We start from the raw sequence: 68524 nt of genomic DNA, 5'->3' as shown, positions 1-68524 counted from the left end.
TACAGTCTTATCTAGCAAAGCTTAATTGTTGTGGTTGGGACAGATCTTGTCCTTGCTATATACTGTAGTTTGCAGAGAAATAAATCTCAAAGAGGCATTTATCTTTGTGCATCCACCTTCATATTTATTCTTAGCTCAACAAAAACAAAACTAAGGTCCAGAGTGATCACATCTTATTTTTTCTTTTTCACATTAATTCATTCAAATAATTACTCCCTCCTAGTTCTGTACTCGATTGCTAATTCCCACTCCACACAAGGGTGCTGTAAGAATTGAAGGGGGGTGCTATTGACTCTTAACTATTCATTAACCACTCTGGTGGTAGAGTATAAAAGGACAGTTAAGGCATATCTAATCTACATTAATTAATTTTGGGTATGCACTCCTAATAATTTGTCTAAGGGACATACACCAGTTTTAAGGCAAGGGAGGCAATGGCTCCGATTCTCACACTGAATTGGCTTTGGTGTGCAGTATTCATATTGTCTGCTTTGTGTTTCACAGACGTATTAAAATGCCTATAAATCATGGCAGCAGCTGGTAGAAAACAAACATCCTGTTTTGGTCAGGTGGAGAAAACGCCAAATGGAAAACTAGTTGCCTACATTAACTCAAACGCTTGTGTAGATAGAATCCAAGAATTATTCAGCCTAGAGCAAATTCTGGTAACTGCTGCAATCTTGCCACACATTTAAGGATAGTGTTGCTACTGTAACAGTTCATTCTTCCATAAGTTTCATTCTTGTTAATTAAAAAGAAGTAGGAAAGCTAAGGCCTGGGAATTAAATGCAGGCCTCTCTGTCCAGCCCTTGGGCCTATCTGCAGTCTGCACCCTATTTTCCAATACGATACCCATCATTGGCCCTGATGCATACCCTCTTCAACTGTTCTTGAACAGTTATTCTTGAACTGACTATGCACCCTTACTTGTCTTAATAGAAGGGACTGTAGAAACCTCTGACTTTTGCATGGCTGGAATGTAGTCTACTGTACAAAGGGAAGAGCTGTGTCACTTGCTGTCCCCGTCTTATTTGCCTCTGTCTCTGTCCATAAATAGCGTGCTGCCTTGAGAAGGCTGCTCAGGAGGGAATGTGGCCCTTGGGCTGCGAAAGCTTCTCCACTCTACTGATTTAAAGAGTTTTTGCCCCACTCCCCAGCCAAAAATAGCTCCCAGAGCAGTTTATGGATATCAATATTAAGACAGTCCCAGGGCTGATGCTTACAATCTAAAAGAATGTAAAAGGAAAATTGGGAGAGAGGAGGAAAAAAGCAAACTCATGCACTAGTTCTTTAGTTGCACAGTTCTTATAACAACCAGCTGGAACAGAAAACAGTACAAGGAGATGATGAGCCAAAAATTACTTCTCTCTCTGCTGGGCCAATTTAATGGCTCTGCTTCCTACCTCTTCCTGTCTACTCTGTTCCATCTTTGGATGGAATTGCTTTTGTCAGGTAGCAGTTGATGGAGGGAAGAACCTAATAGCTGCTTCTAATCCAGTGGTTAGGGCTCTGCTAACACAGGCTTCCTCAACCTTGGCCCTCCAGATGTTTTTTGGCCTACAACTCCCATGATCCCTAGCTAGCAGGACCAGTGGTCTGGGATGCTGGGAATTGTAGTCTCAAAACAGCTGGAGGGCCGAGTTTGAGGAAGCCTGTGCTAACACTTGTTAATTCTGCTGTAACTGCTGCTTCTAAATCAGTGGGGGCAATTTTACTGTTTCTCCGTTACAGGACATAGATGAATGAATATATAAGAATATTTTTCTATCCCTTTATTATACTGAACCAAAGGCCCATTGGTGGCAGTTGTTTTCTTTAATTGAGAACGAAATGGGTGGTATTCAACTAAGTTTTACTCAGAGTAGAGCAATAGTCATGTTCATTAATTTCAAAGTTAGGTCCATCGATTTCAGTGGATCTACTCTGAGTAAAATTTAGTTGAAATATAGCTGCAGTCCAGGTTAACTATTGGAAATAAAAGATAAATGTAAATATACACAGAAAACACGACCAGCTGATTTAAAGGATGGTTTGATATCTTATTATAATATAGGTCCATCTACACTTTGTCCATGCCCCCCATTTCAGTGCTTTAAATAAAAATACTTTTTGGAATACGTTGCTTATCAGTCATATCTACTGTCTAGTAGTAGTAGTAGTATAGTAATAACTTCTGTTCCCCACCTCCTTTACTTACCTAGCCACCTTCTGTAGCCTTCAAGGGTAACTGTCCCTCAGTATTTATTCTCCCTGCCTTGTGCCCCACCCCTGCAGTGGGAGAAGGATTTTATTAGCGAGGACACTATCTTTTCGAGAGTATGCATTGCCCCTTTTTCAGCAAAGGGTGGGTGGGGGTGAAATCATTCTAATCAAACTGTGTTTAAAACACTACCTAATTTATTTTTCCTCTCTAAGCTGGGGGCTGCTCGTGACTAATTTGAGCTGAATAGGCAGATAGAAAAAGCATCAGGCATACAATGAGCGGCAGAAAGTGTGGGAAAACTAGCGAAAGAAAGGGATGGCCGAGCCTTGCAGCGTGAGAGCTAAGGAAGGCCATGTAGCACCCAAATTCAGCATGAAGTCACTTTTCAACAGTAGACGCTTGGGCTCTAAATGCAAGTAGGACTATAGGTCAGGGAGGGGGGAAATGGAAATTTGTGTTAAGTTTGCACAATGTAAACGGGAGAAGGGATCTTGTGTGTGCGTGTGTGCGTGCATCCCTTCACAAAGAAAAACAAACACATGTTCTTCCCAATTGCAATGTCCTCTTCTCCCCAGTGGCCTCTTGCCCCTGAGCCCTCTGTGGGTGGGTTTGAAAATCTTTCTCCTGTTTAAATTCAGGAAAATAAGAAAACAAAGGGAGAGGGGGAGCCTGGAAGTGTTGGCCAGTGAGGAGTTAATAAAGAGAAATGTGTCCTCCTCCCTGCCCCCAGTCCCGCTGCTCTTTTAAATATTTATAGAGACCCAGCGAAATTTTATTTCTAGAGGCACGAAAATCAAGTGACCTCTCACCTGAAGCTCTGACCTCTTGAAACTCAGAATATTTCCCCTCTGCCAGGGGAGGAGTTAGAGAGGATTGGTCAGTTTCATGCCAGCGGTGAGATGAACTGCTTCCTTGTGCTCAGAGTTGTCATTTCTCTTAAATGTCAGCCACTTCCACATTGCCTCTACTGATCCCAAGAAGCAGAATGGTTGCTGTAGTTTAAAATGGTCTGGTTATTTCCACATCAAATTTCTCCTGGAATAGGCACCAGTCATGTTAATTACACCATGCTCGCATATCTACTGACGTATTTAACAAATTTGGGGTAAAGCAATGTCATTTGGTTTTACTACACCTGGCAACATATCATTTAACATGTCCAGAAGATGCATTATGCGATCTATCCATGATAGAAAGGCCGTTGGTTTTGGGTAGTTGACACATACAAGTTTTCGATGTATCAATATCAAATTCCATCTTTTTCCCTGGACCGAGGTTTGCCGGGCAACTGAGTTACCCTGTAATATGTTACAATCAATGTTATGGATCATATCTTCTCTAATATCTGTACTTCCAGATGTTTTCCTTCCAGAGTTCAGGGGTGTTACTTCTATTGCTTCATTTGTTTCGATACCCTGCTTCAGGATTCCCTCCTCATATATTGACTGGATCTCTGTTGTGTTTTGTCCCACTTTGCTTTCCTCTTTGTTGTCCTGTGGGGCAAGTTTGTTTGGGCCAGGTGGATGTTGTTGGAATCCATTTATACAGTTTCTGCAATAGTGTTTTTGTATTATCACTTATTAACAAGGTGATAAGGGGATGCCATCAACAAATGTACATTAGCTTTAGGAATGAATATTAGACAACAGAGGACAATATCCAGCACTCTGCAAGAATTAAGGCAGAGTTCATAAGTGTGCTGGATATGACCATATATGTTGCTTTTGAGAGTTGGAAGGGGCCCTGAGGGCCAACTAGTCCAACCCCATGCAATGCAGGGATCTCAAGTAGATCATGCAAGTGATACAAGTCTCACCCTGAAGTCAACCAAACACTGGTTAGTACACATAATCATGCCTACCATGAGACCACAATGAGGGCCATTTTGCAGCCTGTGTTTGCATTCCTTAGCAGCTGCCCAGCAGAGCTACTTCAAACTATCAAGAGATGACTGGCTCCCATTGTGGTGGAGGCCAGCTGACTGCACATTTTGAGGATAACGTCCAGAGTGACCTTGACTCTGCAGTTGTTGCAGTTCCAACCAGGTCCTAAGCTGAATCCCTGGCATCTCCAGTTATAAAAAGGATCAGCTAGCAGATCCTGAATTGCATCTCTGCTGCTGTTTGAAGGCATTTATTAAATTTATATACCGCCCTTCCTCCCAAAGGAGTCCAGGACATACCCTGAATGAGAAGCAGATGGCTTCAGAGGACCCCACCCCCTTTTCTGTGCATGCTTCCTGGCCAGATTATCTCCCATGAGCAAGTCAGGTGGAAGCCAGTCGTGCTTTTTTGCTCTGCGTTTTAATTACTGTGGGCATTTGTACGAGGGCAGACTTGTTATGCGGCAGCAAAGAGGAAGGCTAGAAAGCCTATATTATGTCATAGCTGGCACAAGTTTTGGCCCTGGTTTGTGGGTGGCCGTCAGCACGAGGCATAGCCATCACTATCACTGTTCTCATTTGTCCAGTCTTCCCTCAGATTGTGCTCCTATCTATCCCCCAAATCCATACAGACACTCTCTCCCTTTAAATTAGGTCAGCTAGTCACCAAGCAGAAGCAGGTGATACAGACATGACCAGAACAATAGCAATTGCTCATTAAACTTTCAACATCTCCCTTCACAACAAACATGCACACCCAAGCAGAAACTTTCCGGTCCTGGTAGTCTTGCTATCACCACATTAGATGCTTTCCTTCAAGTGAGGGGCATAAAATAAGTTCCAGAGGCAGTTCAGGTCCTATCTGGAAAGCCACTCTTGGTTATATTTCTTTCTTCTGAGGAAGGTGTTGCATTGTGGAAAGCATGATGGGAAGAAAGCACCTGTTAGTGTGGACTATTTGTACTGGGAGTAGCAGGATAGGTGCTTAAAGTTATAGGCCAGGGGTGGCCAACTCCCAAGAGACTGCAATCTACTCACAGAGTTAAAAACTGGCAGTGGTCTACCCCCATTTTAGGGGTACAGGGCAAAGATGTTGAGGTTTTTTAGGAAGGAAAGCCCTGTTTTTTGGAGGTGCAGGTCAAAGTTGTTGAGCTTTTTTAGGGAGGAAGAAAGCCCCGTTTTTTTGAGGTGCAAGACAAAGATCCTGAACTTTTTTAGGGGAGCTGAAGTTGTTGAGCTTCTTCGGGGGGAGCCGGTGATCTACCACAGACATCCAGTGATCTACCGGTGGATCACGATCTATCTGTTGGACATGCCTGCTATAGGCAGATGCAATCCATCCATTTGGACGGAGCAGAATATATGCATCTAAATAACGTGTGTAAAACATCTCGGAATAAGAAATAATTTTTCCTGGCCAGACTTTCAGAGCAGCCTCACCACCAGTGTGTTCCCCAGTGTGCTTAAACCCATATCTAACCCCTAAACGTGACAATGGGTCCAAGCACAGCAGAAGTTGGTTCTTGGGAATATTTCAGGGGGAAATGGCACTGGCTTGATATATAGAGAGCATCAAGTTTCAGTCAGTAGGTTTTCCAAACCTTTCATTTATTTGCTACTAAACAAGACATCTTGTCATGAGACTTAACCTATATGTTTTCAATCTGAGCTAAAAGTTGTGATGTTGCTGTTGGCACTCTTGTATTCCTGAGTAGTGTGTATTTGTTTTTTGAGTCAAGTATTTTCAGATTTACTTCAACATTCACCTTCATCAAGAAATCTGCCCCTCGCAAGTTCTGCCCATCATTTTAGAGGAGTCTTTTTTGTGCATTTGATTTTATCTGCAGTGTTTCCATGATACTAGAAGGGGGGAATTAAATCCCCACTCTCTCTTGCTGAAGGTTGTGAATGCTGTGTTGCAGTTTCCCCCTATCTTTATTATGTGAGAGTCTCTGGATACTTGTCTTCATTTCCCTGGATACCTGTCTTCATTTCCCAAAGACTCCCAAGATTTGTACAGTGTCATAAAACCATGGGTTTTAATTTTCTAGCTGCTAAACTCTAGTTTCATTCTGCCTCTTCTCAGATTTAATTTTTGCTTCTGTAGCTTTCTTGCAAACCAGATAACGTTTTTATAACATCTCTTCCAACCTTGCTTGCTGAGATACCATGTCCTATTTTATCTAAGTTGCCTCCTCCTCTTGCAAGGATCTTGTGAAACCATTTCTGTAGGGCTGCAAAGTTTTCCCCTAAAATATCTTTTGAGTTATGGGTCCTAATTTCTCTACCAGTCTGACACTGCAAATGCACATGCTCAGTCTATTATTCAGTTGATTGCGAGTATCTCAGTTATTTTAAAAGGTTGCTCTCTCTCTTCAACTGTAGCTTATTTTTGTGTTATCCAATCTTTCCCAATTTCATTTTTCTGAGCCATATTAGAAATGTACCTTTCCACAGCGTTATTACGCCTTTTATACCTCTGTGGTTTGCTTGGTGGGTTTCCCCCCCCCCCATTTTAGTGTAAAAAGTACTGTATCACCATTAAATGATAGAAAGCACAAGTAGACCCACAGATGTCTCTGTCACCCAGTTTAACATTCTTGTTCAGGTTTCCACATTTTTCTCAGTATAGCTCACTTCTCCAGATTTTCAATAAGCTGGATTCCATCAAATCTATCAGTGGGTTATTGGCACCCTTTGCCTGGTGCTCCTGGTTCAGTTTCAGATAAATTTCATTTATCTTTCATTCAGCTGAGGTTGCGGTATTTCCTGATTAATTTTAAACTTTTAATATTTATATTCCACCTTTCTTTTAAGGAGTTTGTGGTGACATACATGGTACAGCGGGAAGGTAAACGGCGTTTCCATGTGCTGCTCTGGTTCACCAGAAGCGGCTTTGCCATGCTGGCCACATGACCTAGAAGCTGTACAGCAGCTCCCTCGGCCAGTAATGCGAGATGAGCGCCACAACCCCAGAGTTGGTCACGACTGGACCTAATGGTCATGGGTCACTTTACCTTTACATGGTTTTTCCTCCTCTCCATTTTATTCTCACAACAACCCAGAATAATATACTATGAAAACTTAAGTAAACACCAACCAGCAAGGAATATCATTCCCAGCAGGCCCTGACCTTGCTTTCCTATCCTGCTTAACTGACCTGAACTTTGGACATCCATATCCTGTTCATGTCCCTACTTGTAAAGGCCCCAGAGAATATTGAGGCTAGTTAAACAGAAACAGCCCTTTTCAGAATTATTTATTATGCATTTATTTATTAAATTTATTTTCTGCCCTTCCTCTCCAAAGAGCCCAGAATGGACTTGAATAGTTTCTTTTTCAAGCCTTATATGGTTAGTATGTTCATTGTTAGCCGCAAACATTAATTTACTATTAATATACCATACTATTAATAAGAGGAAGTACAAAACGATGAAATACTGTGATTGGTTAATGTATAAAATATTGCCCTCGTTTATTGATCCCGCTTTCCTTGGTTACATGCCACCCATGACCAGGGTTGTTCTTCATTCAATAATAATAAAGGAAGTCATTGACGTCTCTTTGGTTTGTCCACAGCTATACCAGCTGAACACGTGCCCCACCCCTCTTTTTCTCTTTCTCTTTCTTTGTCATTCCTCTGCCTCTCCCTCTTCTCCACAGATCTTCTCCATTCTCCTTTTTTATCAATTCCAATGGAATCTGCAGGGTCCATGTGTGCCGCTCACCCTTAACAATACATAACAATACATTCCAATAGGGTGTTCCCATTTTATCAGCCCTTCAAGCTGCTGAATTCTTAGGAAATGCAGAGCTTTAGCCAGTTGTTTCCTACCTACAATAAAGAAATCACTGGCAAATAAGCTGCACACAGTGAAATACAAGTGCAGTTGACAGAGATTCACCTTAAAAGTATGTGAGATCTTAAATAAAAGGTTTCCATTTTTGAGTTAGGAAGAAAAGCACACAGCTAATGGAATAGAGACAAAATTTAGGATAGGGATGAAACATTGGAGAGTTAGTAGATTTTTAAAATGTTTTTGTTAAGATTTGTGAACCTTATTAATAATTAACTCTTACCATTTCCAAATCTTAACTAGAAATCATAGGCTTACATCTTATCTCCCATTTCATAACCTTATTCTTAAATAATTCTTGTTCATTTTATATAGAAGAGTGAAGGAAAAATAGAGAGAGAAAAAAACCCAAAATAAAAATAAAAAGACATAATACATAATCATATTTTCTGATTTCTAATCAAAACATTTCAGACTTCCTCATTTCCCCTTCTTGAGTTCCTTATTAATCACTAATTATTGCAGTTTCCAAATCTAAGATTATCTTCTTTCTTCCAATTTACAACTTCTTTTTAATCATTTACCCTTCATACTTCTCTTTACCTTTATTACCTTATTATTAATAAGGACTGTAAGAAGGGGAAGTGAAGAAGTTTGAAGAAATAAGATGTGATAGCATTGTCATTTGTTGTTTTTTGTATTTTTGTATTTCCTTTTTAAATTTTTCTCTTTTTCTTTTTTTTTCTCTGTATGTAAAATTCAATAAAAATATTTTTTTAAAAAAGATTTGTGAACCTTTAGGAGTGGACTTGTACAACATCTAACATACATTAATAACTGAGGAGAATATGGGGAAACTGCAGAAAAAGCACAAAAGGTGCCTCGAAGAAAGCATGGACTAGGTTGCTGCCAAGAGTCCATATGTTAGTGGTTCACGAGAACTTAAACATTGCCTTACTTGATCAGATGAAAGACCTGTATATTCAGCATTCTGACTCCAGTGGTAGTCAGGCAGTTGCCTTAGGAAGATTCATAAGCAGGGCATGGTGGCGATAGCATATATTGTTTGCTTGTCCCAGCATCTGGTAATTAGAAAATGTTATCTCTGAACACATGGGTAATAAATCATAGATAGATCTGTCCTCTGTGAATTTGCACTTATCCTCTACAAACATATTTGAATCAATCAATTACTTACAGGAGCTAGTACTATGTTGTGTACTGGATTATTTATATGTTGCAGCTGGAAAGAACATTTATAAAATTCACATGGAGATTGTCTTGGAAATTCCTTCCTCTGAGGACTAGTGTTAGCAGTGTTATTTAATGTCTGTGGAATATCTTTTGGAAAGGCTCTGTAGATGTATACATTGGTTTGGATGTGTGTTCTAAAGTGTCCTGGAAATTCTGTGGATGCAAAATATCACATGAGGAAGACTCTCCAGAATATCTGATTGAGGAAGAGCAAGCATTTTGAGCTAAGTTGTTTGAGGAAACCTAAGAGTCAGCTTAATGAAGTTGGCTGATTTGAGCTGCTTAGAGCTTGGCACATATTTATTTGGTCATACACAGGTGCTTAATGAAATAAACCTGTGTTTTCAGAGCCTTCCTTATCTTGAACTGCCACAACTACTTCCCTGTATCCTGTTTTACCAAGCAACTTCAGTTCGCCAAGCCCTTTCACCCAGACAACACATGTAGCCAGCAAGCTAGAGTTGCTCTGATCGGTTTCATGTCCATGTGTGTATATATTCACACCACTTCCTCTGATTGGGGCAATGTAATTTAGCTCTTACATTCTCAGCATACCTGTCACCTCCTAATGAGGGCTCCATAAAACAACATCCAATGATCCAGTTTCCTGCAGCACTTCTGGCCAGTTGTAAATCTCAGCTTTTACAATTTTGGGACAGCAAAACAGATGGAATAACTTTTGTTTGCTAGTCTGCCTTTCAGGACAGTATTTGATTTCCTTTGTATAATCTGGATTCTTAAAATAAAATAAATAAATGAGTAAAGATAAATAATAAAAGTAAAATTATCAGTGCTTTACTAGCACTCAGACATGCACAGTTCTGTCCAGGACCATGCCTTCATGGTTACAGGGATAAAGGTAAAATGCTGTTGTTGTTGTTGTTTAGTCGTTTAGTCGTGTCCGACTCTTCGTGACCCCATGGACCATAGCACGCCAGGCACTCCTGTCTTGCACTGCCTCCCGCAGTTTGGTCAAACTCATGTTCGTAGCTTCGAGAACACTGTCCAACCATCTTGTCCTCTGTCGTCCCCTTCTCCTAGTGCCCTCAATCTTTCCCAACATCAGGGTCTTTTCCAAGGATTCTTCTCTTCTCATGAGGTGGCCAAAGTATTGGAGCCTCAGCTTCACGATCTGTCCTTCCAGGGAGCACTCAGGGCTGATTTCCTTAAGAATGGATAGGTTTGATCTTCTTGCAGTCCATGGGACTCTCAAGAGTCTCCTCCAGCACCATAATTCAAAAGCATCAATTCTTCGGCGATCAGCCTTCTTTATGGTCCAGCTCTCACTTCCATACATCACTACTGGGAAAACCATAGCTTTAACTATACGGACCTTTGTCGGCAAAGTGATGTCTCTGCTTTTTAAGATGCTGTCTAGGTTTGTCATTGCTTTTCTCCCAAGAAGCAGGCGTCTTTTAATTTCGTGACTGCTGTCACCATCTGCAGTGATCAAGGAGCCCAAGAAAGTAAAATCTCTCACTGCCTCCATTTCTTCCCCTTCTATTTGCCAGGAGGTGATGGGACCAGTGGCCATGATCTTGGTTTTTTTGATGTTGAGCTTCAGACCATATTTTGCGCTCTCCTCTTTCACCCTCATTAAAAGGTTCTTTAATTCCTCCTCGCTTTCTGCCATCAAGGTTGTGTCATCTGCATATCTGAGGTTGTTGATATTTCTTCCGGCAATCTTAATTCCGGCTTGGGATTCATCTAGTCCAGCCTTTCGCATGATGAATTCTGCATATAAGTTAAATAAGCAGGGAGACAATATACAACCTTGTCGTACTCCTTTCCCAATTTTGAACCAATCAGTTGTTCCATATCCAGTTCTAACTGTAGCTTCTTGTCCCACATAGAGATTTCTCAGGAGACAGATGAGGTGATCAGGCACTCCCATTTCTTTAAGCACTTGCCATAGTTTGCTGTGGTCGACACAGTCAAAGGCTTTTGCATAGTCAATGAAGCAGAAGTAGACGTTTTTCTGGAACTCTCTAGCTTTCTCCATAATCCAGCGCATGTTTGCTATTTGGTCTCTGGTTCCTCTGCCCTTTCGAAATCCAGCTTGCACTTCTGGGAGTTCTCGGTCCACATACTGCCTAAGCCTGCCTTGTAGAATTTTAAGCATAACCTTGCTAGCGTGTGAAATGAGCGCAATTGTGCGGTAGTTGGAGCATTCTCCATGAAAAATGCTGTAGGAGAGAAGAATGGTGTGGATTATTGTACCAAATAGGATACATCCTTCTTCTATGCATGCCATTGTGAAGAATCACGTAGCATTAGGGCTAAGGCAGTGATTATTAGATGTATATGTTTCCGCATACAAGGACATAAATCCACCACACTTGCTGAACATGTTTTGTTTGACTTGGATTGGGATCTTTCTGATTTGGACAGAACAGTCAGAAGAGTGCAGTTCTATTCAGTCCTGTGTTCAGCAAAGTGTTGGTGTTAGGCAAAGGTTCATTTGCCTAGTAAGAATAATGCAAATGTCACCTTGAAAGGTATTTGAAAGGCATTTGGGGGGGAGTTATTTTTGTCCTGGTACCTTCCCTTTTGGGTTACACAGACTGGATCAAAATGAATGGGAAGGAGAAGTTAATGCTGACATGATCTGTAGTGACTTTGGGTGCGAAGCATTAAGGGCTATTTGGGAGAGCTGTTTAATTATTTTTATATTCCCCCCCCCTCATTTTGGCAATGTTGTCTGGTTCTTTATGAGATGGCACCAGGTCAGCAACTGGAATGCCCATCTTCCATTTCAAATTGAACTTCTCAGTGTCTGTCTTTCTTGGGAGCACTACGCTCTGTTTTCTTAGTTCTAAGAGCAGCTGCAACCCTGGGTTTTATTAATAATTCTTGCTTTAGCTTGGCCTGTGCTGTCCCTGTCTAGAATGCTGGACTTGATTATTTTGGGGTCTGGTTGTGCATTCTCCATGAAAAAGTGATGGCTTATTAGCTATTGTACATTCTGTGGGAAGAAAGGAAGGGTGGACTTGCTGACATTCTAACCATCTCCACAACTTGGATGAGAGAACTAAATGAATTGCTGCTGCTCTTTCCCAAGTTTCAGTGTTTGTCACAAAACATGAGAAAATGATGCTAGATGAATTACCGCTAACTAAATCTCATCAATGGAGCAATTTACCATCAATAAATTTACATGCTAGGGTGGTAGAAACATTTCCAAAGGTGACTGCCTTAAATCACTTAGTGGTTGTATTAAACACCTTAAATCACTTATAATAGTGATCGTATTAAACAGCTGGTGCCAGCAAGGATAATCTGCATATAAATACAGGCTTTCCCCAGCATCCTTTTTTGGATTGCATCTCTTGTGCACAACCCACTACTTAGGGCTGCACATAACCTTGATTGCCACTCTTAGAGCTGACAGCCTTGACAATCATCCATTTGTACAGGGAAATGGACTGAAGTCAGCTCCCCTTTTCTCTCCCAGCAGGTGATCAGCACACTCTCAGAGTTTGACACCACCATCTGTCCAGCAGGCCCATGCACAGCAATCCTTGTGCATGACAGCCTGTGTATAGCTCATTGCTCAGTACTAGAGTATATGATTTAGAGCTGTAGAATGGATGCAAGGTAAATCTAAAAATAATAATAGTCATAGGCTAAATGATATTAGAATATTATTTTAATAAGGCATTAAGCCATTTTGATTTTTGTGACACATGCCATATATAATGGTAGGTTAGTATTAGGGGTTTTTTTCTGGACAGCCTTCCCCAATGTGGTGTCCTCTGGTCTGGATGTTTTGGCATACAGCTCTTTTGATTCCAGACTACTGGATACCGGTGGTTGTAGTCCAAGCCATCAGGAGAGCACATTAGGGAAGGATGACCTAGAGCAGGCATCCCCAAACTGCGGCCCTCCAGATGTTTTGGCCTAGAACCCCCATGATCCCTAGCTAACAGGACCAGTGGTCGGGGAAGATGGGAATTGTAGTCCAAAACATCTGGAGGGCCGAAGTTTGGGGATGCCTAACCTAGAGAATCAAAACTTCCAATCCTCAGGGGGTTTTTCTTTTAGAGCTTATAAACAAAAACGAGAAACTCTTATTTCCATCCTCCCTCCAGCTTTAATGTGATCAGAGTTCCTTTCTCTCTCACAATGCAATCCTGTGCATGTTTACTTGGAAATGTCCTGTTGTGTTTTTGTCATAAGTGTGTTCAGGATTGCAGCCTTAATCTGGGAACAAGGAATAGGAGGAAACAATTGCAAAAGGCTGCTTTGGAATATTTCTCAGTTATATAGTTTGATGATTCAGTGTTAGGGCATGTAAGAAAAAAAATGAGAGGCATTAGGGAACATTTTTCTGATCCTGTCCAAGAATTCGCTAGGGGGTAGGAATCATAAGGCTGTTTTTAAAAATAAGGTTAGGTCCCCTATGTTCTCACCCCAAGCTTGCTTTAGCATAATCTGATTGCTCCAGCAATATGAATGGTATGGTGCCCAGTAAGATGGTGCTGGAGAGTAAACAAGGGAAACCGAGAGCCAAGACCTTTGGACTCTTTGTTTCTTACTGTTAAAAAAACTTAATGGGGAGAAACAAGTTAGTGAAAGGGAGCAAGATGTAAAATTGCCAGGAATATGGAATATGGAATAATGAAGGTTTCAAAATAAGGTGTGTTGCCTTCTAGCATCCTTGTAGCTACCGATATATCTTCTTGTAACTGATTCAAGCATCATATTGACATCAACTCTCCAGGGGAAATATAATTGTATGGTCACATATGGTTCTGGGAACCGGGATGCACAGTTCCATCCTTGCACATGTGTGCAAACTTTCTATTCTAATATTTTCCTTCTTTGGAATAGAACCAAAGATATCCCAAAGTATAATAACTCAGCCTCAAATTGTACACAATGGCTTTGCTGGAAACTCAAATACAGGGATTCTTGAGCTATAAACTGTTTAAAATTTAAAACTCTGTCAGTACATTAAAAGATGAAAATGTTTTTTTGCTATATATATTTATTGTACAAAAAAATCTAAAAAAGGACAAAGGGAAATTGGAACAGAAGCAATGGTTATGATATACTGGACAGACTAAAGCCAGTTACAGAACAAATTTAGTTTATACAACACAGAAGAGAAATATAGCCAAGGCAATCCTTATTTGTGTTTTGCTTTCCTCTACTTTTCTTTTTCTAAGATGTATGTGAAATAACAGCTGTTACAAGATCCAGTTGTTCTGACCCCAGTTCCTCATAAATGAGTGCCATCTTAATTTATATTTATGTTTTCAGTCAGTCAGTAACCCCTATGGGGCAGGAGAGATTAGAAAATATGTGCAATGGTGGATTTTTGGCAAAGTGAACATCTAAGAGCTTGTTCAACTCTAAATTTGTTAAGTGAAACAGACCATAACTGTTGATTTGATAAATGGAAATGAAACCATCTAAAAAAATTGTTGTCAACAGCATCAAAAATAGGGTATGATATGGCATGATATTTGAAGGCAGCAAAATGCCAGCAGAATTAGATTGGTTTCTTTTTTCAATAAATAGCTACAGTGGTACCTTGGTTTACGAACTTAATCCGTTCCAGAAGTCCGTTCTTAAACCAAAGCGTGCTTTCCCATAGCAGTGGGGGACTCAATTTACAAATGGAACACGCTCAACAGGAAGTGAAACATGTTCTTCTTCCAAGGCAAAGTTCACAAACCAAAACACCTACTTCCAGGTTTGCCGCGTTCTTAATCCAAGTTGTTCATAAACTAAGCTGTTCTTAAACCAAGGTACCACTGTGCCGAAAAAATTACAGAGTAGTCCTAACACTCAGATCCACTGGCTGGAGGGGTTAGGATTGGGCAGAGGTGCCTCTCTATCAGCAAAGAAGCACGCTGCTTGTAGGCAGATTGCTTCAGCAGTGGGGGCCCTCATCATGCCCATGGAATGCTGCATCGACATTGCGGAGTGGAGATGGGGCTGGGGTGAATTTGAGTCTACTAGGTTTGAGTCTACTAGGTCCTCTTCATTCTCTTCTGAGAGGCCCAATAATCAGGTTCTCCCCACCTATGTCAGCCTAAAGCTAACATAGGTTTTTTTTTAATATAAAAAAATCCACCACTACACACCCCACCCCACTTAGAGTAACTGTCAGTCATTTCTGTGCCTTTACATTTTCTGCATTTCTGGATTCTGTAATTAAGTCTCATACTACTGGTATAAAAGATATCCCTGTTCCACAGATGATACAGAGATAAAGCTAATTTGCCTCAAAGTTACACCAAAATTGGTGCTGAAGCTTACAGAAGAGTTAAATAGTTTTAAGAGCAAGCCCTTTAGTCCTAAGTATTATGCCATCCATTCTCCTGCTGACACATTCTTGACTCACAGGCAACAGCAAAAAAACTGTCTTTCTAGGACTCCTCTTTTCCCCATAAATGAGGCACAATCTGTAATTGTGCTAAAAGCCTTTCTCCCAGACTAAATATTTGGCATGGGCTCTTCTCCCTCGTCCATGACAACTTGGGGGAAACTAAAGCTAGCTGGACATTGGTTGACTAATTCTAAACTATTAAAGATCTTCAAAAAGATTTGATAGCAAGAAGTACATAAATGGCCAGTAGGTGTTTATTTCACTGAGAAATCAGCTAGTGAGTTAGTTTGCCCTATGAGAATTGTATTCAGTAGCATGGCAGTAACAAGACACTTTGTGGCTTGGAAGTCAGATATAACAATGTGTGGTTGCTGAGATTGCAGAACTACGCAGTGTATTGCCTTCGGCAGGAAAGGATTCAACACCAAGATTCATATGCACTAATCTTCACACACAGCCATTACAAAAAGAGAAAGCACAGACATAAAAGTATCTCTTCTTGAGCTCTAGGGTGTGTCACAAAAGGGAAAGCCCATCCTAGTCTCTTTAAATTTTCTTTAACCTTCTATAGTGCAAATGGTACCTTAGCCCAAAGCAGTCTTTCAATACAGACAATTTTTACAGTGAACATTCAGCTTTTTTAAGTCCAGGCGCTTTGCTTCACTCCTGCAAAGTCTCTGAGGCCTCCTCAAATGTCCTGATAGGATGGCCTCTTGCTTCCAAAGTGAACTGGTATCCCTTTTGTAGAGAAAGGCAGCCATTCAAGATGTTGGTGGATAGGTGTGAATGGGACACACACTGCCCAAATACAACAGAAGTCCCTGTTGATTAACACCAGCCATGGACCTAAAACCAACTTGCACCGTTTGGGGAAACTAAAATGACTATATGGCACGATGCATGCTATAGTGGCATTAGCTTTCCTCTCAGAATCCCAGTTTCCCCTCATCGGCAGCCAGTCTCAAGACAGCCAATGGGTTTCCATCTGGAAAGGCTGAGATGACAGCTATGCATGTCCCACATGCAGGACTGGAGTGAAAAGCTCTGAACTCTTATTTTTTTATATTTTAATTTTTTTATATATTTTTACATTTTTATTTTGTTGTTCAAGTGCTGTGTTTGGTCATGTGATCAAAACAAACAAACAAAAACAATCTTAACCAGTGAATGGCCTTTTGGTCATGTGATTTAAAAAATACTTTGCCTGTGTCACTGTCATCCTCAAACTCATTTCTTCATTTCATACCCACAGGCACATGCGCTCACATGCACACACACACACACACACGCACACTCATACACCCCTATGACATTTATGCACAGTAACATCAACAAAAAAGTTAATAATAATAATATACTTGTAGGACTGATATTTACATGCATACATCCAAAAATAGCCATGCCTGTTTGCCTTTTGTGAGTCAAATTACCCAAAGCAAAATACTATCCCATCAAAGGAGCCGCTAGTAGCAGGTGAATTGGAATTATCTTTCTAGTTTAGCACCATTGGGCAGTAGAAGGGTAGGGTGGGGAATCAAACCACCCAAATCCCAGAAAGAAAGCATCCATGTTTCAGGTGAGACCTCCCCATCTACGTATTTTGTGTACCGTACTTAATGGATAGGCTACATTAATGTTTAACAGGAAAAGAACAGTAAAATGGACTGTATCATTGCAGTCCTAAGCGCACTTACCCCAAGGTAAGTATTGCTGAACATAGCAGGGCTTATTTCTGAATAAGCGTTCATGGGATCATGTTGCATGCCTCTCAAAACAATCCTTAAAGGCATTTGTTCTACTGGGACTTTTACCTCCACATGTGAGATTCAGGAATAGATTCTCCATCACTCTTAAGTTTTCTTCAGTAACCAGATACTCTTTTATCAGGAATGGGGAGCCTTTGGCCCCCAGGTGTTAATGGACTACAACTCCCATCATCCTTGACCATTAACCATGCTTGCTGGGGCTAATAAGAACCAGGAATCCAACTATATGTGGAGGGCCCTCGGGCCCCTATGTCTGCTCTAGATTAATGAGGTACACATTAACCAAAACACAATGAACTGGCCTTGGTAAAAAATAATAATAGAGAGGTTATGAAGAAAATGTTCTCCAGTTATCAGCCATTCCCCCAGCAATCCCTTCTGACCATAGTCTCTGTGATGTACAAATGCATTTAATGAGCTACTTGTAGGCATATCCCAATACAGTGATTCCATCCCAATACAATTAATTGCATACTCTGTGTTAACCCTAAACTTCAGCTATTTTCTGCTAATCATTTTGAATGTCTGCTGTTATAACAAGTTTTTAAAATGTATCCTGTTTCTCTACTGACTATACAAGCAAGTCACAGCACTGAACTGTCTTTTGGAAAACTACACTGCATTCAAAAATAGACATTTGGAGATGTCCCATTGGAAGAAGCCCAACTCCTAGGGATCCAATTTGACCATGATCATCTCAGTTTTCCACAATGATGTGTATATATCCCTCCACCCCCTACAGCTGAGCAAAGCCACCAACAGGAAATTATATTTAATGAAAAATTGTTTTGTCGTACACTTCCCCCCTCTGCGTCTCGCAACAGGGAAGAGTTGTGTAGTGCAAAGTATGTGGCCCTGTGCCATAGCAGTTCAACTAAGAACAACTTCTTAAAGCAAGATTAAAATTAAATATCTGATAACATAACAGCAAAATAAACCCTGACTGGTCTTGGCAGATTTCAAACTGGGTTCTAGGAAGGAGCATTTTTGCGGAGCATTTGTTGCGATGGTCCTCTCTGAATGGAGATTTTGTGTAATAATATCTGCTAGATATTAGATAGCTGAGTGAGGTAATATGCCACAGCAATGAGGATTATCACCTTGATTTGTGCTTTTCCTATCACAGATTAACAGTCATCTGCATGTTATTGTCAAATTCCTTTTTCAATTCAAACATTCTTATTTCAGTCCCGGAAACAAAACTCAAGCCTGCTTATTGATTTTCAAACAAACTGCAGAACTATCTTCCTACTCTGTTTTTATAGAATAGTGCCAGATATAACGGTCTGAGAGTATGAACTGCTAACCTGAAATCTCACTCCTATACACTTCCCTCTTTTCAGCTTCCAACCACAATTCCTTCTAAAACAGTAACAGAACACATAACTCTGTTTTATGCATGACATAAAACCAGTGATGTGGCCACTGCAACTGAATTCGAACTCATGTTCTACTTCTTTTTATACTTCCATAAGCAGAGAGGCAAGGGGCTGGTAAACAAGAGTTGCAACAGAATACTAGCTAGAATTGCCTCCTGTACACTGTAAGACCAGTTCAAGACCCCCTTTGCTTTCTAAGTATGAATAGATCTGCTCCACTTAACCGTGGGGAGGAGTTGCAGGTGGCCACGTGGCTACCCACTCTCCTCCGGGGCGGGTGATGAAGCCCCGCGTTGCGCGGAGGATCCCGGCCACGTCAACGACCAGCCAGCCAATCCACTGGCTGGGCGGGCATGGCCGGGACCCATTTAAGTGGAGGAGTGAGCCGGAGAGCTTTCTCTCGGCTCGCTTCCTCAATCTCCCACCCTCCCTGCCTACTTGCAGATTTTCTTAACGGGCCTTGCTATGGACTTCGGTTGGTCGCCGTTGAGGGGCCTGGTAGGAATTTTTCCACTTGGCAAATTGGCATGGTCCATTTGGTTTTTGCCTACCTCGTAGCAATCGTCACAACTTTGTAAGGTTTTTGTGGTTTGGCATTGGGAGACCTTATGATTGGGGGGAGGTGTGGCCATCACCTGCCCCTTCAAGCTTAAGGGTATTCCGTTAAAGGAATCTGGGGGTGTAGATCTTGTCCAAAGCCTGGGGCAGGGCTAGGGCCATGCCACGACCTCTTCGGGAATACCTGGAGGAGCTCAAGTTGGTTTGCATCGACGGGGCTCGCTCTTCCGGTTGTTTACCCTTACCGCTCCCTGCGCCATATAGTCATATAGCCATATAGTCATATAGCCATATAGGCAGGAGTCATATAGTCGGGTCTATTCAAAAAGTAATACCGAGTTTCTCAAACCCATAGTTCTTTATCAAAGCCAGTGTTATACATGTGTGTATCATATATCAGTAGTAAGTACACTTCCCTTCCCTCAGCTTTTTATTCTAAATATATTTTACTTAATATGAAACTAGCAAGATATGCCCTTCATATTTCTGATATTCTCTTTTGTGATGCTTGGTGGCACACTATGAAGGAAACTATAATTTAGTTTCTGTTTTTTTTAATCTAACGATCCACCCAAAATACAAGCTGCAGAAAAAGGAAATTAAGGTAACAAATACAGCATATTGAGAACTTAAATGCTTTGGAGTCACCTGAAAGAATCCAGGTGACCCCAAACCATTGAGGAACGAAGGATTCCTGGCTTAAATCCAGTCATGGGCTTCCATCTGCAGAGCTGCTGCTGTCCTGTATATACTTAAGCTAGCTAGTTCATTTGCACAATGTGGTTAATAAGTTACTGTAACTTAGCATATGAAAAGGTAAGTATGAGTGCTTTGAAAAAGAGTGAAGCGCTTCAGTCTATAAGTGCTAGAGGGGGCAGTGTAGCGCAAAAAAAAGAGCTGATCTCTGTGCAACCTTGAGCAAGGGACTGTTCCCTTTTTTTGGATTTTAGGGTTTAAACCCATGAGAAGTGCTAAGATTTTGCTTAGCTAGGGCAGCATTGAACTCCCTAGCAACAGGGTAGAGGCAGGGTAGGGAGTTAAGATTTTCCACAGCATCTCATCCTATGTACCTTCATCCAAGCCTTCATTCAAAGTTTGCCCAACATTCTGGTACCCTGTAACTTCAGATCAGGAAGGCAAAGATTCCAGAGTATGTATCGACCTACAAAAGGACCAAAATTTGTCCATACAAGAATTTAACTGGGTGGTGATGTACACAGCTTCTTTAATACAATAAGTGCTAGATTTGGAAAGGTGGTAATCTGTAGGGTGAATTAGTTCCTGGTGGTCTAATCTGATTCTTTATCCATCACATCCATAATCGGTATATCTGTGAAAAAGCAACTTCAGGAGAAGTCGAGTGACATAGTTTAGCTGCTTTCATGCAACAGAACAGCTGTAATTCTGGCAAACAAGTTGATGGTTGGCTCAAAAGAGTCTTGCTAAAAAATTTGAACAAACACTTGGCTCCAGGGTCTGCTACAGACTCCCCTCCAGTCCATCACCCCCACACCCAGGTTCCAGACCCATGACAGAAATTTCTGAAGGGTTGCATCATGCCACACAGCAGCTCGCTAGACAGCCCAAGCAGAGAAGTGGAGAAACAAGCCGTAAAGCAGCAGGAACAGCTGAACTCTGGAGAAACAGGGATTCTGATTTCATACTGTCATGAAAATAGCAGAAGGGAAGTAAAGACGCCACAATGGTATGAGTAGTCTGAGCCTGACTGTTCCAGTTTGGCGCAATAAGGCATTGTCTTCTTCAGAGAGAGAATTCTCATTTGCTCTTTCCCCTTCCTTCATTAAGCAACTGCAAATTCTGCACCTCAGATTTATTGGAGAAATTATGAACAGCCTGCAGAAGCAAACTCTTGCATGAATAGAATAGAATTCATACTTTGATCTCACAAATAAGTCTACTTTCCAAATGCCATAAATAACCTGGGCCACCTATTCACTATAAGAGCTTTCCTACAACTAACATTTTCCCTATTTGAATCCAGAAATACTTCTGCAAGAAGCAGAGTTCACTATATATGCCATTTCATCTGCCTAAGTGCTTCAGCTTTTGAGAACAATATTTCAATGGCTCCTTCAGTCTATAATTTGGCTGCTTAATTGAACAAGTGAGTCCCCCCCCAACAGACTAGATTCAAACTTTTGTCCCATCACAGATGGAAAATTTACAGGGAATGGTTGAATTGTGGTGACACTCAAACAGCAACGATTTCTAATTCACATAGGATGTGAACCACTAACTAATGGGCTGCTCTTTTGGTTCCAGATTGCTGTGCAGCATTAGTCACTTGGACTGAAAATCCACACTGGAATCAATACCTTGACTCCACATTTAGAGCCATTATAGGTAACACCACAATTACCAAGACCTTATACTCCCCTAAGAGCTGCTCCTATTTAAACTTTTATATCCTCCTTTGATTCTAAGAATCGTAAGCCATGGATATGAAATCCATTATAACCCAACATCTTCCCAAGGCTGTCGACTAGAAGGAGGCCAGTGACAATATCTACAACCAATTTGGCATTATCAGGTAACTTACATCTGTCTGGGGACATCAGTGTAGAGGCTCCAGCAGGCATTCTATCTGACCCTTCTATGCCAGTTTCTAAACCTAGAAATCAAGCTCAAATATGGCATTTGCTAAATGGCCATTGTTTGGCCAGTGTTTCATCATCTGAAGAGCAATTATCTCCCATCTGAGTTTCAACATACTATTGAAAAAAAGTAACACCAACTCTGGATTAAATACATTCTGTGGCATAAAAATAATTGGAGACCATTGCATCTCTTTTTATGAGTTAATGTATAATTTCCCTATGTTATCTTGGGCTTTGTTGCCTCAAATAGTAGGAAGCAGAATTGCACTGTGTTTCTTGTTTAGGGGAAAGGAAGGTCACACTGTAGTTTCATGAAAGGCTATAGACAGGTTAAGGATCTACATAAGTGCATTTTAAAATAAAAAGAGCATTGATACAACAGTGAAGGGTGAAAAGGGGCCAGACACAGCAACTCACTCATGCGACCATTCAAAGACTGCTGTGTTATTAAGAACTGCCTAGCATCAACAAGCCATTTTTCCCAGAGATTGGGAACTTGCGGTCCTTAAGATGCTATTAGACTTCACATCCTATCAACCTCAGCTGACATGACCAATTGTCAAGGATGATAGGAGTGGTGGCCCAACATCATCTTGGAGGGACACATGCTCCCCATTCCTGCTCTAGCCATTAGAAACAATTCTTGCAAGTAGCCAAAGCATATTTGTGTGTCTAGTTCAGTCAGCAAAGAAAACCATTAGTCCTATATATACATGAAGTGGGGGGGGGGGCCTTCATCACTGAAACATTAGACAAAGGTTATGCTTTAAAGGGAAGCTCCAATGCAAAGAATGATTCAATAAATAAATGAAATATTTCTCCTCTACTGCATCTTTGACAGACTCCTACCCTGCAAGTGAAAACCCTCGGTGGTATAAGTCAAATTATGCCAGAGGAGTAAAAGGGGACATAAATCCTTTGTCCTCACATGAACAATAATCTTTTCTCCACTACTTCGAAGATGAACTTAGGTTAAGTACATGTTAAGCTAACAGCAACTTCAAATTCAATGAGTTGAGTTTACAGTTTCCTAAGGACACCAACACTGAAGGATATCAACTTTGAAGTGGATAGTGTCAGTCTGCATGAGGGATACTGAAGCTAAGGAGGTGGACTTACACCCAAGGCAGATGGAATTAGATTTTTTCTCCGATTGGACAGCTCCTCCAAAACCCATCTAAGTCTACGGACTACACTTCTACTTCATCACCTTGGAACTATGCATCACAGAAGAACATTGCAAGTGGACTCTATTTTCCGTTTCTTCGGCGTCTCCTATCTTTTAAGGGAGTCTGTCTCACAAAAGGCAGGCAGGTTCAGCAACCCTCAAAGTCCCACATCATATTCACCCTCCCACCCACCCCCCAAAAATGCCAAATATTCCCCAAGCTGGCTGGTCCCTTTCTCTGTCTTTCTTCATCTTAATACAAAATATTTACCTCTTTTTCCCTCTTTATCTCTATAGCTCCATACAACATTTTATTTAACTTAACAATCACAATCTAGGAAGCTTTCACTGTTTGTAAACGGGTTGAAGAGCCTCTCTCTTTCTGATGAACTTTTCCCACTTTGTAATCATTTTACTCTCAAACTGAGAGAGAAAGGGGGGTTGGGAAGAAAAACAATACCAGTAAAAGTAAAGCTTGAGCAATGATGGGTCAAACAAAGGGTTTTGGAAGAGAAGAGGTCATTTCAGATCTGCCTCAGCGAGGAAAGTATTGATCCAAGCCAACTCATTCACTCTCCAGTAACGTGACGTCTGTTTTGATTATTGCACAGTGCATGATGTCACTTCAGAGATTTTCATTACAATTCTATCCATCTTGTTCTTTCCCCACAATTATTTTCTCTTCGGAAATGTTTTAAAATGATCAGGAATGGATTCATCAGTGTCAGGATGCATCATCGAAGCAGGAATCCAGGGGGATCATGAGAAAGGAGTGACAGGACAGGCAGAAGGTTTAAGAGCATCCACACCTGTCAACAACCATGCCAGGGATTTTGCCATAGATTATCTGCTGTTTGTCATTGAAGTACAGCATGTTGATGGGGGACATCTTGGTGGGTGTGCAGCAAGGCCCTGCTGAGCCCCGGGGATTGGCCTGCTGCACCAGATGGGTATGAGGATATTTCTGCATGAACATATACTCGCACTGGCCTGAACAATAGTTGGCTTTGTACCGCTTGGGGGCGATAATCCAATCCCAGCCGAAGGCCTCAAAATCAACAGTCAGTGGGTAGCGGCAGCAACGGGACTCAGTTGAGTGCTCATCACAGTCCAGTCCCAGGTTCCTCCGGGACCGTTTGTTGTTCTCCAGCACGCGTAGCTCCATGAAAGGGTGCTGGGGGTGGGAATGGAAGGGAGAAAACAAAAGAGTTGCGTGTTTATGTGCAATGTCTATTTACCCACATCACAGAGACAGAGATAACTAGCCCCATAGCAGAAGCCCAGCTCACAAGGATAGTTTTGAAGCACCATTTCCATTAATTTCCATTAATTATCAACCCACCATTTCCATTAATTATCAACCCACAACCCATCTTTCCAGCCCCATCTGTCCTCTTGCTCTGTATATCTTTTAAAACCATATATTTATCTTCCCTAGCCATATCCCAGCTCTGTCCAGCTCGAGTCCTTATCTGTCCTTCCAAGACAAGCCATCTTTTCTCCAATCCTAACAATACTTATCACAGCGTACAGTAATTTATCCAATTCCCAGTAGGAGCCTAGAGTATTGCTTTTCCCCTTTAGAAAGCCAGGCACAGGCTAGACCACATGCAGCTCTCTCTCTCTCTCGCTCTCTGTGTGTGTGTGTGTGTGTGTGTGTGTGCGTACTTTCCTTTTTAAGAAAAAAGTCAACAAGAGAGAATGCAATATATCGGCTGCTGACCCATCACCTACTGCCAGAAAAAAAAATGAGGTGCACAATCTGACAAGAGAGACCAAGAGATCAATTTGTAGGTAGTGGGTGATGATGTGAAATAAAGGGAGCTCCATAAGGAATATGTGCATGTCTTTATGTGATTTCCCCCCCCCTTTGTATTTTTATTACAAACCATCTGCATATAGCAAAGTTTCAGTTAATCAGGAGTGTTTTAGCAGAGTAATTATACTTAACAGAATAAGCTTCAAGGGACAAGTAAGAGATTAAAGATAATAAAAGGGGAAGGGGAAAATAAACGAAGAAGTTATATGGATATATTTTTATGAAGGAAAAATGAAAAAAAACCAACCTTGAACGTTATTTGAATCTCAGTAAATGACTAAGCATCTGTTTACATGGAAGACTAGCTTAAGGCTAACAGAGTAAGATTGAATCATGGAATGTATGTATCCAATAATCTGTAACATGCAATCTCCTTCAGAAAATCAGTGAATTAAGATGCCACTTCAAAATGTGATATCCTGCCAATAACAAATATTTTGCTGAATTCTGGATATTTTACAGGAGGTGATCTGAGTGTTAGTGAGACTTCAGAGCTAGCATAAATAGGAATTCAGCTGTCTTAAGTTACATAATGTTCAGCCTTTGTGAAGTACAGAAGGTAGATGGTGGCTTTATCTGTTGGAGAGCAGTGAGAGTTGTGCAAGTTACCTTAACATGGTTATTCCAGACCTGTTGGTGGGCTATTTACACAAGTGGAGGCCAGTAATATCAAAACGTACAACAATTTTGCTGTTTATTTAAAGACCAGCTAAGTGAGTGAGAGATGCTCGCAAGTAAGACTTAATACTATGATTTGGCATGCAAGCACATCCCTACCCTACGTGCAGTACAATAGTATTACAGCCCTCAATGAACTTGTAGGAGGCAGGAGGAGTTACAACCAAGAGGACAAACCAATAGGTATGGAAGGGAAAGCACTTCCTTTCTCCCAGTACAGCTTCCCAACATGTAGCTCACTGGTAGCCCTGTACGTTTGCAACAAAACAGTGAATCAGGGGCACTGGGGCCATCACTAGTTCTGAAAGACTGCTTCTTCTACTAATCTTTCACTTCAGCACAGCTTACTGTAATGCTACAACAGGGAACTGAGGCATGTTTTTCAGTTCCTGACGTCAGCAAACACCTGCAGCTTGGGTGAGCTTTGTGGGAAATGTATTTCTTTGGCCTCCAGCTCTACGTTAGGGGCTAGGATGGAGAGAGAAGAAAAGTGGTGCTCCTATTTACCCACCAGGCCTTCAGCACCAGGCCCAAGAGAGGTGACGGCCAGGTCATTGCCATTGGGATCAAAAGCGTTGATCTCGATACCCCAGTTGTTCTGAGGCTGCTTGAACCAGTTCTGCAGTACATGCTTGAAGTCAATGCTCTGCCAGTGGCCAATGCGGGAATTCAGGTCAATCTTGAGTGAGCGGATACGAATATGGCGGCTCCCATCCTCCGTCACTGGTTTGAGACGCAGGATCTGTAGGTAGACCGTGGAGGTATGCTGAACAGGCCGCAGGTACACCCACAGCTGTGCCTTTACTACCTTGGTGAACATGATCTTGGGGCTGAAGTTGAAGAAACAGCAGTGCGGGTTGCCTTCAATCTGTACCACAGGGTCCGCTGGCAGAGAAAGACAGAGAGAGAAGCAGTGAGCAGAAGTTCTTCACAACCCATTTCCCAGTGCTGTGGTCAGGGGATTCTGCCTAAGGAGCCATTCACACATCTGTTTATCACATGTGTGTATGAAAGTACTTTCTTGTTGATTGAACACAGTGCCTGTCAGTGGAGGTAGTCTTGTATACAAATAGGATGCCCTCAACTGGTTGTGTAAATCAGCCTCAGGTACAGTGAATATTAAACTCTCCAGTCAGGTAGTCATTTTTCAAGATACAACTCTCTATAGATCTGAAGCTAAAAAATTAAAGCAATTAAGAGACCCCCTTCTTGCATATCATAACAAATAAGGGAAGAATAATGAGATACACTGATTCTCAGTGGGAAAATTGGCAGCCATGAAAATGAGACACTAAAATCAGGGGGCGGTAGGGTCAAAAGGGCTTGGGTGAGAAGGGTCAGCGACCATTTCATGTAGGGGCTCTGTTCCCACCCCGCCCTGCCCCCATATGTCGGCAGAGCACACAAAAGTATGCCCCACCCCATTATGCCCCCCTTCCACCCTCTTCTGGGTCCAAAAGGACTCATACATTGGTGATTATGTGTCAATTGGATGCATCTAAAATGGCACTACCTTATGTAAAAAATGTTATGCAGCCTAGTAAAGTCAACAGCCTTTCGGTGGACAGAAACTACCGTACTTTTTCTAGTTACTTCTCCTTTGTAGCCATTCCCATCATTACTGAGGATTCCCCACCCAGGCATCCCCAAACTTCGGCCCTCCAGATGTTTTGGGCTATAATTCCCATCTTCCCCGACCACTGGTCCTGTTAGCTAGGGATCATGGGAGTTGTAGGCCAAAACATCTGGAGGGCCGCAGTTTGGGGATGCCTGCCCCAGCCCTTCAAAACTTATTTTCAGGAGGGGGGGGGTATTTACAAACAATTCTTTACAATCGAACCCTTTCCAATAAAATATTAATACCAAGAATAAAATGTGCATCACAGGAAACCAAATCCAAGTGGGTGTGAACATGGTTAATGAGAACAACCAAAGAAGTTATCAAAGGCAAGAAGTCTTCCTTCGGAAAATGGAAATCACACCCAAATGAGAGCAAAGAGGAACACAGGCTTTGTCAAAATAAATGCAAGCAGACAAGAAAGGATGCAAAAAAAGGAAAGAATTCAAAGAGCATCTATCAAAAAATTAAGTCCAGTGATAAAAAAATTATATAAGCAAGCCATACTAAAGCTCAAGCCTGTTTTGGCACTACCATTTTTCTCAAGGCTACGTTGATCCACCAGTTTTTATCCAGCACTGTTCCAACATTGTAAACTTCTTGCCCTTTCTCCCTTCAGCACTCCTTTCTTAAGGATGACTTCAACTAACCTTTACTCAGAGTAAAGGTAAAGGTAAAGGGACCCCTGACCGTTAGGTCCAGTCGTGGACGACTCTGGGGTTGTGGCACTCATCTTGCTTTACTGGCCAAGGGAGCCGGCGTACAGGTTCCGGGTCATGTGGCCAGCATGACTAAGACGCTTCTGGCGAACCTGAGCAGTGCACAGAAACGCTGTTTACCTTCCTGCCAGAGCGGTACCTATTTATCTACTTGCACTTTGACATGGTTTCGAACTGCTAGGGTGGCAGAGCTGGGACCGAGCAACGGGAGCTCACCCCATCGCGGGGATTCGAACCGCTGACCTTCTGATCGGCAAGCCCTAGGCTCTGTGGTTTAGACCACAGCGCCACTCAGAGTAGGCCCACTGAAATTAGTGGAGCTAAGTTTTTCACGGCCATTAACTTGAATGGGTCTACTCTAAATAAAAGTTAGTTTAAAACAACCCTTTGTAGCCACTACCAGCCACAGGTGTGATGTGCCAGAATGTTTGTGGGTTTAAAAAAAAATCTCACAGGACCATAGAAAGCTAACTTATACCAAGTCAGATCGTTGGTCCATCTCACTCAGTATTGTCAACGGTATTTCGCAGGGAAACACCAGGGATTGAACCTGGGATCTTTTGCATGCACAGAGCTACAGCCCTTCCCCTCAGTATTTTTTTTAATAAATGACTACTCCTAAGTCTAAGGCTTCATTTTGGAACCAGATTTTTCTACTACCTCTTTACTGTTTTCATAGGGTGGCATTCAACTGATGCACCCCATCAGCAGAAGTCCTATGTAAGGACTTCCATTTGCAAAATGGGGCTTCCTCCCCCCATGCCCTCCCCCCTAAAAATGGCTTGCAGATTCAAGAGCACCCCTAGAACAGCAAGGAGAGGAGATTGTTCTCTCTGGCAAGCTGAAATGCTTGCCCTGGTCAAACAATTCCCTTATCACAAAATTGAATTCCTTCAATAGTCAGCCCGCCACTCACACAGCCCATGACTGATATGGTTTATTATTATTAATTATTATTATTATTACTACTACTACTACTATTATTACTATTATTATTATTTCTTAGACTTCTATAGCTCCCTTCATCATAAGATAGAATCATAGAATCATAGAATCATAGAGTTGGAAGAGACCACAAGGGCCATCCAGTCCAACCCCCTGCCAAGCAGGAAACACCATCAAAGCATTCCTGACAGATCTCAAGGCGTTTCACAGAATAACATGATAAAAACAAGTAAATAAGTAAAACAAAACAGCAAACAATAACCCCCTCTCTCCCACAGACACATTTAAAAGGCTATAGAATATTAATCGGCCAAAGGTCTGGTTAAAGAGGAACGTTTTTGCCTGGCACCTAAAAATACGGTATATAATGAAGGCGCCTGGCGAACCTCCTTGGGGAGAGCATTCCACAAATGGGGTGCCACTACAGAGATGGCCCGTTCTCGTGTTGTCACCCTCCGGACCTCATGTGGGTGAGGCACAGAAAGAAGGGCCTCAGGTGATATATGTAGCTTTAGGTCACCTGTTAAGGGCTAGCCCTCACAAAGCAGCTTATACAAAGCAAATAATAAAATATAAAACAACCATTTCAAACCAACTGCTTAGGGGTTTGGCCCAACTGGCCAGAATTTGCCTCCTTTCAGCTCCACACTCTTTTCTCAGTCAGGCCCCTCAGTGCTAATAAGGCTCAGGCATGGGGGCTGCCTTGCAGGATTTCCCTCACCTTTTAGCCTCAGTACTGCTGCTAGCCAGCGGAACCTCTCTGCGCCACTGCATTTGCTTTCCTTCCTTTAGTGGCTCACTCACTGTGGCAGTCATAGGCACAATGGAGAGGGGTGGCCAGCTCCCAGTCCCTCTCCTCTCCTCACCAAACAGGTGCAGTGTCACAGCACAGCAAGAGCCATCTGCTATGACCCCAAGGGGTCTCTCCTGGTCTGTTCAGACCCCATGAGTGCATATTTGAAATTAAGATTTCTTGTGCTAACATGCATCACCTTACATTCATTTTCACTGACTGACTGACTGACTTACATGAATGACCAATAGTTTAAAAGCATATCTAGCTTTTCTGATGCAAAGTAGAGTAAACCTTGAATCCAAGAAATATACAAGGTTCTGTGTATTTTGCCTCCTAAAAGGCCGCAGCCTTTTGGGTTCTGCATTCTACAGTATCCTGCAAAAGAGTACACAGGGCAGCTATCAGGACCTTCACATAATCCTTAGCGTAGTTAACGGTTGTGTTTAAGTAGAAGCTACTTATTTGAACACAGGCTGATTCCTGTACCTTTTTCTTGTACAACCCTAGAACCCTAATCCTGCAGAAAGCCATCTAATTAGATTTTAATTTGGTCCTGATTGGTTTTAAGGAGGTAATTTAATTATTTTTTGATTTTATACTGATGTTATATATTTGGTGTTAGCAGCCCTGATCCCGGTTTCAGCCAGGGAGGATGGGATACAAAAAAAAATTGATTATTATTATTATTATTATTGGTTTTTTCCCCAGTTTTTTAGTCTCAACCTTCTGATTTCATTGTACCCATTTTGGTTTACTCCAAGCTCAGCTGGAAGAATGAGAAACCAGATTGTCATTTTGGAACCTCATTTTTCTCCTACTGAAGCTTAGGCACCACTGCAACACGTCCCTTTTTATTCTTTCGTTTTCAACTATGGGTAAATTGGTAGTCTGATGTTGAGGGAGTGTTCAGCTGATGTTAGTTAACCTGCTTCTTCAAACATAAAATGAATATTGTATGAATTGTTAAATTCTTTCAAGATAGAGACTTTGTTTGGGCTCCAGTAAAAAGGGATGGTTCCTATTCCAGACTATCGGAACTATTTCAATGCTGAGCCAAGGACAGCAGTCAGAATAGTGTGTGTGTGTGTGTGTACGCAGTCCTCTGTCCACTTCAGTAATACAATGTGTGACAGGGCAAGAGATTGGAAAGAAGACAGCCTGTCTTTGACTTGTGTGTATGTCTAGAGATGGAATTACTTAAGAACTAGATAATATAAATGGGCCCAGTGGTGACTGCTAGCCATGCTAGCAAGAATTTCAGGATCCATGTTAGCCATAGTGTCTCTCTAGCGGCTAGCTGCTGGGGTGAATTTTGCCACTGCCGCCTGCCAATAAGCTTTTCCACGCATCTGGTGAGTCACTGACAGAGTGCAAAAATGTTAACTCGGATGCACAACTGATCTGACCCAGTGCATGGTACTTCTTATCCTTGGGATGAAGGCAGAGAAATTATATGGCCTCTAAAATGAGGTCTAACTCTAGCATAAGACTCGTGTGTTACTTAACCCAACACTAATGAGTAAATTCATCCAGATCTATACACATTCTCGGTCCATGTCTACCCATATTAATGCTTTGTTGTTTGTCCTAAACGAGTCATACAAAAAAGGACAACTAGTCCCATACCATAGGATGTAGTCAATGCACTGCTGTCACTAGTTTCACCAATGCAAGGATTTCTCATTGTGTAACAGAATGTTCTCCCTTCCTCCCCCCATGTGCCCCCTAAATGTGTTCTAAGTGTTCCCCCAACCTTCTGGAGCAGATTTGGGGATGTAGTGGGGAAGGAGATTTGGGGGGGGGGTCTCAATTGCACTAGCACTTAGTTGAATACCACCCCATGTCTCTAATGAATGCCACATCTGAATGCTTAAACAAGGCTTATGAGACAGCAGGGTATTATTTCAGTCCCGATACTGATCATTTCTACCCTCCGGTAATCAAATAATCCTGGATTTCTTTAACAAGCTTTGGTCCCAGGACAGATTCTTCGAGAACCTTGCTATTTGTGGAATATAAATTTGTATTTTTCCTTGCTGTTTCTGAATTTATTATTAGTGATTGATCCATGAGAAGCTTTGCTATAATTGACAGTGTTTTTTCATTGCCCTTTGTGATTTCGAGATTGCTTTCATTATGCTATGGTGTTATGCGGATGCCTTCAGCACAGTCGGCTCTGAAGGGACTTTTACAGTTTCCTCCCTTTGAACATTCTTAATTCTTCAGCGCTGGCGTGTTCTTTCCCATTTTAGCACATCCATATTTTCAGAATGTCAGCATTTATATGATGTTTATCAGATGGTTTAGCTGTTGTCTATGGCCTATAGTCCATTTCGTTGATAGTCAAGAGTTTCCTCTCCTCTTTAGTTTGTCTGTTCTAATCTAGTCACTCATCCAGTCCACTGCAACCCACACTCCTTTCCCCCTTGCAATGACATGCTGTAATTGCTCCCGTAAAACTTAAACTTTCCACCCGTTCTTTCGTCCATAGTCCTAGGTAGTTTTATCATAAAGCACATTCGGCTTTCCTTTCAACCACCTACCTCTGAGACAGAGTTGGACATTTGAGAAGAACCAGGTTTATCAGCAAACATAGGGTTGCCAGATCCTGTCTTTAAAAGTTTGAGTGCAACAGGAGAGTTGCTCTGCCAATCTCCTTTGCCCACAACTCCTGCCTGCTGTAGTAGGGAAAACTTCAGTTTACTCTAGAGTAAGTGGTGAAGGAAAGTGCCAATCTGGCAACACTTTTTGAAAGTTAAGCAGGTTTATTTCTAAGCACGTGGCATTGCAGGTTAAGCTAGGATAGAGACAAATCGCTCAACCAAACTTCAGTATGAATAGATAAAAAGTGAACTGGTGAGATGCAGAGACCTCCCCCAAAGCTGTACAGCACATACAATAGATGTTCCTGTACATGCTGAATGAACAGGCCAGGTACAGTATTTACAGCAGATAGCATTTCCCTTACCTGCCCACCCACACCCAGTTAAACGTGTGTATTTGGGGGAGCAGCACAAATACACACAAATGTTCAAGAGAACAGGCAACAGAATTAGAGGGTAGCACACAGTCAAATCAGAGAAGGGTAGCTCAAATAATAGGCAGAAGATGGAATTTACTGTGAGAGAGGAAACCTTTAAAAAGCTTATTTATGAATATAGCTGAATGGTTCCATACAAAATAGGAAATAATCTTTTCTCTATGCTTTTGTTTAGCTAAAAGTTAAACATGCTTCTTCAGTTGATAGTGATGGCTTCATTCATTGCTTGAGTGGTGGCTGGTGCTTCTCCTGAGCACACCCTACTTATTTGAGAATGAACTGGAACAATAGTTTGGCAGATCTGAGCATAGGCAGATTAGGAGACAAGTCTGAGAAGAAGGAACTTTTGAGGGAATCACATTTGCTTTAGGAGAACTGATGGTGCTTTAAAGCAAGGGCAGGAAAACTTTTTCAGCCCAAGGGTCACATGCCAGGGGCAGATGAGGCCAATGAAAACAGTAGGTGGAGCAGCAAAGAAAATAATGCCTTTTTAGAGTAAACTAATGTCTGCATACACTCACATCCCCCTCACTTCCTCCCATCTAGATCAGGGTTTCCCAAAGTTGGGTTTCTAGCTGTTTTTGGACTACAATTCCCATCATTCCCAGGTCCTGCTAGCTAGGGATGGTGGGAGTTGTAGTCCAAAAACAACTGGAGACCCAACTTTGGGAAACCCTGGTCCAGGCAAACAAGAGGCATTATTAGAGTTCAGTGATACTCTTCAGTCAGGCAAAACAAACAAACCTCAGGCTGCAGCCTGGGGCACGTTCAAAACACCAAAGAAAGAGACATGGAGGGCCACCTTCCCTGCTTTGAAGCAGTGCTAGAACATTCTACTGCTTGGAAAAGGTCTCAGCCTGACCTGGCCACAGTGATCCATTAGATCCGTGGTCCTCAACCTTGGGCCTCCAGATGTTTTGAGACTACAATTCCCATCATCCCTGACCACTGGTCCTGCTAGCTAGGGATCATGGGAGTTGTAGGCCAAAAACATCTGGAGGCCCAAGGTTGAGGACCACTGCATTAGATGGTCACCTCTAGGCTTGATTATTGTAACTCGCTCTACACGGGGCTGCCCTTGAAACTGACCCAGAAACTCCAGCGGGTACAGAATGCCACGGCAAGACTCCTTACGGGGTCCTCGCCGCGAGATCACATTAATCCAGTGCTTTACCAGCTGCACTGGCTCCCAGTGGAGTACAGGGTCAGGTTTAAGGTGCTGGTTTTGACCTTTAAAGCCTTATGTGGCCTGGGACCCTCATACCTACGGGACCGCCTCTCCTGGTATGCCCCGCAGAGGACATTAAGGTCCACAAATAATAACATACTGGAGATCCCGAGTCACAAGGTGGTTAGACTGGCCTAGACCAGGACCAGGGCCTTTTCAGTACTAGCCCCGACCTGGTGGAAAACTCTCTCTCAGGAGACTAGGGCCCAGCGGGAGTTGTCATGTTTTCATAGGGCCTGCAAGACAGAGCTGTTCTGCTTGGCCTTTGGACTGACTCAGTCTGACCCTGGTGTTACCCTCCCCTAAGGCTTTATCCTACAGATATTTAAATGAGGTTGCACTTGTAGATTCCTACCGTAATTTTAAAATTGAATTTTAACATTGTATTTAATCTGCATTTTAATTGAATTGTTTCTTTTATGCTTGCTTTGATATTCTTGTTGTTAGCCGCCCTGAGCCCAGTTTTGACTGGGAAGGGCGGGGTATAAATAAAATTATTATTATTATTATTATTTATTATTATTATTACATGCATCTGTAATACCCTATATAGGGTTAGTGCGATACACAGGCCACTCCTGCAGAAGTCAGTGCCTCAGATAGGATAATTCCCTCACTACATAAAGAATTGAATTGAGACTTCCGTTGAATTCCTACAACAAGCAAACCAATACATGTCCCAAGTCAAGCAGCGAAGCTCGGGGGGGGGATACACATAGCAAAGATCTCCCCTACCCTCCACTCAGAAAGAATGGCTAGGAAGAATAATGGGGGGTGATCGCCATCTAAACAGGCAAACTAGGGATTGGGAGAGAGTCATTTTGCCATTAAGATAGGCTAAGGGGTGTGAGAAGGAAGCACTTCCCCCTCTTCCCAGCCAGCAGCTCCCAGTGGCCAACCCCCTCCCACTCCTCTCTGTTCACAGACATCTGGGTTACATTGAGCTAGGAGTGCCCCTTTGCCCCTGCCTGGTGCACCCCGCTCAGTTTAATCACCCCCAGCTGCATGTGCCATGAACTGCAGGCCCTGCTAACACGCCAAGGTCATGACACGGAGTGGCTGCCTCACCCTGCACAGCCAACCAGGAGCAAAGGCTTCTGCTAACAAATGCCCAAGGCAATTTGCTGTGCACAAGTCCCAAATTAATGCTGTGCTCCCCTGGGAACTTCGCTCTCTAACCCAGTCTCTGCCAGTTCTTAAAGTGACAGAAAACCTCTCCCCCTCCTCTCAGTGTTTTCGGCCTAGCTATGCAAAACCCTCTGCACAATCACAGACGTTGCACAGACTAAGGTGGAAAGGGCAATTATGAGAATGGGGCTGGGAAAGCACAAAATCTAGCCTTCAAAGCAAAGGCATGCTGGCTTATTATGTCCACGTCCCCCAAGTTTGATGTGAAGTTTTGTAGTTTGTTATGTGGAAGCCTCCAGTTAAGTCAACCTTGTCTGTGAGCATAAGTCAGTAGCCAACATAAAGCCACTCTCTATTCCAGTGGTTCATCTTCTCTGTCTTCTCATTGGCAATTAATGTGCCCCACCCAAAATTTACCAGGGCGCTGTCCATGGTTCTGTGCCCTGACCATAGCCATTCCCCACCTACCAATAGGGAAGAGAGGGGAAAGATTATGTAGTAGGGCAGGGCTCCTTTCCACTGGGGTAAACAGTCAAAACTGGATGCTCTGCTTCTTTTAACTTTTCTCCATGCCTTCATTGCATCCAAATTCATAATAACCTTCACCTATTTTTAGTCATGTGGAATTGTCTTCAGCTCTCATTTGGAGTGTGGTCTCCACCCCACCCACTCCCGTTTCAGGAGACCTGCAGTCTGTTTAAATGTTGTGACCTGATCCTGCAAGCACTCAGACACTGACTGCTTTACAGACAGAAATTGAGAAGAGAATGTTTATGTTTCTTGTAGCTACTTATTAGATGAGAAGCACCTGTTTGTTGTTTTATTTAGGTAAATTTAGACACACACACACACACACACACACACACACACACACACACACACACACCATCCTTCTGTTGTAATACAGTATTCAGAGTTGTTAACATTGAGGTTGATAGCAGCTATGAAAATTAATTTATAAAACCTCTAATCCAATAGATTAAAGAGGTGGATAAGAGAGACACTGGAAAGGAAAACAATTTAAGACAAAATAACAGCCTATTAAGAATCACCAACTCACCAAATCAAATGCATACCAGAATAAAAACATCTTAACTAGGTGGCAGAAAGCCAAGAGAAAGGGGCCCAAATGAACCTTCGAAGACAGAATTCCCTAATCTGGATGTAACCACAAAAAGGCCTCTTCTGCATCCCTACCAGTCATGCCTCCCGCTGTAATCAATTGGGATGTGGAAAAGAAGAGACTTCCTAACACTTTCTGTGTCCTCTATGTATCCTGGGCCCACATCATTTAGAGCTTTGTTGCTGAACATGACTAGATGCTGCTCTTATGATATACACATTTCTTTTCCAACCCTTCTTCACTCTTTCCCAAAATACTCATGCCACAGCCAGAGCAATGGAAACCATTGAACACCACGCTTCCACAGACCAAACTTTTTTATAAGCTTTCATTTATCCAGTTACCTTTCCTACTATTCACAGGCAATTTCAAGCTTCTATTATTTTTATTTTTATTATTTTAAGTATTATAACCTGTTCTTTGTTTAAAAGTTTCAGTACCAGAGCTGGGAGCACTTCTATAGTGTCTGGCTGCTCTGTGAGTAGAAACAGCAGAGGATATTATGATTTGCAGCATCCTGGTCATATATATGGTCTCTACCAATCAGAGATGGGCTACAAGAGGCAAATAGGATCAGTATAGAGCCCCACATATTGTTTCTGCTGCTGCACAAATGAGGCAAGATTGAATACACAATAATTTCCACAGAGATCTTCAAGTCTATTCACCCTAACATGCACACTCTGAATTCTACGAACCCTAGCAATAGTCCTTATTTCCAATGAAGAAATTGCCTCCTCTACAGGCATTCTGTTCCGCTGGCTAGTTCCTTCTGGTAAACATTTGGCTGTTGTTTTTAACTGGAGTTCATTTTGATTCAACGGTTGGTTTCTATTTTTCCTCCCTCTTCTATATTTAAACTTTCCTTGGTAGCTAAATAGATAGAACTTAACATATTCTTCCAGCTTACTTTAGGTTCTATTGCTAATCATTCCCGCTAATCACCTTCTCTCTCTCTCTCTCTCTCTCTGTGTGTGTGTGTGTGTGTGTGGTGTAGCATTGTTCTAAGTATCTGAATAGGAAATGTAGTTCTAAGAATTTATTGGAACCTCTCAGTTCTGTGAATGCTAAGAACATGTATTCTTTGTCCAGTTCTTAGGCACCCAGCATAATTTTAAAGCACCGGTCTTGCTGCACTGAGTTAAATCAATATTTAGAATACAGTATTTAGGTCCCAGCGCCACATTTCTAAATGGCAGGGTTACTGGGGTTTTTTTTTAAAAAAAAAAACAAACCCTGGTACATTCATTGCCTCCAGAACCAGGATAAGAATACAGGGTGTCTCTTCTAAAACATATTATGAAGCTTCACTTATCTTTAACCCTTAATGAACCATGTGTGCACCTTTGAGAGCATTCAAAATGCACAAAGCCTCTCGCTTCCTGATCCGTCCTGTTCAGTTTCTGAATTTTAATAATAATAATTTATTATTTATACCCCGCCCATTATTCTACAATGTCCTGTTTTCCACACTAAAAATTCCCATATTATTAATTCCCATATTATTTATTTCTCTATAGATGGGAACATTACCACTACTCCCTTTTTTCTGACAGATTATCAATCACTATGCTTTGAGACGGAAGAATAAACTGAGCGCCATCAGAATGGGCATACTTCAGGTTCCATCATGGGAAACATCCATGAATTTTCACCACAGAAAGAGTTCTAGTTTGGCTGGGGCCCTACTCTGTCAATTACTCAATTTAACAGGTAATCAAGCCTTACCCACTGCTGCCCAGGTGGTCATCCAAGGATCAGGTAGTACTTGGTGCTACAGCAACACACTAGGAAGCCATAGTCATCTTGCTGACATGACACACATACTTGTAAAATCCTATACAGTCATTCCTTAATGGATAGTCACTAATATAGTCTACCATACACTACACTAGAGTAACAGTAATCTGGAATGCACTAATCAGCTTAATATATGCAACTGCTGTGGAGTCATTGTAATACTGCTAGTATTCTAGTGGTATCAACTGCAGTCAATTCTTCTAATGCAGGCTTCCTCAACCTCGGCCCTCCAAATGTTTTGAGACTACAATTCCCATCATCCCTGACCACTGGTCCTGCTAGCTAGGGATCATGGGAGTTGTAGGCCAAAAAGATCTGGAGGGCCGAGGTTGAGGAAGCCTCAACCTCATAATTGTAATTCCTAGTTAACTGCTACTAGTGGTGCTGCATTCAAGAGCATTTCCACAGCTCTCTCTGATCTCCTGTGCTTCATTAGTGAAAAGGGAATAACTACCTTAAATATTGACACATGAGTGATTAAGACCACCCTTAGAATTCCACTAGCAGCAATAATGAAACCTCAATATAGTTATATCCATTCTGGGGGGAAATTAGGTAACGGTGCTTTACAACTCCATTGATTTCAGTGCAACCTGCGCAGGAACTCCATGTAAATCCAATTCAAAACATTATATTCTGCTGCATCACTTACCTGGAAGAATTTTGTACATATTTGCACACAGACAAAATGCTATTAGGCATTCTTAGCACTGAAATACAATTTTGTATATTATCTTGTAAACAGCCTGTAACTAATGTGGGTATCTTATTTACCCATCTAAAATATCAGCACAGCAGTTAGTTTTTGACATATTTCTCTTATTCAGCAACTTCTTATAAATGTCTGAAGTCACAACTCAGCCCATCCCTTACAGTTCCCAATCCCCTGTTATACCAGCACTGAGTGTCCCTGGCTTTCTTGCTACAAAATCCCAACTTTACATTTTCCAGCAAAACTGCCACTTTGAAAATTATCCCTGTACTCAGAAAGTAGTGATGCCTGCAAGTAGATTTGAAGTAGTCACTGTTGTGTTAGACTTACTCCAAGCTGTCAGAATGCAGTACTAAGGGGGGGGAGTAGCGTTTGGTGGATTTCACACTGTCACACACCCCCAGTCTCCCTTCAAGGTACTTCATTAACTTCCCCTCCCCACCACCAATGCCCAAACGAAAGGTCATCAGGGGTCATGGGTAGCCAATAAATGGTTTAGAACCCAATTATCCTTCCCTAGTTTCTTGTCTATGGGTGGGGGAAATGTAAGCTTTAGATTAAAAAGGGGGGGAGGACAGGACAGAAGGAGTGAGGAGAGGGGAACCAGAAAGGTTTATGGCCCCACTGCCTATAAAACCTTCCCTTCCTTCTGTTCAGGAACCATAAAAATACTCACACACACAATTGCTCCATGAAAGAGTGTCAGGAGCAAAAATCATAACTGCCATCAAGGAAAAAGGGAGTGAGGATGAATGATAAAGATTCTAAGAGATGGAATCTGTGGGTCCAATGGATTGGCTCCAGCCAATCCAGTGAGCCTAAAAGCAAGGGGAATTATTCCAGATGGCCAATTAAAATCAGATTGGACTACCCTTGTCATTTTCAATCTGGGTGGTGTGTGCACACTGGCTTTATTTTTCCAAGGGGGGGGGGTGCATTGGAGGGAGCAAGTTGTTAAAGGGAAAGAGATGGTTGTGGGGAGCAGCAGCAAACGTTTAACACAGAAAAAAGCCCCAGCGTGTCGCCGATTTTATGGGCAGTAAAATTTCAAAGCCATCCAAGTCTATTAATGCTGGAGAAGGAAATTTCTCAATGAGCTGTAGAATTGGCCAGGAGGGAAGTCCTTCTCCCTACTGCGATTCCTCACACTTGTGCCCCCCACACCCTCCCATCCAACACCCCTTCCTTCCGCTCAGCCTTCACACACTCCAGACCATACGCTGCCTCCCCTCCCAGTTGGCATCAGCTCGAGTGAACATTCTGAGTCATAGATTTTTACAGAATTCTTCCTTTGGTAGAAACAGTGGTGCCATACTTATAGTTCCAAAACGTGTGCACATTCATGCTACAGTGCATCATCCTGCTGTACATTCTCACCCTTCAGTCTCACAATGTAAATGTATTCTTTGGGGGGGGGGGAGGCAGAGATTTTCTGCTGATGTGGAAGCATAGAAAATTCCACATACAGGCAGCTGTGAGTTCCAGTTCCAGCGTTAATTATTCCCTACGTAGAGATACTCATCCTGATACAGAGATATGGATCAGTAATATGGTAGCAATACTTTGCCCACCTCTCACATCTCCTCTGAGAATCCTGGACTTGTTAATTTTAAACTTACTTTCAGAGCCCACTATCATGTTGCAAGCACTGGTGGCCATCTTTACATGGCTGCATAGGCATTCCTCTATTCCAAATTCATTTCTTCTAAACCTCTGCATGTCTTAAGACCTTATGAGGCTCCTAGAGCTGGTTTGTTTTTTAATCTAGTGGCCATTTTGTCTCTTGTTCAGAGGCCAGATTTTCTTTTTCAGCCATGCAATCTCCCGAGTTGATTTCAAGTCCAGCGGTTCGGTGTGAATCACCCCTTCTGAGAATTTAATGTCTTTCAGTGTTCTGATTTCCTCAACCACCTCAGTTGTTTTCTGGAGGCAGCCTGACATAGCAGCCAAATCCAATGTAGAGGTTTGGCCCACCATTTTAGATCTCTCACTTCTAAAAACAACCACTTTCTGGATAGCCAGTATGTGCCATTTCTGCAAATAACTCACCAAATAGTGCTCAGGCTTTGTAAATAAATCTCTATATATTGTGGGGTCAAATGAGTCCAGTTTGAGAGCCGGCAGTGGGTGGCTCTTTCTGTTGGGAGCCTCACAACCACAATGCTTTCATCCAGTGCTATTTTTCTGGGAAAAGAATTGCCAGAACTCACCATGAACACCTCCCTTGTCCAAAAGTAGCTCCTCTTACATAATCAAGTTTCTCTACCACTCCCAAAGAGTGCAAGAGGACAGTTAGAACGTCAGAATCCTTACTGTATTATTTGACACTATAGTTATTTCAGAGAAGCAGAAAAAGATATGTTTGCAGAGGTGATAACACAGGCACTTATTTGGTAACACAGGAAAATAAACCTAATTAGTCTAAGCCCCAGTAAGCCAGTGATTGATAACTGAAGTCTATGGGCCACATCCAATTGGATTGTGCCAACTGGCCCACTGGTCTTGATAAGTCTCCTCACACAGACCTGAGCCCTTCAGTGTAATAAAATAAAATAATTCTGTGGTCTGGAAATGCCATTGTTTGCCATATTGTAGTGAGATGCAAAGCAATGCATGACACAGTGTCTAGGAATCATAAAGATATTCCAGGAAGGATTTTGCCCATTGCTTCTAACCTTCTTCAAGCCACAGTCTCTATGTGGCTTTAATGTCAGATTTCATGTCATGAATCTTGTTGCCGTAAGCTCAGGAATACATCAAGCCTACCTAAGAACCACTGAGCGACTACCTCCAACACATAATGTTGCCTTTGACTTAGTTCTAGCAGTTTCACTAACTGTCCTAACTTTTGGGAATATAACTTGAGCTGAAGCAGTTTCAGCTTCTAATAAACACCAACCAATTTATTTTTTATGCCAGTTTTGTGCTGCTGCCCAGACAGTAAAAGGGTTAGGATGCTCTGATCCTTCTAGGATCTAGGTGCTTAAGTAATTGCTGATCAGCAAGAAGATTTGTCTTGCCAAGCAATATGCCTAAATAATCAAGAGTTAACCATTTCCATCTCAGCAGCAGCAAATACCCAGCATGCAGTACAGATAGATAATGAGATCGCTCTCTAACGGGAAATTGTTGTGTTGAGGCCTCTCTTGTCACTCTCACCTTTTGAGTCAGCATCCAAACATACATCCTTTGCTCTCTATACTTGATTGAGTCCCAATTTCCGCTAGACACAAGCTCATGATGACCCCACCCACTATGTTTCCATGACTGACTAATGAATCATGATTCTCCATCCAGTACATACTTATCCAATGTTAGACCTCTGTGTGGATGGCCTCCAGGTTCTCTGTCCTGCATAAAAAACTACATGGACAAGAAGATACCATCAGACTTTTGATATCGCAGGCTTCCTGGATATTGCTGTTCCAAAGGGAAAGGCTCATCAAAAAGGATCAAGTATCCCAGTTGTGATGGCAGAACCTTGAATATTCAAGAAAACAAATATGCTTTCCTTGATCAGCAGCAAGCTGGTAAATAATTACAGTTTTTAACCTTGCACAGTCTTGAAGAAGCAAGGTAGGGATCTGGTAATTGCGGCAATGCAGAAAGAGAACCAAGTGACAAACCAAAAAATGTACACAAAAACAAATAGATACATACGGGTTAAAAGAAAGAATAAATTTAGTACAGTAATCTGTATAATTTACATTGTCGGAAGTAAACCTTGATGCACTCTAGAACATTATCTACTCTCTGCATTGTGTTCTGCATAGGGCTGTGGCATGTCCTGAATGCCCGTATGCAAACCCCACATGCACACAGATACAAAATAAAAAGGAAACCGAGAGGACAAAACTGTCCCCATTGAGATACCGCTCCAGAAGCCACACAATACTTCAGAAAAATCTATGATCCAGTTGCAAGCAACAGCAAGGATGATGGAAGGAAGGAACAGTCTAACTTTTTCTAACTTGATATGTCCAGAGGCCACAATAACAAAAAAAGCATAACTATAAAATGTTATTTGTGAGGGGATCCCTTATGTACTAAGTCTTCAGCGGTAAAACATGAAACCCTGAAGGATAAGTTACCCCATTCTGAATAGTCAATTCAACTCAAACAAGACATATCTCTTTCCATCTCTCTTTTTAAAGCTATATATGAAAGGAAAAACAAACTTATCTGGAAGATCTTTTGGACACTGGAGGGAAGCAAGTGAGTGTTAGAATAGAGCAGGCTTCTTCAACCTCGGCCCTCCAGATGTTTTTGGGCTACAACTCCCATGATCCCTAGCTAGGAGGACCAGTGGTCAGGGATGGTGGGAATTGTAGTCTCAAAACATCTGGAGGGCGAGGTTGAGGAAGACTGCTATTGAATAGAGTAATATCTATGAACAAGGATGTGGTGGTAGTGGTGGTATAATGTTCCTCCTAAAAGTCAGACAGCTAAGGATTTTAATCAGGATTACTTTGGGTCAGCATCACCTCACAATATTGCAAGCAGGTTATTTATTATTCATTGTGATTTATTTCATTTCTATCCCACCCTTCATCACAAAATGATCCCAAGGCAGATTACATCTTATCAACAAATGCATTATGCAACAATAAAACCAGTATTACAGAGTCATAAAAATCATTCCAACTATTCAGCATAGTTAAACTCCTGTGTTCACAGCCCCCCCACACACTTATTTCACCCTTGAGCTTTGACAGGTAATTCCACCCAGAGAAAAGAAGGACCAGGCCCACTATATCACCACTGTGTGATGAGACTTTGTACACACCCAAGATTTGTCCTAAACAATACCAAACAAACACAGCAAACAGTTGCTTGCTTTGCTCTTTCCATCCTTCCACGAGGAGGCATGTGAAGCTAGTCATTTTCTGCCCATGATGGAGGCAGAAGTTCCATCCTTGAGTACATATCGCATCCTACCAGACTTCTCCAGAAAAAATAAGAACTGCATATCCCTTTGCAAGGGTTAGGGTTAGATCAAGATGGACCAAACAGGCCTTCTTTCTAATACTACCTCAAATCCTATTCCAGTGTTCAGTGTCATTAAGAAATATGTAGGTAAACTAAACGAGATCAATGCTGGAGTCAGAGGAATTTTCAAGGTAGACTGGCAGCTCTATTTATGTAGGAGACTGCATGAACTACAGTGGTACCTCTAGATGCGAACGGGATCCATTCTGGAGCCCCGTACGCATCCAGAGCACTTAACCTGAAGCGTCGAATCTGTGCATGCACGAATCACCGAACCCGGAAGTAACCCGTTCCGTTACTTCCGGGTTCAGCACGTACGCAACCCGCAGCATTCGTATCTAGAGGTATGACTGTACTCTCTCTAACTACAGTTGAGTTGATGATGCACTACTTACTTTACATAAGCCCATTCCCACACTTCAAACATGAGATGGCATTGCTCTAAATTTAGTGTATTGCAAGTACTTCATTATGTTTGGTAGTACTCCTTACCTGTCAATTCTTGCTCACTTCACCATCAGGTTACCTAAGCTTTTGCCTCATAGTGATTTCACTAATGATTCCTTAGCCTGAATATCTGGCTAATAGCCAATGAAGTAATTCTGATTATCCTCTGGCAGATATTGATTTCAAAGAAGAAACATTACATGTCTCTTTGAACTTTATTGAGCTAATATAATCAGCACAAATTGCTACAGAAGCTTAAAACCAGCTTATTTAGTGCTGGGTCATTTTTGCTGCGATATGTCTGCTGGTAGTTGTAAAATATGCTTGGGTTAAGGAAGTCAGAGGAAAAGAATATTACACTAATCAATAGTAACCACAATTCTTCTGTTTTACCCTCTAAGCTCAGGTACACTCCAACGTCTCTCAGCTCTCAATTCACCAGAAATTGGAATTTAAGAGTTAGTTCTGATGATCCAGCCATGAATGTTTATGGCATGGGCAGACAATGGATTTAGACACATTTAACAGTTCTGAGATGTGTTCCCTACCATAATCAAAGCCTGTTTTTATGTATCTGCCTTTCTGGAATTAAAAGTATTAATTAGGTAAGGATTATAAGTCAGCTTGCATATTAAAATGCTAACAAACATGTTACAAATGTAACAAGAAGTTGATGACCTTGTGCATACTGTATAGGTAATTCTTCCATGTGGTTCATGGCTGGAGTCAAATAGGTCTGTTTTGGTTCTTGCAATATAAGGGACAAAAAACCCTCACTTCTATATAGGAATTTACAAGATGGGTGTACAGTGTGCTCTAATTCAGGTGTTGCTACTATTTAGCATTCAGTGAGCACCACTAGCATTCTGAGTGCTGGAAAACTGGCTGAGTTACAATGACATTTAGCATCCAGAAAAGTATTGTCGTGCAGTTACCATTCAGAATCTCAGCTCTCCCTTGGGGCTGTCATTGCATTCTACACTGACATGCAGCCTCATTGAAAACTGGAACTAGAGAGGACCAGAGTATGACTCAAGATGTGTGTCACTGATCAGTGCTGGTAGCTCAAATCCTGCAAAAGTTAGTCGTCATGGTCAAGTTTCACTGAAAGCAATATAAGATTAAGTAATTTGCAATTAACTTGTTTCATTCATTTCAATGGAGCTTTGTGATATCAAGCTTTAGCTGGATAGGAGCTGATAGTTCACACATGCGGTTATCTTTTAAAAATAAAATAAAATCAATGTAATATAAGGAAACTGTAAGTTCTGTTCCTCAGGATCTGTGATGACTCCTTCACACAGAAGAATCATTGCTTGACTTGCACTTAACAAATGAAGGGCATATGTGTTTGAATTAGCTACAAGAGAGATACAGTATGCTAAATCAAGTTTTACGCAGTTGTGGAGCCAGTTGTATGTAGTGTTTTCACATAGGACCACCTGGTTGGGCATTACACTCCAGGATAATGATGTCTTGTAGCTAGGTAGCTAGTCATGTCTATATTTGCACTTCTCTTCAGGCTCCCATGCGCCCCACAACTTACGAAAGACTGAGTGAGTGAAGCTTGGATTTTTTTTACCCCTAAAGGTACTGCTTCTGAGGTTCCAAGGACTCACTGTTCAGATAGAATGCACCTGCTGTTTGCTGCACCGCAGCAAGTCGGCTGTGGTACAAAAAAAAGTACCTGCTGCTATCCAATCAGTAGTATCTGCTTAGCCATATGTTTAGGATTTGGCCCTCTCCCCTACCTGTGGCTATATACAATGGCTGAATGTGTTTTCCTGTGTTAGGCTGCTGGCCCCAAGCAAATGGTCCTGGGCTGTCACCCTCACTGACCCTCACAGTAAGCTAAGAGCTGGTTGAAAGCAAATCTAATTATTCCAAAGGGATAATTTAACATTTGTTTAAAAATACCTGAAGGAATGCCACAAGATCTCTTGTGCCCATTTTGTGTCCCTGTTCATATGGCACTGGGGGCAAGCCACAGGCCACACTACCCATGTCACTTATTATGTTCTAGAGAGGGTGCAAACTTCAAAGTGAATAAATAAGAGGCCTTCTTTCCAAATAACTGCATGCCCAGAACCGAAAAAATATCTGGCAGTGCTCACTCCAGAGTTGGTTTCAAACACCAAGTCCTGACACATGCGGTGATGCCCCAAGTTTTGAAATATGCCTGGAACGTCAGAGGTTCCTAGAGGTTGAATATTGCTGTTGGGTTTTCACATTCAACCCACTTACAAATAAACTTGGCAAGAGGACACAGCAGCAAGAAATATTGCACAGCACTTAGGCCCAAGCTGTCACCACCCCCTGGCGACTCTGTTTTCCCAAAACACTAAGAAACATTTATTTTTAACTGGGGGTTTTTTGCACAAAAGGGGGGAAATGCCATCCATGTGAGTCTACAATAAATGAGAGAAGTACAAAGGGCCATGGATCTTGGCAGACCTGGAAAGGGAACAGGGAGGGAGTGTGTGTGCATGCTCAGGGAGGCAGCTGGATATTCCAAAGCCTCGGGCTGGGCAAACTTCTCGAGCTGTTTGCAGCTGGCGAAAGGGAACCTCACAAAAGGGATTACGCCTTCACTTGGCAGGGGGAGAAAAAGGAGCCACACTCTCTCCAGCGCTGAGAAATGCCGTTTCCCCCTTTCTACTTGCAAGAGAGCTGGAGTGGCAGACCGCTTTCAGAATCATGACACCTTTGGCAGCAGCGCTTCGGGGCCGGAGCCTCTCCATGACCTCTCCTAGGTTTATTTGGCTTTGGCAAGGGGGGGGGGGAGTACTTTTCATGCAACGCCAACCTATGCGTGCACACACACACACACCCTCCGCCTTCTTTTCCAAAGCCCAGCTCGGAAATCCACAGAAGATCCGCAAAGAGCACAGCGACAAAGCTCACCGCTAAGACGAGTTTGCACAATAATACTCCAAATGCAAAAGGCTCGATGGAGCCACTCTACACAAAGCAGACCTTTCCTTCTTCAGACGCAGCCGCCGGTTGGCAAAGAACTTTGCACAACTTAAAAGCGACGGTGGGGCTTTTTGTTGTGGCGATAACCTCCTTGCATTTCCCCTTTTCTTTTTCTTTTTGCAAATAGAGGAAAGGGTATCTTTGAGGGCAGGGAGATGATACCTTTTAATGTGCACCAACACACGAACAACCAACCATTCGGGTCAGTCCCCGCCCGGCCATTGCTCTCGACTTGTTCAGCATGGAATAAAGCAGCTCATGGAGAGAGTGAGAAATATTGCCAGCGCTGTGGAGGAGGAGGAGGAGGAGGAGCAGGCTGAGGATGCCTCCTGAACACCTGGTCAGCGCGCATCCCCCTCCACATACAGAAGAGCAACCAATCTGGGCTCGGGGTCCCTGAGGATGGCAGCGCGCTACCTGTTCTCTCAGAGTGATTTATTCCTCGCTGAAATAAACAATAAGCTCCGGGACTAGCAGAGGCGATGTGGGGTGGCCGGGCGAGAACCCTGCTTTCTTCCTTCGCTCGGCGCCCCCACCCCACCCACCCACCCCCACCCAAAACCCAGAGACCGCTAAAGTTGCGTTTCCCAAGTCCCAAAGACCCCCCACACCCCTTAGCCCGGCCGTGCCTCGTTAACAAAGAACTTACTTTCTTGTGCCATGCTGATGACAGTCTCGGTGGTGGCATGGTACTCGTCTTCCTCCAGATAGTCGTCGTGCTGGAAGGAGTCCCCCTGGAAGTCGTGCAAGTCCAAGATCTGCTGCAACGGAGGCGCTTTGGGCAACAACTGGTTGACCACCTCTCGGGTGATGTTGGGCGCCTCTTTGAGCCTCAGCTTGCTGAGGATCTGCGACTTGATGCTCTCCAGCCTCATCTCCTTGCTGTGCTTCCGCCACAGACACACCGGGCAGCCCTGGTCCTCTGCCTCTGTCACCAGGGGGACTCCCTCCGTGGGCGCTTTCTCCGGCTCCCCCGTGCAGAACTCCAAGGACAGCACCAGGCAGCAGAAGAGCACACGAGACTTGGGCACCCGCATGGTGGGCGAGCTGCGCTGTGCACCCTCCCGCCCCCCGCCCGCACCAAACCCCGGTCCTTTCTCTTGCAAACAAAAAAAAATCGCCCTGCTTTGGCCGTGGAGGGGGGATGGGGATGGATGGCGAGCTGCAGCTGCTGGGGGTTGTTGGTGCTGCTGCTGCTGCTGCTGCTCTTCTGATGGCTAGAAGTTCTTTGGGTTGGAGATGGTGGGTGACTTGCTGGTTGGGGGAAAGGAAAGGCCGGCGTGGGGGGGAGAGGGGGGAAAAAAGGACTCTCCTTTTATATCCCAACTGAACTGTGTCGTAAAAAGCCTTGATTGGCTGCGGAGGCAACAAAAGATCTCCTGGCAAAAGGGCTGTCACCAAAGGGGGAAAAGCGAGCGAGGAGAGTTCTGCGCGCTCGTCTCGTGTAACCGCGAAGCAGTCCAGCCTCGCTCGCCTCTGTGTGTCAAACCTTTTAAGCGCTGGCAGCTCTCTTTGAAAGCCGGAGGGGAGGGGGCGCCCCGGGGGGCGTGGGGCGTGGGGAAGAGGGATCTGACAGCCCCTTAAAGACACAAAGTCCCCTTTGCACAGCCACCTTCCCCCTTCTGGTTACCTTCCCCGCGAGGCAGATTGCGAGGTGGTTTTAATAATGCATCTGGCAGGGGAGGGGCTGCTGGGAGCGGCCAGTGGGGAGGGGGCGGCTCGGGCGCCTTTGGGAGTCGAGCAAGGGCTGCTGAGCCGCGTCGGGTTCAGAGATGGCCATTTAAGCAACGCGGGGACTTAAGAGGAGCGGCATTACTGCCGACCCTCTCTCCTTCCTTTTCCTCCTCCTGCTCGCCCGTGGTTCCGATCCGCGCCTGGCACTTCCTTAGTTGCCCACTTTGGACAGGTTAAGCTCCCCTTTTCATCCGGGGAGAGTTTCTCTCTCTCTCTCCCTCTCCCTCCCTCTCCCTCTCTCCACACACATCCCTTTCATTCTCATTTCTGGGACGTTTGACAGTTTCTAAGTGCCCCCGGACCATCTAAATCCCCGATCGATGTGACGGTTTCTAGATCCCTCCTTTCTCTCTCCGGGTCGCGGGCGCTCTGACAGTCCTTAAGTGCCCCCCTCCCCACTCCGGCGCAGCAAGACCCGCGCGCCTCCGCTGCAAAAGAGAGAGAGAGAGATTCGTTTTCTGCCAAGCGAGCAGTTTTCTTTCTGCCTTTCTCCCCGGCTCTGGCGTCGCAGCTGTCACCCACTCAATAACCCTCCGCTGCCCTTTTCCGTTAATGCACTGCAGCTCCTTGCTTTGCATGCTGGAGCGCTGCTGCCTCTTTCCCTTTCACAAGTTACAATCGCATCTCCAAGCAGGCGCTGCTAACCGGGGCTGCGCCTGGGGGGGGGGTGTAGCTGGGGGGGTTGTTTTTTGGCAGGTCCCGAGCCCGGCTCCAACCAGGAGCCACGTGCGGTTTTGTTGCCTTTTTTCCGCGGTGTTGTTTTTGGCCGTCTGATAAAAGGCGAGCGAGCGAGCGGGGGAGGTGCGTTTCTTTCTTTCTTTCTCTCTCTCTCTTTCTTTCTGAGGGCAAGCGCGGCACCTTCCGCCCCAGGGTTCATCGACTGCCTTTCTAGGGCTCTAGAGACCCCTCGCTTGTGTCAGCGAATCTCCCGAGCGAGCATCTTTCTCTCTCATTCTCCGCGCCCCCCCCCCTTTGCAGGCAGCCCACCCCGCCCTGCTCCGCTCTGCTGGGCACAGTCAAAGCCTCCAGGGTCAAGGGAGCGTAGCAGGGGGGAGCTGGCCAGGTGAGACGCCTATTAATGAGGTGGGCGGTATAGCCGAGGACAGCGAGCGAGAGAGCCCACGGCCTGGGAGCGAGCGAGAAAGGAGGAGGAGGAAGGAGGCCAAGGACAGCGAGCGAAAGGCGATCCGCCCTCTTCCTAGGGGAAAAAAAGTGGGGAAAGGAAGTTAGATTTAACGTTTCCAACAGATGCGGCCACCCGTTTAAACAGCGCCTGTTCTCCTTACTAAACGACTCTTTTCCTTTTCCCCTTCATGAAAAAAAAAGACTGGTTCGCGGCTCCAACAGGGAAAGCTATTGCACTCAAGGCGATCCTCCTAAACCCCCACTGTCCCCGAAATGCGCTTTCCCTTAATGAGCCGGAAAGCGATTCTTGTTTGAATGATTCGTTTCCGTGCCCGCGCCCCGCCCCGGGGTGAATTCAGACGGCCGTTTAGCCAAGCGGTAACTTTAGCGCTGTGGGGTTCGGATAACCACGTGGTAAGATGGTCATCTATATGGTCTTGCCAGGTAATGAGCAAGCATCTGCACCTGGTTAGGAATCCGGGGAAGCAGGGAGCCTAAGTCTCCGAGGGACTCAGAATCTCCTCGGTCTTTCTCAGAGTAACACAGACTCGCATCTTACCAAGTGTTAACCGGCAATTGCCAGTGAATGGATCGTCCCTGGCGTCTGAAGGACCTGGCAAAATTAGTCAATTTTACAACCTCGGGAGGTTTGGGGCTGTTTACAAGAATATGTGCATCAGGTGTATTTGTTTTGGTAAGGGACGGGAACTACATTTAGGCCAGTGTGCATATGTCCCTTCCTTTCTTCCCATTTAATAGTCACAGTGTGACACTCAGTCTATGCAGTTTAAGAGTCTACTTTCAACAATAACCAAAAAGGTACAAGACAAAAATGGACTGGTTTCCCCCTTCTGTAGTTTACAAACTGCTCAGTCTTCTTTCTTTTTTAAAAGGGGGGAAAGCAGGAAATGAAAGTGACTCCGGAGGTTCTCATTTTAAGCAGGAGCACAGTTTCATGTCTCTAATACACATTAGTCATTTGGTGCATAGAACTAATGTGCCCAATATGTAGACCCTGGGCTTTTTTCAGCCAGAACTCCTCTCCAGTGGGCGCCATTGCCATTAAAAGAGAACAAGGCATGTATTCATGGTGAGTTCTGGAACCTCTTTTTCTATAAAAAAAATAGTGACAAAACACACTGCTTAACACATGATCAAATGTAATCTGAAATAAAGGAACAATGGCTTGCATCACTTGCACAAGTAGCATTATATAGCTTTCCCAAAGTATTGCAGCTTGAGATTGGAAGCTGCAGTCCTATACAAATTTACCTGGATGCGATTCATTCATAATTTCTCTGGGCAAAAGAAGATTATAATTTCATCTGTAGGAGCCTGTAACCGTTGTAAACTGAAGGAACTGTAACAGCACAAGAGAGGAGCATACAAACATTCCTTAAGGAGCATGTCCTGAGATTCCAAAGTAACCCATTTTGAATATGCAGAATGTCTTAGTTTCATAGAACCACCATCCAGTAACCAGGTGAAACAGAGGGGAAAGCGCTTGCACCTCTAATAGCTGTGTAGAAGGAAAGCTTGCATAAAGAAATAGGCAACACGGATTAGAATCTCCACCTTGACCCTAAACTTACATCATCAAAAGAGAGCTGTTAAAGGTTTATCCCTTGTCAACAATTCTCATCCTGCAATTTTGGAGCTTCAGGTTACATCCTGTGGCTATGTCCCCTGAAATTGTTAAGCCTCATGTTCTTCATGATTCACTTCCAACTCACTTCTGGCCATGGCCACATGTTTATTTTATATAAAGGAATCTAATATGCCATACTTTATGTGGAAGAGTCATAAGTCAGTGGCAGTTCATCTACTTTGCAAGCAGAAGTTCCCATATTTAGTTGCATCTCCAAGTAGGACTGGGAAAATATTCCTGTCTGAAACCCTGGAGAGTGAGTTACTGCCAATCCGTGTAGACAATAATTGCCCAATGGTCTGGGTCGCTTTATTTTAATGCTCTTTGGCCCTGACAAGCCACTCTTGCTCACCCTCCTGTTTGTGCCTAACTGGATTCTTTGTTTATCCTTCCATGCTGCCATTGGGATCTTCAACCTTTACTCAAAATTGGGGACTCATTTGCTTATGAGCAGCAAAAGCATATGCAATTAGGACCACACATCCTTTTCATCACCTGGCTTGGAAGTTGCTTAGTTAAATGGTTGGCCCTATATCCCATTACATAGAGAATGGGGGACCTACTGAACTGAACTCCAAATCCCATTGAGCCCCAGTCAGCATGGCCAGAGATCAGAGGTGATGAGAGTTGTAGTCCAACAAACATCTGGAGGGCCACAAGTTCCCCATCCCTACATTTGACTAAATGGGTTTCCTTTGAGATGTATGAGCAGAACGTCTTGCATATACACCAAATGCATAAAGCATTAAGGATGGTTCAAAGGACAGAAATAGTTCCCCCTGCATATAATGTGCACTTTATAGGATCCATTGACACACACAATATGTAAGTTTAACCAAGAGGGTTGCCTTTCTTCAAGCCAATACAATCTTAAGTAACGAGTTGGAAAGTACCTATGCTAGTTTCCAGGTGTTTTCAGATCAAAAAGCTCTGCACAAATACATACTTGTAAGAGTGCCCATAAAGTCTTAATGATATTTAGAAATACCATTTTCTCTCTGACTACAACACCACTGCTTAATAGGCCATCAATGAAGTTACTTAATTCTGCTCTGGGTGGTTGCCATTTACATCAATACTGCTGACGTTTTAGTATCGGAGACTTAATAGACTATCCTCGAAGCCCAACGACATGCTTTATATTCCTCTGGTTTAATACGTGTCCATTTTACTTTATTTTTTGTAAGGCTATAACTCAGCTGCTTTTAATGGGTTTTTCTTTTTAAAAAATCAGCCAGGTTATACTAGCCTGATACTCAGAGATTTAAAGAAATAAAAAAAGCTTTTGTACAGCCTTTCAGCCCCGCAAGTCCGTGGGAGTCTTTCCGCTCCCCAAACTGGCACAAGATAGCTTGCACATGTTCTCTTTGGATGTCAGGGTCCTGACCCCAGCAACAGAATGGGTCACGGCTGCGCTAAATGCAACTGTGCATGTTGATATGTTTCCTGCTGACCTTAAAGAGGTGCTGGACCCAATGGACTATAACAACTATGGACCCATCATCACCAGCTCCCATTTCTTGGCAAGGCGATGAAGAAGAAGGCAGTTGTGGAGCAACTGCAGGTATTCCTGGACGTACTTTTGGATATACTCCAATCTGGGTTCAGACCCAGTGTTGGAACTGAATCAACCTTGGTTGCCCTGGTGGAGCATGAGAGAGACACCCTATTTCTTCTGCTTGATCATTCAGTGGCTTTTGACCATGATAGTCTCTTGGACTGGCACAGTGGGATGGGTATTTGTGGCACTGTATTACAGCACCTCTGTTCTTACCTTCAGGGCCATGTTCACAGAGTAGCACTAGGTTAGTGCTTGTTGGCCTCCTGGCACTCATACTTGGTTCCACAGAATTCTATTCTCTCTTCAGTGCTATTCAGCCCCTTCATGGATCAATGCCTTGTCGTGGCGAAGGGGCTTGAATAACTCAGAGAAGCTATGAGCTATGCCATGCAGGGCCACCCAAGATGGACAGGTCATAGTGGAGAGTTTTGACTAAACGTGATCCACCTGGAGAAGGAACTGGCAAGCCACTCCAGTATCCCTGCCAAGAAAACTCCATGGACAAAGACAACAGGCATATAAAAGTTATGACGCTGGAAGATGAGCCCCTCAGGTCGGAAGGCGTCCAACATGCTACTGAGGAAGAGCGGAGGACAAGTACAAGTAGATTCAGAGCTGATGAAGCGGCTGGGCCAAAGCCGAAAGGACGCTCAGTTGCGGATATGCCTGGAAGCGAAATGAACGTCCGATGCTGTAAAGAAAAATATTGCATAGGAACCTGGAATGTAAGAACCATGAATGGAGGTAAGCTGGATGTGGTCAAAAATGAGATGACAAGAATAAATATCGACATCCTGGGCATCAGTGAACTAAAATGGAAGGGAATGGGCGAATTCAGTTCGGGTGACTATCATATCTACTACTGTGGGCAAGAATCCTGTAGTAGAAATGGAGTGGCCCTCATAGTCAACAAAAGAGTGGCAAAAGCTGGAATGGGATGCAATCTCAAAAATGACAGAATGATCTCGATACGAATCCAAGGCAGACCTTTTAACATCACACTAATCCAAGTTTATGCACCAACTACCATAGTTAAATTCAACCATCCATAGTTAAATTCAGGACTGGTCCAAGACAATTTGCTGCCTGAAGTGAAGGTCAAGACGCCCTTTCACAGAGGGATGCCAACTGGATTAGCAGTTGTGTCATACTTCAGTATTGGCTGTCTTCACCATACTTGAGGGCAGTAGGCTAGCTTAGGGGTGAGAGGACAGAGCAGATTGTGTAGCACCTTAACCCTCCCCCCCCCACAACTTTTCACTGCTCCATTTCCCCACAACTTGCCACCCGAGGCAGCCACCTCATTCTACCTAATGGTAGCGCTACCCATGGAGAATTTTGGCAGATGGATACACGAGACTGGGCCTTTAGTGTGGTGGCACCAGGATTGTAGAACTCGCTACCATTACAGATCTGTCACATTCTCTCCTTGTGTAGTTTTAGAAATTTACTGAATGTTGTTGTTCAGGTCAGCGTAGAGAGTTTGATAGCCTTTAATTTGCTGCTCTTGTGTTTTAAGCTTCTATCACTGTTAAAATTCAGCTGTTTTTAATGTGTGTGTGTGTGTGTTTTATTGACACACTTTAATTGTTTTAATCCTGTGCGATGGCTGTGATGTATTTATCTTTTTGCAAGCGGCTTTGCACACTTGTGTAGAAAAGCAGAATTAAAATTAAAAACACCAAACAATTAAACACAGTTATGTTCATCCAAATCCTACCAATTAACTGGAGGTATTTTGTGATTGGCGGTCTTTACCCTGAGCCACTAGTAGGCATGATTTGTTGACCATAATTACAGCTGGACTGCAGGTCAAGAGGAGCAGGGGTCAGTACAAAATTATTCGGGGGGAAAGGAGGAGGGAACAAATACAGAATTGGGGAGATTTACAAGAGTGACAAATAATGAGGAGTTTGTTGTAATTTGTTCTGTCCAAACCAACTTTTGATGGAGGGGTGGTATTTATTTAAAAAGTCTGCAGTCTCTGTCATTTACTTTTCCAACAAGCAGCTTTGAAAGGGTTAGGAAACAATGAAGTCCTTAAGTCTAGGTAAGCAAGTCACAACCCTGAAGCTGAGTAATGGGAACTAACTCAGCAGAGGAGAGATGTACAGGCTTCCAAACGGTCAGGAGGATCAGCTACAAAGAGCTACAAAGCACATGCCTGCCCACCACTCGTCTATGCAATAAATGTTTTGCTAAACCAGCCACTGGAAATTGCAATATATTTTGATAAACAACATTTAAAAAAACAAACAAACCAGCAATTCTTTCCAAGTCTTGCACCTCCCTACCAGAACATCTCTCTCTCTCTCTCTCTCTCTCTCTCTCTCTCTCTCTCTCTCTCTCTCTCTCTCTCTCTCTGTGTGTGTGTGTGTGTGTGTGTGTGTGTGTCTTGTCTGTCTGATTCTCTCTCTCTTTCCCATAATGCTAGGGCTTCCCAGCAAAACTGAGGGCCCATAGCCCTTAATCGCACAACACAATCTATGGAATTCACTGCCACATGATGTGGTGGTGGCCACAGTCTTAGAAGCCGTTAAAAGAGTTTACATATTTGTAGAGTTGGAAGGGACTCCAAGGGGAATCTAGTACGGCCACCCGACATGCAAGAATCTCAGCTAAAGCATCCATGACAGGTGGCCATCCAACCTCTGCTTAAAAACCTCCAAGGAAGTGGGGCCCACAACCTCCCAAAGGAAGCCATTCCACTGTCGAACAGCTCTTACTGTCGGAAAGTTCTTCCTGATGTTCAGTCAGAATCTCCTTTCTTGTAACTCGAAGCCATTGGTTCCGAATCCTACCCTCCAGAGGAGGAGAAAAACGAGCTTGTTCCCTCTTCCATGTGACAGCCCTGGAGATATTTGAAGATGGCTATCCTATCTCCTCTCAGACTCCTCTTTTCCAGGCTAAACACACCCAGCTCCTTCAGCCTCATGGAGGTTGAATCTAGAAGTGGCTACTAGTCTCGACGGCTGGATATGGAGCCTCTAGATTCAGAAGTATGTACTATTGATTGGGAGCAAAAGCGGGAGAGGGCTATTGGGCTCATGTCCTGCTTGCAGGCCTCTCATAAGACACCTGGTCGTCCTATGACTGACTTTTGGGTTGATGCAGTAGGGCTTTTTCTTACGTTCTTATGCAGATATTGAGCTGTCAAGACTTGCCCTGCTTGCAACAGAGTAAAGCTAACAGTTTGAGGCTGTACTTGAGCTGGGGGTGGGGGAATGATAGGGAAGGCAAGAAGGGCAGCAAGAGATGTTAGTATTGACCCTACTAGTGATGGTTGTGGGACAGCAAAATGTCTCAGGGTGTGACATCTAGTCTATCATGCTGCTACAAGCACAGGGGGTTATGAGGGAGATGGAATGCCTATCTCTTGCCTTGTATTTTCTCTGCATAACGTGAAAAGCTCTCTTCCCACACATCCTTGAGAACCCATGGGGGGATTGTGATCCATGTAACATACTGGTGCATAGGAATTTATATTACTGTAGATATTTAAGGGACCCAGGTGGCGCTGTGGGTTAAACCACAGAGTCTAGGGCTTGCTGATCAGAAGGTCGGCGGTTCGAATCCCTGCAACAGGGTGAGCTCCCGTTGCTCGGTCCCAGCTCCTGCCCACCTAGCAGTTTGAAAGCACGTCAAAGTGCAAGTAGATAAATAGGGACCGCTCCGGTGGGAAGGTAAACGGCGTTTCCGTGCACTGCTCTGGTTCGCCAGAAGCGGCTTTGTCATGCTGGCGACATGACCCAGAAGCTGTCTGCGGACAAACGCCGGCTCCCTCGGCCTATAGAGTGAGATGAGCGCTGCAACCCCAGAGTCGGACACGACTGGACCTGATGGTCAGGGGCCCCTTTACCTTTACTAGAGTGATATTTACCAGTATTATTATATTCCTATCTGCATTAGAAATTTCCCTGTGCAGTTGGCATAACCTAAAGAATACAAAAACAATTAAGAAACCAATAAAACAAATCTGAACAATTGTAATACTGTACACAGATTTGAAAGACAGGAATATTTTATGATATCTTTTGATAAGGGGAAGAAAAAACTTTAAATGGTTTGATGGGAAGCCACTGCCCTATAGATATTTCCTTGCCTACTGATACCTTGTGTTACAAATAATACATAGGTGCCCTGTTAGTGACGGAAAGAGTTTGGCCCATCACAAAGAACACAGCATAATATGCAATCGAGGGCTAGCCGATGTACATGCTAAATTGGTCTAATCCTGAAAGGCATTTTAATAGATGACCATCACATACGCACAAGGAGGGAATGTGAGCTATGTGTCATGGAAAGGAGAGAACAAGCCTATAGTGATGACAGAGGGAAGGTTAACAGGACAGATAATCTGAATTAGTACGTACCCCAAAAAGATAGCACCAGATTCCTGGCTGAAGCTCATTAAATGAAATGTTTACCAAAGGTAATAGATAGTAAAGGTAAAGGGACCCCTGACCATTAGGTCCAGTCGTGACCGACTCTGGGGTTGCGCGCTCATCTCACATTATTGGCCGAGGGAGCTGGCTTATAGCTTCCAGGTCATGTGGCCAGCATGTCAAAGCCGCTTCTGGCAAACCAGAGCAGCACATGGAAACACCGTTTACCTTCCCGCTGTAGCAGTTCCTATTTATCTACTTGCATTTTGACGTGCTTTCGAACTGCTAGGTTGGCAGGAGCTGGGACCGAGCAACGGGAGCTCACCCCGTCACAGGGATTCGAATCGCCGACCTTCTGATCAGCAAGCCCTAGGCTCAGTGGTTTAACCACAGTGCCACCTGGGTAGATAGTAGTAGCCTGAATTGGGAGAATTCCAGATGAAGAAAACAGCAGAATATCAATTTGGGACTGGAGGGAATAGGAAATTCCTTGACTGACTCACCTACACAATGACAAGCCCTAAGGCTTATGTGACCCCCTCCTGCCCCTGAGGCTTAACAATCCATCTTTGAAGGGCAAAACCCCCAGGTTGAAAGCCAGAGGCACAAAACCGCCATTGTGGCACCAGTTTATGGGGATATGGTTGAGTGTACACTTCTGCAGTGATGGTGAGAAGCCAGGCTTCTGGGTCCTGACCTTGGTTATACCTCAAGCAACACTGTGGCCAATTATTTTTTTCTGGGTGTAAGGAAAGGAAAATCCGGATTGTGGGGTAACACCACAAAAATCACCTCAACTGTTTTCAGATCACTCTGAAAAGGTGAAGGGCATGGGGTTGTCAGACGTAGAGCTCTTGGCACGGAGAGTAGATTCAGATAGAAATAATGGGGCCAGACATGCTCTCTGCATAGTGTTGCCCTGGATGGATTTGGGATCTGTAATGGGAACTGGGATTTCTGATTGCTTTCACGTATGAAGAGGGCGAGGGAGCAGCAGGGCAAAGAGGGATAGGAGGATGCAGGAAACACAGCTATTTCCCAAGGAGCTGGGGGTCAATACCAAAATAGGTAGAAGTCAATACAGATACAGTGACTCTGGCATGGAAATGAATGATCAAAGGCGGCCATAGAGCTGGTGAGAAGAAATATGGTGAAACACCCCAAAAATGCTTCGTTTGTTGTTTTTTTAAAGACACACACATTCAGGCAAATGCATCAGGCGCTGTGGGCTAAACCACTGAGCCTAGGGCTTGCTGATCAGAAGGTCGGCGGTTCGAATCCCTGTGACGGGGTGAGCTCCCGTTGCTTGGTCCCAGCTCCTGCCAACCTAGCAGTTCGAAAGCACATCAAAATGCAAGTAGATAAATAGGAACCGCTATAGCAGGAAGGTAAATGGCGTTTCCATGTGCTGCTCTGGTTTGCCAGAAGCGACTTTGTCATGCTGGCCACATGACCTGGAAGCTATACGCCGGCTCCCTCGGCCAATAATGCGAGATGAGCGTGCAACCCCAGAGTCGGTCACGACTGGACCTAATGGTCAGGGGTCCCTTTACCTTTACCTTACATGTTTGAGAACCATTTGCCATCATTATCTGAGAGTGTTCAGGCACAAGCTCCCTATGCAGTTACATTTATTGTTCGCCAACATCACATGTTCATTTGCACCAATTCTAGTCTTCATTTAAAAACAATTTTTTATAGAAAGCCCGCAACTTACGCACATTTAACTTGCGCACATTCAACTTTACGCACCTGGCAAAAAAAAAAAAGTAGAAAGGGAAAAAAGATTTTTGCAGTACCACCTCCCCCCCCCCCCACCAGATTGCACCAAATGAGTTTTCAATATGCACGATTTTGACTTTAGGCTTGATCTCCAGAACGTAACCCCCACGTAAATTGTGGGCTTGTTGTACCTGACTCTCTCCCTTTCAGGATCCCCATCTGAAAAAAATCAATGTTACATTGGCCACTTTCCAGACATCAGGTATGAAGGCTAATTTGAATAAGCTATTCGTTTTTGTGTACTAGCACTGCAATTTCCCATTCCCAGTGCCTTCAAAAATGACATTTCTCTGATTCACTTTTCGTCCCAGAAATACGTGGATTGCACCAACGATGAGGTGTCGGGGATAGATAGGAGGAATAGATCTTGCCGTCGTTCCTTGCTTGTGAACTGCCCTGTGGCATCTGACTGGTTAGTGGTGGAAGACAAAACGTGAAACTATAATAACCATTGGTCAGAGCCAGCGTGGTCATCCTGCCTTTCTTGTTTCTGTGCCAACCACAAGGGCGTACGGGGAAACCTTTTGCAACAGCAGTTCTAGAGAACTTCCTTTAGCTCAGCCATCCCCAAACTTGGCCCTCCAGATGTTTTGGGGACTACAATTCCCATCATCCCTGACCACTAGTTCTGTTAGCTAGGGATGATGGGAGTTGTAGTCCCAAAACATTTGGAGGGCCGAATTTTTTTTGGGGGGGGGTGCCTGCTTTAGCTCATGCTAAGGCCTCCCTGCCCCACCCTCCCACCCCATTTTTTCTTTTTTTGTTTCATCTAACTTATTCTAGTTGAGCTGTAGTGCAGCTTTAGGACTGCCCCCTTAGAGCTTCAAAGGAAACCTTAATATAGCCCTAACATTATAAAAGGAAATGGTACTTTAGGGGGAGGGAAGCATGATGGTTGGAGGGGGGGGCAGAGAATACTATAAAGAAAGTTGTCCCATGAGGTGTGTAGCCATTTAGTGCCACACCAGCAGACAGAGGCAACGAAATGGAGTAGCCTGATAAAAGGTCACAACTAGCTGGAACCCTGAATGCGAGGACTTTGCACTGCAGCTTTTTGTTACAGATCCTGCTTGGATTTTATATTCTCTGCACATCCTAGGTCCATAGGATATGATATGTGTTAACTTGTTTACTGAATAGCGACTGATAAAAAAAAAAACCACAACACGCTACTGGTATCTTTTACAAGTATGTCTCATATCTCCGTGAATCTGTCTGTCCAGTTTTCCTCCTAAGCCAATTTGTCAGCATGCGGGTGGGAAAAGTACCGTTGCTGGAAAGCAGGCGGGGAATGGAACCTGCAACATTTCACTCCCACCTACACAAATGCCTCTTCCTCTTAGGAATGACGTGAGGGGACAATCGCCACTTTCTCCTGTGTTTTAGGAAGGTGCTAGGGTCTTTTGAAGCCGGCAGCAATTGCCTTGATCCCTACCCCCCTATCCCAACTCTGTTTGCATACCTACAAATCAAATATTTGCATGCCTGGTGTTACTTCACACTAAGGAAAAAGGGAAACAAGACAGGTCTGAAAGCAAGGGTCCGGATTGCGCATAAATACAGGTTGGAAGGTGAGCAATAACTGGCGCATGTACTTCATGCATGTTCTCTCAGTTGTGAAGGCTTTTTGCCAGCTGTATACGATATCCACCAAAAGAGGCTTGGGGCATGCAGAGGCTTGGGGCCAGGCATCCCCAAACTGCGGCCCTCCAGATGTTTTGGCCTACAACTCCCATGATCCCTAGCTAACAGGACCAGTGGTCGGGGAAGATGGGAATTGTAGTCCAAAACATCTGGAGGGCCGAGTTTGAGGAAGACTGCATTATACAGTATACATTCAACCAGCCTACATACATGTAAGAAATAAGATTCCATTGGTATGTAATTTACAATATGAGAAGCCTGAGTGGCAGGTCCCAGCATAATTATTGGAGCAACTCTACAGAGAAAGGTCAGCTGGCTTTAAAGGTGCTAGCAGGAGTTGAGAGAGACCCTCATACAACTACAGCAACAGTCTATCTCATGCACTGCAAAGAAATTTAAGCAACGAAAGTGGGTGAAGTGACAGAATTCAGCTCTGGTGGGTCAAATCCAGCTGCACTCTAGAATTAAGCAAGTGTTTCGATCGTGGCTTTATGTACTCCACCCCCCAGAATGTCTTTGAACACGTTTGTTTCCATGATCACAATCTTTTCCAAATCTTTGTGATTAAGAGTGAAACCGCTATTAGTAAGAATGGAAAGGACCATTTGAATGGAAATGCCATTTGATCTCCACCTTGATGAAACTGGTAGGAACACTGAGCTCGTCTTCTTCTGCTGGTTTCTGTCACTGCTTTTCAGCCTTGACTTTCCAGGTGTTACTGGACTAAAACTCCCATCCTCCCCAGTCAGTTTAGCCAGTTATAGGGGTGATGGAAGATGTAGTCCAGAATTTCCCAGACTTGGGTCTCCAGCCGTTTATGGACTACGACTCCCATCATCCCTAGCTAGCAGGACCAGTGGTCAGGGATGATGGGACTTTTAGTCCCAAAATAGTTGGAGACCCAAGTTTGGGAAACCCTGATGTAGTCCAGCATGTGAGGACCCAAGAACTGATAAACACAGTTCTATATACTGTCCACACCCTGGCTTTGCTGGAACAGCAGACAAAATCTACTTCTAATTATCTTCACCCAGTCTAATTTTTCCTCCGCACTTACAGCTCAGCTGAATTTATTAAAATAGAAGCTAAGAAATGTTCAAGTCCTTAGGGCAAATATCTAGAACCTGGTATCCTCCAGATACTTTGAACAACAGCTCCAATCAAGCCTAGTCAGGACGGCCAATGGTCAAGGATGAGGGGCAGTGTAGCCCATCCAGCAACACCCAGGGGGCCACAGGTTCCCACTCCCCTGCTGAAAATCACAATCCAAAACTACCTGGTTGTATGCATATGGTCAATAATACATTGGTTGTCACTTATTGGGCCTGAAGCAAGAAAAAGGTGAAGTCCAGAAAACTTTATTCACTCACCCCATACCACTGAATATAGGCTCATTCCAAACAATAAAAACCTTGAAGGCAGAGGGCCTTCTCGGTGGTGGCGCCCGCCCTGTGGAACGCCCTCCCATCAGATGTCAAAGAGAAAAACAGCTACCAGATTTTTAGAAGACATCTGAAGGCAGCCCTGTTTAGGGAGGCTTTTAATGTTTAATAGATTATTTTATTTCATTTTTCTGTTTAATAGATTATTTTATTTCATTTTTCTGTTGGAAGCCACCCAGAGTGGCTGGGGAAACCCAGCCAGATGGGCGGGGTATAAATAATAAATTGTTGTTGTTGTTGTTTTGTGTTCCTTCCGGCACCACCCCGCTGTGACTATCAACTACTCTTATTTTTTAAAGCAGAGTCTTGGTCTATTTCAAACCTGCTAATTATAATTTCCCTGCACTTCTCAACGTATGTTTCTGGCTCTTCGTTGTCACCTCCACACCCATGATGGCAGACCTAAATAGAAACAAGCAGATCCACAGATGTGCGCACTGCAAAATGTTTCTGAAGTCTAATAGCACATGCACTTGCTGCAGAGCCAGTTCAGTGCATTACACACTCCAAAAGGTACTTTTCAACGCAGGAAATTCTCCTTCGATGCTGCCATGTTGATGCCTTCGGTCTGCTGCAGTCCTGCTTAGCTTCCACGTGTGTCTTGGTAAATTTTGTTGGGGGCTTCATAAAAGGGGGTCCGCGATGAGGCAGGATATTAACTGAAACATTTATACAAATTAAAGAGTCTCTTGCAGGACCTTACTGTGTGATTCAGGGGACAGCTTTGGGATACCCTTGTGTAGTTTCGCTTTCCTATCATAGGTTTTAGAGCACCACCTTCTGGAGAATGTCAGTGGCTGCAACCACCTGTTCGCAGAGCAACCAACCGACAAAACAAGAAGCCCTGAAATGCAGAAATTCAGTTCGATTTTCTCTTTTAAAAATCCAAAACAGGTTGGACTCAACCAAGAGAAAGCAACATCAAAAGCCAGCCACTAAGCTGATGCAATCAGCACCCAGAAACTGCCTTTTTTTTTTTACAGACTTACAATGTAAAGCTATGCATCTCTGCCCAGAAGTTTAGTTCACTGACTCCAATTAAACTCACTTCCAGGTAAGTACCATAGAACTGCACCCTTAGTCTGCACTGGACTGGGTTGCTTCTAGTTTAAGATAATGTATGGCTTGTACAAAAAAAAACCCAAGCCAATATGAAAAGATAACCCAAAAGGGAAAAGGATCAGGCAGAGAAATAATAGCTCAGGTGAGACCCTGACAAACACACAGCAAGTCCTGTTTTGGAGGCCTAGGATAGCAATTGAGTCCCTTTAGACCAGGCATCCCCAAACTACGGCCCTCCAGATGTTTCGGCCTACAACTCCCATGATCCCTAGCTAACAGGACCAGAGGTCAGGGAAGATGGGAATTGTAGTCCAAAACATATGGAGGGCCGAAGTTTGGGGATGCCTGCTTTAGACCAAGGAAAGGAATAGCAGGAAGACAAGGGGAGCCACCCTGACCCCTAGGGCAGAGAACTTCACGGGCCAAGCCTTCTCCAAGAAGTTGCAGAATGTGACCTGGTACTTTAGCATGAACAAACAGCTTGCATTAAAGATCGTCCTGTTTTTTCTTCTCCCTTGGGCCTTGCAAGAATGCACCCCGGGCATCTTCGTTTGAATGCCGCGAGTCCAGTCCAACAGAAATGAGGATGAAATGAGCAAGGGCTGCAGGTCAGTTGGCAGAGACATGTAGACAAGAGAGACTTGCAGATCAGTGGCAAAGGTAACGAGATACAGCAATAGCAGGTTGTGGTGAAGATATTGGGTTTAATGTTAAAGCACAATGCTAGCGCTAGCACTTTCTCTCCTTTGCTGGTGAGCCAACAGGCTGCTAAAAAGCTCTTGTCACGGGGAGAAAAATTATCTGCCCATTCTATCAGCGTGATGCAGTGATTCGGGGACTTGCTTGCACTTCTCCCTCAGCTGCTTGGAGCTCAACCCACAAGCCCTAAGGAATAGGAATGAATCACGGTATAACTGCTTCTCTATAATACCATTAGGAAAGAAGTTGTGGATTTGCTGTCTCCTCCCTGCAAGGACATAAGGTAGCAAAATACCACTACTTGATCATTATTTAATGGAAGAGTGGGATATAACTCTCGCTCTCATTAATTAGGCCTACAGAACTGTACTGAAGTTATTATTCTTTATTAAATTTATATACCGCCCTTCACAAACTTTCTAACAATTCCTGGATTTACACATAAGTCCTTAGACACATACTGCAATTAGTCCAATGGCAGTGTGTTAACAGTGTATATGCCTCCTAAATTTTTAATAAACTTGATCTTCTAGAGCTTATAAGTACAACTATATGCACAGCTTCGTCTGTCAGTTAATGTCATTAGTTTCCACCATAAGACAAATCCAGGGATAACATTAATCCTCTCCTTTAAATGATGAGGGGGGAAAGCAAAGCAAGAAATTCCTAAAATGTGTAGCTCAGGGGTAGGCAACCTCAGGCCCGTGGGCCGGATGCAGCCCAATCACCTTGTCAATCCGGCCCACGGACAGTCCGGGAATCAGCATGTTTTTACATGAGTAAAATGTGTCCTTTTATTTAAAATGCATCTCCGGGTTATTTGTGGGGCCTGCCTGGTGTTTTTACATGAGTAGAATGTGTGCCTTTACAGTATTTAAAATGCATCTCTGGGTTATTTGTGGGGCATAGGAATTCGTTCATTTTTTCTTCTTCAAAATATAGTCCAGCCCACCACATGGTCTGAGGGACAGTGGACCAGCCCACGGCTGAAAAAGGTTGCTGACCCCTGGTGTAGCTGCATTGTGAAAGGAAAAGGTAATAATGACTCTCCAAGGCCAAGACTCTCCAAGGCATTTATATTTATAGAAAGGGGAATACACATGGTATTAAATATATGTATGTACATACAAATCTGAACTTTTTTAAAAAAGTAACCTTCAATAAAACAAGGTTGGACAGTTAAGAGCCAACTGTCCATGCTAAATCTTGGGGGTTTAATCCACCAGTTTCTTAACTGATTTGATCACAGTCCTTGGACAGCAGAGGCAAACAGCATGTATTTCCCAGGATCAGGTAAGAGCAAACCAAGCACTTTAGAAAGACAGGAACCTGGTTCTCTCCAGGAGTAACTTTGCATCCAAAGCCAGATGTGACCATTTGCTTTATGGGGTGGTGCAGAAAACCTTTCAGTAGTCTTGCAACTGAACTGTGGAACATTTTTTTGACTCAACGTAGAAGCAAAAGGACCATTTGGTATAATCCTGAGTATCTGCATCATATTTGGGCAGCTCCTGGAACAACTAAAGTATATCTTCATCTTCTCCTAACTTTGGGGCCTAGATAAATCTTTTGCATGGTAAGCACTGAATTCATATTTTCTAGCAAGGATATTACCGGAAGAGGAGGGGGGGGCGATTCCCTTGACCCTCTTTTTGTATAGTTTGTAGGACACCCAGCATGGGGGTAAGAATTTAGTTGCCAATCTTGCACAGCAATAAGATATATGCTTCTTTTCTACATGTTGCCTTAACATTACCATCAGCCAAGCCAGGTCTTCCCTGGGCAACTAGGCACCCCCTAAGGCTCACCTTTTCTCCAAGTCTCAGGTGACTTAGGAGGTGTCTGACAGTGTGACAATTGGAGTAAAGCAGAAGTTACAGTTCAGACGTCCTTGCGGACAAAAGTGAAGAATCAGCTAACATTATTGGTGGTAGTCATACTCCTGCTGAAGGGGGGAAATGCTGAACAATTACAGAAGCATCTCATTGAGAAAGTCACCTTAAAGGAGATCCCATGGCTCTAGGCAGGCTGCTCCATCCCAACACCTGTTCATGCCACATCTTCATGATGACACTCCCAGGAAGCCATCTGTTGGAGCTCTTTGGTATCACGGGATCAGTGTCGACAATTGCAGTGGAAAGACGAGTGTCTTTTTCCCAGCTGGAAGCTACTGGGTTATGGATTAGTCCAGAGGAGCCTGAATCATCTGGATTTTTGACACTAGCCAGAACACACTTCCCCCCTTTTGAAACAGCCCTTTTGCTACCTGATGAAGAAAGCCTGGCATCCAAGCAGGCCTGGGAGATTTCGCTCCCAACTCTCGTGCAATCCTCAGCGCTGAAAAGGGCGCCGCACTTTCTTCCGCCGTTTCTGCTTCGAATCTCCTTTCTGGGAGGTACTGTCCACCTTTGGTGGAGGGGCAGGAGGGGTTGGCACACTCCCCGGGGACGGCGGTTGGGGCGTGCTGAAAAAGTTCCCGTTCGGCATTTGTCCGTGGTTCCCTTGGAAGATGCGGTTGAAGAAATCCTGCAGTTCTGCAGCTGAAGCAGGGCTGCCATCTGAAGAAGCAGCTCTTTTGAAGGGGAGAGCAGAGGGAGAGGGAGGAAGAAATGATACCATCAGATCCAGCAATGGCTGACACAGACCAAGATCCTCAGGTTTAACAGTAAAAGCAGGAGGTGGAAGGTACGCTTCGGAGCTCGCAACTGTGTCAGAACCCTCTTCACCACATGCAAAAGATGCCCAATTTCTATATGGATTCAACGGGACCAGTTTCAGCACAGGTTATGAGGACTCTAGGGTCAAGAATCTGGTCTCTGGGTATTAAATGCTCTACACTCAGGTTGGTGTAATAAGGTGTTATCAACCTATTGAAAAGGGAGCAAGGCCAGAACTAGCACTGCTCATGCACAGGAGTTAAGAGGCAAGTTATCTGGAAAAACTTTATGACTGTGACTAACCCATAGAAGATGGCAACTGCAATGAAAAATGTATTCCAAATTTCCAATGAACTGGGGGGCGGGGGGGGGCAGGGAAAGAGTCGTGGACTCAGAGCTGCAGACAGAAAGAAAACTGAACACCTGCTAGCTAAATACTTAGAACTTAAGATGTTCCCTACCTGTGCATACAGGCTGTTCTAACACAACCATCACTGGAAAGCCATGTTGTGTATAGGACATCAGAACCCAAATCATCTCCATGCAGAAGAGCTCTGATTATGCCCAGCACTCCCCCATGTAGGAGCTGGACCACTTGTGCCCTCTTGTATGTATGGAGCAGATCCACTCCCCACATTCTACTGAAAATGGGAATCCTCACTCACAGAATATAGCCAGGATGTACACAGGTCTCTGGATGGGGTTCACAGAGCCTGGCACCACTTTAAAAGTTAAGGAAGGACTCATCCGTGTGCAGACTAGGGGAAAGAACATTTTTTAAGGGGAATGAATAAACAACATCATTCATCACTGACCTCTGCCGTCCTCCTGAGCCCCTTGATCCAAAAGATATGTGATATGGAACACGGTGTGTGTCTGGGGAGATTCCTACTCGCTGACAGCCAGCCCATTCTGCACATTAAAAAGGAAAGAAGTAAACTATGAGATGGTGAGAGGTATTTGCCTCTCAGAGAAAGCAGGCATGCTATTAGAATCCAAGCTCCTGCCTTTAGAGAGTAACCGCAACCTCTGCAGCAGCGTGATTTATCATTCACAGGGCACCCCGTCCAACTATTTAAAAATCCTTCTCATGGCAGCCTTTTGGGGGTCAAAGTTGTTACTGTGTTTTGAATGAGAGATGCGTTTCCTTGCAATAAGCATGCGCGCTGTCCAAATGTAGAGCTGCCCAGATTTAGCTTGAGGTTCAAAATCTACACAGCAGATCACCCACGCTGAACAGAATAGAAAGTGCCTATAAAGACCTTAGCATCTGTTCCACGAATGGCAAGTATCCAATGGGAGGAAAGGGGAGTATAGTTCTAAAACCCCATTTGACCACCTTCCTTCCACTTCCATTCCCACTTGTCCAGAGGTGTGGTGCCGTTACCTGTGATGTCGTAAACCTTTCCATCCATCATGGCAAAATACGTGATCTTCAGCCCTAGCATACTGGATTCGGCCCAGAAGTCTCCCTCCTCGGCCGCATGAAGCTTGCTACATTCTGCACAGTAGCGAGCATTCAGTGGGTCACGATCCATCTCAAACCGCCTGCAGCAGCAAAGAGTTTATCAGAGACCAGGGAGAACAGGTGTGCGTGCCTGATTTCCTAGAGATTGGAACCTTTAACGCTCTCCTCCCCATCCAAGGTTTCTTCGTTTCAGAGAGACAGATTCTGCATCCAAAAGTGGTTAGAAGGATCAGTAGCCCTGAGAAGAGGGAATGGTACCTAAGCCATGAATGAGAGCATCACCTCTCAAAGCTGCTGGAAACCTTCCCAGCTTTCTTATGCCTTAACTTCTCCA

The 68524-nt window shown here is 43.6% G+C and overlaps 2 protein-coding genes across 2 annotated transcripts in view; both read right to left on the bottom strand.

Moving 5' to 3' along the window:
- Window positions 1–17844: 17844 nt before the first annotated feature.
- Window positions 17845–48702, bottom strand: GDF11 (growth differentiation factor 11). The gene is made up of 3 exons (XM_035103919.2): window positions 47633–48702; window positions 25974–26347; window positions 17845–24139 (listed from the first exon to the last, which is right to left on the bottom strand). The coding sequence occupies exons 1-3, from the start codon at window positions 48018–48020 to the stop codon at window positions 23759–23761; spliced, it is 1143 nt and encodes a 380-aa protein (XP_034959810.1). The 5' UTR covers window positions 48021–48702; the 3' UTR covers window positions 17845–23758.
- Window positions 48703–65129: 16427 nt separating this feature from the next.
- The window catches only part of DNAJC14 (DnaJ heat shock protein family (Hsp40) member C14), a 12102-nt gene continuing 8707 nt past the window's right edge, over window positions 65130–68524 (bottom strand). Inside the window, exons 5-7 of the mRNA XM_035103921.2 lie at window positions 68110–68270; window positions 67538–67634; window positions 65130–66637 (exon numbers count right to left, since the gene is read on the bottom strand). Of these exons, the coding sequence (XP_034959812.2) occupies window positions 66397–66637; window positions 67538–67634; window positions 68110–68270 (499 nt within the window). The 3' untranslated portion in view covers window positions 65130–66396. The remainder of the gene's footprint in view (window positions 66638–67537; window positions 67635–68109; window positions 68271–68524) is intronic.

The sequence above is a fragment of the Zootoca vivipara genome, chromosome 2, assembly GCF_963506605.1.
Source record: "Zootoca vivipara chromosome 2, rZooViv1.1, whole genome shotgun sequence".
Taxonomy (NCBI): Eukaryota; Metazoa; Chordata; class Lepidosauria; order Squamata; family Lacertidae; genus Zootoca; species Zootoca vivipara.
Note: the sequence above shows the minus strand (reverse complement) of the source record. Positions and strands in the feature narration are given on the sequence as shown.

Coding starts and splice junctions, on each gene's coding strand:
- GDF11 (XM_035103919.2), bottom strand. CDS start 48,020: ATGCGGGTGCCCAAGTCTCGTGTGCTCTTCTGCTGCCTGGTGCTGTCC. Junction 26,348..47,632: donor CATCAGCATGGCACAAGAAA/GTAAGTTCTTTG, acceptor TTTCTCTGCCAG/CGGACCCTGTGGTACAGATT. Junction 24,140..25,973: donor GGCCTGGTGCTGAAGGCCTG/GTGGGTAAATAG, acceptor TCCCACCCCCAG/CACCCTTTCATGGAGCTACG.